We start from the raw sequence: 72089 nt of genomic DNA, 5'->3' as shown, positions 1-72089 counted from the left end.
GGCAGCTGAGCAAGCAGGCACCTTCTGGATTCTACCTTGAGCCATTCTCCTCCCTTTCAAACATTTCCTTTCTACAGTTTTGCCTCAAACTGGTGTTGCCATTAGTCCTGGAACAGACTTTTGTTGCTCCTAGATGAACCATTCTCCTCTTCTCTGTGGTAAGGACACAGATGTGGTTCAGAGGTGACCCTCCCAGCATCCGCAGTGTCCTAGGGAAAAGGTAGGCATGCCTTGAGGCATGTCAACTCATTTTCCATGTTTGCACAGAAATCTGCAATGTTAGTTTTCAGGAGGCTGGTTCACAGATAGAACTTAAAAATGCTATACAGGTATTTTTCCTTCCTAATCACGACAGCTGAGGAAGGGGTCCCTCAATTAATTACTTTGGAGGAAATTACCGTAGTACATAACGACTTTGCCTATTCTTGATGTGGCTGACTACAGGATGTCGGACTAAAGCCATGTTTTCTAACTAGTTCTGCATCTGCTCAAGTCCATTGCTACAATAAAATGAGGGGTTAGCGCAAGTGCTGCTTTGGGGTTCCTAAGGGCTTTGAACTTACATCTTTCTTCATGCATTGCCAACTTACCTGCATCAATATTTTTTTTATGTTTTTAAAACACTTTTGTTTAATCCACTTTTCCTTTTTAGACCCAATCTCAAGTCTATGTATATTGTTGTTTTTAACATTTTTCTCTTGTACAAAAATATAAATTAGAAAATGAAGTAATTACCATTAAATTAAGTAGTCACAAGTACAAGGAATACAAATGGTCTCTAGAAGATATAAAATGAAAATGTCTTCAGTTTTATGTTAAAGACAAGATATAACTTCTTCTTTTGCTAGTGCTACAAGCACACCATTGGAGGGATGTATTATTGGAACCAGGCATAAGCAGAGAAAGCATCTATAGTATCAGTAACACACACATCATTGTACCAAGCCATTGGAGAAGCCTCCTGCTGAAAACCTGAGTCAAGGCCTGCATTAATATTTATTTTTCTTACATAAGTCAATATGTTTGTTAGACTTTTCCAAATAGGTCTTTCCTTAGCAATTATCATTAGTAATGGTTTTGTGATGGGATATTAATAGGTCAGAGACAGGGAATGGGGCCATGCACAGCAGGACACTGATTATATAATAAACAAGCCAGGAAGGGCCTCCTGGGGGCTCCAGAGAACCCTGGAAGATAAGGAAGTTGTAGGAAAACAACATGACACAGCATTACACAGGAATGATGAAGGAACATCTCTCTCTCTCTCTCTCTCTCTCTCTCTCTCTCACACACACACACACACACACACTTGCATTCACAGAGAGAGCACTCCTGGTAGCAGCCTTTGAAACACCCCTTCCACAACAAAGCAAGCAGTGGAAATTTCCAGCAGGCAGAAGTCACTTTCTACTTGTTAACCCCCTGCTTCCTGAACTTGAGCAAGGCTGTGTGGTAACTGCAGTCTACCTATAAATTTTGCCTTAGGAACTGTAAATTTTCCACGTCTTTCTGTGTCTGAGTGCTCTCTGTGCTTGCTTCGTGTTGGAAAACTTCCTCTCCTAATAATTAAGCTTACCTGCTATTGAGAGTATAATGAGATAACTGGACGGATTTTTTAAACTCTATTTCAAGAACACCAATGTGCAATAGTACCAATAGCAAGCCACAGCATGTATCCCTTGATGCTTAGTATCTGTGACAACCAAGAAAAGAAAGTATTTTTGAACGGTGAAGAGAATAGACAGAACTTTCGTCATTATCCACTCTGCTTACCTGATGGGACTCTAAAGCTCACGATGGCTTCACTAGTGGCTTTTGAATTTCCTTCCTCCAGATAGACAGCAGCCTGGGAGTTAGGAGTGCTCTGAACTTTGATTCAAAGAGATCCTGATTTTGGCTGTTAGTATCAAGGTTCTGTAGCCATATAGGTGACAGCAACAGCCAACCCAATAAAAACTGCTAGAGTACTTTGTAAGGAACAAAATATTGTCTTTGGTCTTGCTTCACATTTGAGAAAATGGAGTTTAGAGAGGTCAATGGCTTCCTTGAAGTCAAGGAATTTTAAGTCCAGCTCTTGGATTTGAGCCCAGGTTTTATAAAGGCCCAAAATGGCTTGATTGATTGATTTCTTTTTCTTATTTTTTTCTAATGTGTGTGTGTCTGTGTAAATTTTGTGTATGTATATGATGTATATGTGTATGTATGTGTGTATGCAATGTCCATAGAGACCAAAAGAATGTGCTAGATATCTTAGAGCTGAAGTTACATGAGTGCTGGGAACCAAACAGCAAATGTTCTTAACCAATGAGTCATCTCTCCAGTCCCAATGATGGACTCCTTAACCACCATTACACTGTCACATGGACAGTTTAGTGGGGTTTGTGATGCTTACTAAAAGAAGTTTTTTTCTGTCACTTCTCTCCCCCAACAGGCAAATCACCCAGGTGCACTAAGGATGAAGATAATGCCAAATAATCGATCCTCTCTTTTAATTATTTCTTGAGGTCTCACTTTATATTTGATACTCTGCTGAGCTCTGGAAAGAGCCTCAGAGATAAATAACCAAGACCACTGATGGTTTGCAGTCTTACGAAAAGGAAACTGTCTACAGCAGAGCTAGAGGACAAGGACATGCGGAGTGTGATGGCGCCATAGGCGTGTTGAGTGGCTAGGTGAGGAAGAAATCCATCCACATAGAAGAGCTGAGCTGTTTCAGGAAGTTTTTGGACATTAAGGGGTGGCTAGGGCTTTAAAGTTAGATTGCAAACAAGAAGCAGCAGAAACAAATACAACTGGGACACAGCTGGAATCCTGAGTCTGCAAGGAACACTGGCTTCTCCAGGATGACCTTCCAACCTGCTATGGGTGCCCTTAAAACTGCAGGGCTCAATGGAGTTCCCTCTTCCCATCCAAAGTCAGGTTTTCTAAAAGTTCTACCTTGTGGCAAGCAAAATCTTAGAGTGAAAAGTTGTCTTGTTCTCAGCATTTCCCAGACTAACCTGCTAGAAGTACCCAAAGGTGTAGAAGATATTCCTGTAATGTTCCATTGCTGGCTATTGTGATTGCTTGGGCTTCTATCCAGGTTCATAGAAACCCAAGTGATTTTAATTTTTAGATACTTTGGAAGAGGGCAGTCCTTTAAATGGCTCTCAATATCCTGAAGTAGAGGGGCTCCCTGCAGATAAATTGCACTGTCTGTTGTATATAACAACTGGCTCCTTCTCATTTCAAGTTCACATTTCATTCATTTGTCCATAAATACACCCATTAGTTAATTCATCTAGCAAATACTTTCTGGGTGCTGTATGAGATGAAGGAGAAACACAATAAATAAATGCATGCCTCCAGTTCAAGTGTCTTTGAGTTCTAAATTCTTCAGGAAATCTTGGTTAAAAGATGAAGGTGTATTTGGGGTTAATGTGGGAAAAGGGAAAAGCTCTGTTGAATTTCCTGTCCTTTTGCATCCTCTGACCGACCCTGTAAAATGTATGTACATCATGTCTAGGAGATGAGGAAACTTCCTATGTAGGCCGAAGTGGAAGGTTACTGGTATGCTCAGAAGTGAGCTTACATAATTACGGGCTGAGCTCAAACTCCAGTCGTTAGTTTCTCGAATCTCCTCGGGCTGTGAGTGAAGTGCCGTTGGCCCAGGTAAAATGTGAAGCCTCCTCAGGTGGAAAACTACACAGACGGTGGAAATTTTCTGTTATTTCCCAACAGGAAGCCGAGACCTCTTACATGACTTTCTGACCAGAAGGCTGCCCAGTCCACCATTTTCTGAATAGTTCCTAGCAGAATGGCTTTAGGCATGGATTATGATTTGGAGTTTGGTCACTAGAATCAAAACAGAGGTCTGAATTCTAACTCTAGTCCACAGTAGCTTATGAGAAACGAAGAAGTGCTGGGCATCACTGAGTCTCAGTTCTGTCAACAAAGTAGATGTGATAATGCCTCCCATGCAGGACTGCAAGATCTGAAACAATATATTATGCAAAGGATGCTCAGTTTTGCACAGGGTTAGAGCTCAGAACATGTGAACTGCCAGGGGAATGAGGCGGGAATGGAGTGGAAAGTAAGAAATGTTTTCTTAGGAATTTCTGGGCTGGAGTGTTTTACCTTTCTCTGGTTGACATCCTTGCGTCACCTCTGACCAGACACAGTCAGTCCTCAGCAGACTGAGCTAGTTCAGCCTGTATTCTACTTCACTCTTTCTCAGCCACTTGCAAGCTGTTTGAGAAAGATCTTCAATGATTTAACCAGAGAGCTGCCTACTGGTAGTGTGTCCTAGCTGAGGAAGGGCTGGCGGGGGGGCAGCTCTAGAGGGTCTGTGGAATAAGCAGATCCAGAGCCTCACTGGATGAACCTGCTATGTGCAGCTAGTTGACCATTGTCCATGGATGGCAACTCTGGCTAAGGCCATCATCTCTTCGGCAAAAGGAACTACACTGACCTCATTTGATGCAGGCAAGATTCAATCAGTCCGAAGCACCCAGCAGGAGCTCAGTTGCTTTATTCGTTGTCCTGGCCCTGCTCTGGTGACAAGCTGCCTTAACCCAAAGGAATAATACTGTTGATGTGCTCAACTCAGGGCAGAGGGTGGGTAGTAGAGTCACCTTTCTTCGTAGGTGTGACCGCGGATGGGATGCCCTGTTGTATCCAGAAGACACAGTTCCCTTGTAGCCACCCACTGCCCCTGGCTCTTACACTTTCTATGTCCTCGTCTGCATAATCCCTGAAAGAGGGATGAGATTTGCATGTTCTATTTAGGACTGAAATGTTACAGCCTTAGCAAGTATTTTTCTAAGCCACAGCCCTTGAAAAGGTGTATACATTAGAGGAAAACTGGCAGCAAAACTCATATTTATACTCTGACCCTCCACTACCATTCTTTACACTGCTTTTTATTATTATCACTGTTGCCGTTTAATTCCTCCGATATGACTTTGTAATGGTTGCAACAGCATGAACAAGATCTGTGAAAGCTAAGCTAAGCCAAATCCCAGCAAGGAGAAAGGAGTTGGTCCCCCATGGTCATAAAGATACCAGCATGTGAGAGCTGGAGAGAGAGAGAGAGAGAGAGAGAGAGAGAGAGAGAGAGAGAGAGAGAGAGAGAGAGAGAGAGTAAATGGAGAAGATAGTTAGTGAGCTTCAGTTCTACAACATGGTCAGAGGCTCTGCATAAACAGCCAAACACCCTGGTGATGCTGGAAGGCAGATCTCCCCTCTTATTAAGTAATCACAGCTTCAAAGTTGTTCATGCAGGCCAGCCACTAAAATGCCAAGAAAAATATTTCCATGATCATTTGTTCTATTCCACAGAGCCAAGAGTCCTGGGCTATCACAACACCCTAGTGTTTCAAGCTTTTTTAGGACTAAGTCTTTTTCTGTGACCTAACACAACCACTGTCCGTGTGTGTGTGTGTGTGTGTGTGTGTGTGTGTGTGTGTGTGTGTGTCTGGACATACATAATATCTTTTAATAGCATCCCAACTCATTCTAGTTGCTTCCCAAGCAAAGATTCTATTTATGATTATTACTAAATAAGACCTCCCGTTTATAGTAAAATCCCCTTTGAACTAATAATCAGGAGAAACAGTGATGTTGTTTAGTTTAGCACTTTTAGGCATTTCTTTATCAAATAATAGCATCAGTTTTCCTTTCCCCTTGCATTTAGGTGGCCTTGAGTCCTTTGACCAATAAATGCAGTAAAAGTTGCAATGTGCAGGTCATAGGCCTAGGTTTTAAGGACGTGAGCATCTTTTGTCTTTGGTTCCTCATAGGATTCAGCCACTTTATAAAGTGGTCCAGATGCCTTGCTGTGGTGACCACAGGGAAAATGATACGTAGGGTTGTTCCAGCCATCCTAAGGAGCGATGCGCACGTGTGTGTGTGTGTGTGTGTAAGCTATGCCATTTTAAAATGCAGCCTTAAGACCGCTGTGGAAGGAAGCTCACATTGGCTGTGAGGGATAGAACTAAGGCATCATTGCCAACAGCCCTGGATCAGTTTCTAGAAGAATGCAAACTCATGACTGACTCAGGCAGACTGGTAGAAGACCCAGTCAACTGCAGAATCGTGAGAAACAACATAGTTTTCACTTAAGCCAATAAGCTTTAGAGATGTTTGTTACACAGCAAATATAACTGATATAGAAAATGAAAGCAGAGAACATGTACAGTTGGTTTTGGATAAGTTTGTCTGAGGACCTGAGAGCGGCAGAGACTGATCATCATGGAGACGGAGAAAGTAGTGAAGGACTTGCTATTAGAAGGCAAAGGAAACAAAATGCCTACTGTGCAATGCCGAATTATTTGACCACACTAATGGCTGTGGTAACTTATTAATGCATGTATAGATCTGGCTAAGGAAATGTTTGGTGAAAACACCGAACGTGAAACTTGGCTTCTTTGAGTGGCCCATGCTAAAGGATGGGGGACAGAAGCCAGCCATGGGACCAAAGGATGGGGGACAGAAGCCAGCCATGGGAGAAAATTATTCCTGTTAAGACAGAATTAAGAGGAAAGGTTTCAACGCATGGATTCACTGGATCCACTAGATAGAAAGGAGGCAAATGGACTGGTCTCAAGGCAAAGGTCAAATTCAGAGGCCCCAATAGAGATCAGCGTTGGTTTGTGGTACACAGACCTCACAGATCTTAAGAATGTTAGGTTCAAAAACTTCAAAACATTTCTCCACAGCACTCTGACATGCAGTTTTAAAAAGACAGGAGTCTTTTTTGAGGAAGTTTATGTCTGCGCCTTTCATTTGATGAAGTGAATTAAGAATTTAATGTTCAAAAACATGCAAAAAAGAAGTTTTAACAAGAGCACCACCACCCTGGACTAAAAGAGATAGCATGGGGGAATGAAAAGTGGTTAAGAATATTTGTCATTCTTGGAGTGAGCCAAAATTCAGTTTCCAATACTCACATGGTGGCTCACACCCATGTGTAACTCCAGTTCCAGGGGGTCTGTCATCCTCTTCTGACCTCCTCAGGTACCAGGCACACATGTGGTGCAATACAGAAAAGTAGGCAGACACACGCACAAAAATAAATCTTTTTAAGTATGTAAGCAAGACATAGTGTAGTAAAACAAAATAAAACAGAACCTGTGGGATCCAGGCTTTACATAAGCAACAACCAGGCAGAAAAATCTACTCCACTACAGAGGCAGAAAGGTGGGCCTTGTGAGAGGAGGGAGGAAGAGGGTCTTCTTTGTGAGGGATGTTTTGGTGATGGGTGGGTGAGCATAAGAACAAGAAAAAGAGGGTAGAAACAAGGGGAGATAGCACAGCAGGTAAGAACACATGCTGTCTTTCAGAGGACCCAGGTTCAATTTCCAGTACCCCATGACAGCTCACAACTGTCTGAAACTTTAGTTGTTATAACAATCTGCTAGCCTGGTCAGCCACCTGGGTACCCTGTCCCTTTAAGAGACAAACCCTGCCAAGGCAAGCAGATCTCCTGCCTCCTCTTCAGCCTGCTCTCTCTTTTTCCATCTCTCTTCTGAAGAGGTAACTACTACCTCCCCCCTCTCCCTCCCTCCCTCCTTCCTCCCCTCACAGCTTCTCTCTGTCTTCTCCCCCTTTCTCCCTTACCCCCTTCCCTCTTCCCTTTCCCCTTCATAACCCACTAAATAAACTCTATACTCAAACTCTTTCTGCATGATATATCTGTCTGTCTCTCACCCACCACCTTCTCCCACCTGCCAAAGGGACCTGCCAAGGCCTCGGGGACCCGCCACTGCCCCTCATGGGACCAGGCCCCTGAACCACCTATTTATAAATAATAACACTAGTTCTAGGAGATTCAAAATACACACACACACACACACACACACACACACACACACACACACGGAACCAATACACATGAAATAAAAATATTTTTTTAAAAAAGAAAGCAGAAACAAGAATAACCAAAAACAATATAAAAATGAGCCAAAGAGTAAAACAAGACATGGGGTTGCAGAATTGGGCTCTAATCTAGACAGACCAATCCTGTAGCATTAGATACTATATGTCCAAGTAGATTTAGAAATTGCTATGGACCAGGGACCGCTCTGTATTGCTCTTCCATCACTTTTTGAATGTAAATGTGTACTCCTGTTCATTTTCGCCTGTGCCATCTTCCTGTGCTGAGCTTTGGGAAGGCACATAGCTGGCCTTTTAAATCAGTAGTCAGCTGGTGTCACACATAGTGGCTGTATCCAGGGAATGGTAATTTCAGGATCTTCTTGTCCAGCCTCTCAATGCTGGGATTATAGGTGTGTACCAGGTGAACCCATGATTTCAATGTAGTACAGAAAGAGAACTTTTTTCTTCTTGTTCTGTAATTATTGTTATGATCTACAGCATGAGTGACCCTAGCAGGTCCCCCTGCTGGTGTGGGGGACCAAGGCAGGTGAAAGGAACAGACAGATATACCATGCAGAGAGAGCTTGGGTATAGAGAGTTTATTTAATGGGTATTGGGAGGGTATAAGGGTAGAAAGGTATGGGGAGAAAGAGAGAGGTAGAGCAAGAAAGAGAGTGAAATAGGGAGAGAGGGGGGCCCAGGTAGGCTTGCCTCACTGGGTAGAGAGAGACTGGGAGCGGGTGGAGCTTGTCTCTTAAAAAGACAGGTACCCAGCTGACAGGGTAAGTCAGCAAAAAAACCATAACAATTATGCCTGGATGGGAAAATTTACTCAACAGATATTTACAAGATTACCAGGCATAGATAAGCAGAAAAAAATTACCAGATTCTCAGGAAAGGTGGATTTTTATTATTTAAATAACCCAGATATTAGGCAATTTAGTAATATACCAAACTCTGGACATTAGATAAAGGGCCTTGTTCTGTTTTTTAGAAGAGGTTATGTAGGATACAATTGGTTGGAATTCTGGGAATGAGGATTTCTTCTTTATGAGTTTTGAAATTATGATTTCAATTTCTGTAACAGTGTGAAGACTTCTCAAAATAGATCTTCCATGTTGAGTGAGCTGTCTTTTGTTTTACAAGGAACTGATCATTTCATCTAAGCTGTCAGAATTTCTGTATAGATTTGTGGGTAGTATTTCCCAGTTATCCTTTCAATGTACATGGGGTTTGTAGTTATATTGTAGTATATATTGTAGTTATATATTTTGAGCACTGACTATTTCTATTTTCTGTTTTTGTCAGTCTTGTTAGAGTTTGTCAGCTTTATTGGTCTTTTCAGATCGCCAACTATTTTCCCTCAATTTTTGTTAGTTCTTTGAGAAGTTTGTACAATGTATTTTGACAATATATATCCCCTCTCCTAACTCCATCCAGATTCTTCCCTCTTTTTTTCTACCCACATTATAATGTGTTCTCTTTTTAAAGTCTAACAAGTACAGATTGTGCTGCTTATATACTCTAGAATGTGTAGCCCTCAACTAGAGATAGTTGACCTACCAGGGGACACACGCTTAAAAAAAGCTGACCCTCCCTCTTCCAGTAGCGGACAGTTATCAATAGTTCCTTAGCTTGGGGCCAGAATTTCATGTCCACATCCCCACTTGATGCTGGCAATTTTTCTACCTTAAGCCTGCATGTTTTGTGCCTGGTATCATAACTGCTTATGCATTCACATATGTATCTGCCCTGCTATATATAGAAAACACTGTTTCCTTAGATTATTATATATTTCCAGAGGTGGTAGATAGTCTTTAATCTTCCAGCTCTTTCCTTCACAACAATCTATGAGCCTTGGGATGAAGGGATGCGATGCAGATACTCCGTTTATAAATGAGTCTTCCAGAGTCCCCTATTTTCTACACCTACCCAGTTGCGAGTCTTAGTATCAATCTCCATCTACTGCAACAAGAAGTTTCTCTGATAAAGGCTGAGAGATGCATTAATTTATGGATATAACAAAAAGACGTCAGGAGTTAGTTTTATAATATGTCAATTTAATGGAATAGTAGTAGTATACTCTCCCCTGAAGCCTACGACATATCTATGTAAATCTATCAGATATTAGGCCCATCTTGTGGAGTGGGTCCTCAATACAATCAGAAAGTGGTTGGTTCCTCCCATTACATCTATGCTGTTATTGTACTAGTGGGCTTGCCTTCTCATGTCAGTCATGACTGTAGCTTACAGTATTCACAGCTCAGTAAGACTAATGGTTACTTCTTCTGCTGGTAGCATGAATAGCCCCTCCTAGCACTGTGAGAGCCAATCATTAGGGATGACACTTCAGGTAAGTATCAGCTTGTTTTCTACATGCTATATGACTCAAGCGTGTGGTGTCTTCTGAAACAGGGTCTTACTGTCAAGTTCATGTGGGTAATCAGGCAAAGGCCTATAATGTTTGGGGGTATATGGGACCTTACTGGCCAACAACTCCAAAAGATTGATGCTAAGGTTTTAATTGGCTAGTTTATATTATCTTTCATGGCATTGCTGCCCCCTTATAGTGTTCTTTATATGTGTGTGCACAAGCATATATTTTATGAAGCTTCTATGATAGTAGGCATCCACATGACTTTTGTCAAAAAGTTGATAAAAACTAGTCAGTGAAATCCTCGAGAGAAGAAATATGAACGTTTAAGAAATATTTTTAAGTGTTCAATATCTCAGCAATCAGACATATGCAAATTAAAATTGTTTGAAATTTTATCTTACCCCAATCAGGATGACTGGAATTAGGAAAACAAATGAGCACACATCCCGTGAGGATGTGGTGAAGGGGGATCTCTTATTACTCTGAGTAGAATGTAAATTGGTGTCACCACAATAAAAATCAGTGTGGGAGTTCTTTAAAAGGCTCGAAATAGATATATCCTGGGATCCAGATACTCCACTCCTAAGCATTTATCCCAGGGAATCTGTATTGTCCTACAGAGTCGTAGCTCATCTGTGTTCATTGTTGCTCTATCCACAATAGCTAGGAAATGGAAACAACCTAAATATCCATAATGAATTTATACAATAGGGTATTATTCAGCTAAAAAAATTAAATCATGAAATTCTACAGTAAATGAGTGAAAATTTGGCATGTTTCATCTCATTTGTGGGTGATAGCTTTGAATTTTAAGATATGTGTGTTTCATTTGGAATACTATAGAGGTCAGGAAAGGGGCCATGGGAGAGTTTCAAGAGGGGAGATAGACTACAGTGGTGTAAAGGGTCAAATGGGAATAATGACATCAACTCTTTGATTAATTGTTTTTGTTTTATTTTTAAATTTTCATTGTATTTATTTATTTTGTGCATGACTGTGTGCATTCCTTTCTGTGTATGTGTGGGGGTGGGATTCAAGAACCATGATTTCTACATATTGGATCCAGAGGACAGCAAGCAGGAGTCAGTCTTCCTCCTCCCCAGGTGGATCTCAGGGACTGAATGCTTGTCCTCAGGCTTGTGGCTGAGAACCTCAACCCACTGAGTCATCTTGCTGCTTTCTCTTTTTTCTTCTTTTTCTGCTTTCAGTTTTACTGATATGCTCTTATTTTCTTCCTTCTGTTTGTCTTGGGGTTATTTTAGTCTTATTTTTATAGTTTCTTGAGGCTTTTTATTCTTCAGAAATATTATTTTAGTTAAGTATATATATTTGTTTCACTAAATAAGTATATACTACATATTATCAAACAACTGATTATTTAGTGACTGTGTTTTCCCATAATACATATAAAATCCTTCCCACATACTCATGAGAAGCCATATAAGTATACTAAAAAATAATGAAACTTTCAAAATGTGTGTGGATGAAGAAAAATAAAACAATCATACTAGCTCTGTGTGTCTGCTGTGTTGGGAACGCCAATCAGCACGGCTTACAAACTATCAGGAGCAACCCATCAATCTTTCTCCTACTGCTCTGAAATTTTCCCCTAGGCAGTAACCACACAGTGGAAAATCCCCAGCATGAAGGTTCATGGATGGAGTGTGCAAACATATGCTGGCTGCTAGATTTGTCTGTTGATGGTGTTTCCAATAATGAAGAGCTCTTGGGACAGCAAAGGATCTGGTGGGACAAGCCCCACCCCCACGCATACACAGCTGCATAAAGAACGAAGTGTGCTGCCAAAGGAACGGATGGCATCTTTTCTTTTTACTTTCGTATCCATGTTTATTTAAAATTATTTGACTTTTCTTTTAAAGACATAGAGAACTTGAGAAGAAGCAGACAACCAAAACTATGGAATATTTCCTTCAAAGTCATTCACCTGGGTGCAGATTCCCAGCCTTGTTCTACTAACTCATTAATAAGTATTTATTGATCGATCCTACAATATTCCAGATACTAGGTTGCAGAAGAAAAACATTCTTGATCCTGTCAAATCAGAGTAGGGAGAGGTAATAAATAAGGTATTAATGATGTGTATATTGTAGAATGATGCTGAGTGTAGAATGCTGAGTGTGAAAGAGGACGTGAAGCAGAGGGAGGGAGCTGGGGGTTTAGCAGGGGCTGTAAAAGGGAGAATTCTTAATAGAGCAACGACCAGGTGTCCGCCTTGAGAAGCTGTACAGGTGGGGAGGCTTAACCAGGGAGAATGCATGGGGATTATGTGGGGAGAGAGTGTTCCTGAGATGCACCTGTCTTATTTGAGGAATAGGAGTCACCTGTGAGACCTTCCGCACCATGTCATCTAAAGTCACAGAAGAGTAGATTTGCAGTGCCTAAATCCCTGACAAGCCCAGCTTCTCAGCTAAATCATGAATGCTCAGCACAGAGCAGAGAGCACAGCCCCTCCTCTCAGTGCATGAGTGTTCTGCACAGAGCACAGACTCACACTAGGCCCAGATCACACCATCTTGTACACCAGCTAACCCCTCCACCTTTATTTGGCTACCTCTGGTGGCTCACAGTTCTTAATGTTGGATGTGAAGCTGCCTCCCGGGAACACAAACATAAAGCCAGAGTTTGCACTGGCGGCACAGCCCCAGGAAGCTGCGCTTTAAAATAATGCAGCTTTTTTTCTGCTGCTGTTGCTGAATCAGGAAATCTCTCTATGGCACGCCACGAACAAACAGCAAAAATCTGTGTTAAACTCTCTCTCCATTATTTTTAAGCCTTCTCAGGTTTTTTAAATGGGTTTAGTCCATCACGTTGGGCACCATTTGTAGTAATATGAGCGCGGCGGGGCTGCGTCCCCAACACCCAGCCATCGGCTTCGGCTAGCTTATGCCCCGAAATAATTACATGGAAACCGTATTCTTTTAAACACCGCTTGGCTCATTTCTATGTAGCCTCTTCTAGGCTAACTCTCGCACCTGGACTAGCCCATTTCTTATCATCTGTATAGCACCGGTCTTACCGGGAAGATTCTAGCCTAAGTCCATCCTGGGTCAGAGCTTCATAGCGTGCGTCTTCCCTGGAGCAGGTAGCATGGCGTCTCTCCTGCGTCTGCTCTGGAGAGGAGAGCTGTTGAGTCTGCCCTCACTTCCTCTTCCTCCCAGCGTTTTGTTCTGTTTACTCCTCCCACCTATCTCCTAACCAATGAAAGCCAAGCAGCTTCTTTTTATTTAACCAATAACCTTCCTCCATCACTTTGAGGCAGCACAAAACTCTGTTCAACCACTGTCTATTATTCCTTTGGGCAGGGGCATCACTGAGACAATTTGCACAAAGTTTTGAATAGGGCTGAAGCTTCATGGGACTGAGTTCAGATGCATTTAGATATTATGCAGGCTTGAGCAAGCTATTCAATCCCCTCAAATTTGGGGAAATTCTCATATCAGGAGGCTGTTGGGAGCATCTGAGAATGTACCTGAGTCCAATAACTGTCAGCTGTTAGTGTATTTTTTCATCTGCCAGGTGACATAACTTTCCACTATTGAAAGCCATTTTATCTATGGCTCATAAGCAGAGCTAATTTAGATTCAGGAGCCTGAACTTCTTCCCATCTGTGCTCTTGATAAAATGGTTTCAACAGCTTGGTCTCTTCATTTCAGTCAGGCACAAAATACCCAATAGCCTTGGCTAGCTACTGTCTAGTTTCATGGTTTTCTCAGCACAGACCGTCTGCCTCATTAACTTGTCTCTCTTTCCTAGAGAAAAGCAGTGAAGAGAGAAGAGGCTTCATGGAGTGAAAAATGCTTCAGATAAGTCATTTGTTCTAAGAACTGACTAGGAATTTCCAAGGGGGAAATGCAGGTAATACACCTGTCTTAATCACTGTTCTATTGCTACGAAGAGACACCATGATCAATCAACTCTTACAAAAGAAAGCATTTGATTGAGGTTGCTTACAGTTTCAGAGACTTTGTCCGTTATCATGGCAGAAAGCATGGCACAGGCAGGCAGGCTTAGTGCTGGAGAAATAGCCGAGAGCTACATCCTGATCTACACACACACACACACACACACACACACACACACACACAGAGAGAGAGAGAGAGAGAGAGAGAGAGAGAGAGAGAGAGAGAGAACTACACACACACACACACACACACACACACACACAGAGAGAGAGAGAGAGAGAGAGAGAGAGAGAGAGAGAACTACACACACACACACACACACACACACAGAGAGAGAGAGAGAGAGAGAGAACTACACACACACACACACAGAGAGAGAGAGAGAGAGAGAACTACACACACACACACACAGAGAGAGAGAGAGAGAACTACACACACACACACACACACACACACACAGAGAGAGAGAGAGAGAGAACTACACACACACACACACACACACACAGAGAGAGAGAGAGAGAGAGAGAGAGAGAGAGAGAGAGAGAGAGAGAGAGAGAGAGGGTTTGGCATGAGCTTTTGAAACCTCAAAGCCTGTCCACAGTTACACACTTTCTCCAACAAAGCCACACCTCCTAATCTTTTAATCTTTCAAATAGTGCCACTCCCTTGTGACTAAGAATTCAAACTTATGAGCCTAGTCAAACCACTACAACCATTAAAGAACAGAGCATGAGTTAGAATCACAGGGTGTCTACTCAGATGTCCAGGACAATGTTCCATACAATAAAGAATCTTGGAGCCATCCTGTTACCTAACCGAATTCCCAAGAATTCAAGTTGGACTCCATAGAGCCTCTTTTACAGATATTTTCAAACTAGTTATGATGTAAAAGATTACAACTATAACAGCAGAAGTAATTACCATTTATTAAACACTACCCATGTGCCAGGCCCTGCAGATATAAAGATTGTATGTCCCTGAAAATATAAAATGCCCAGTACGGTGCATCCTTTATCAAATTTCCCTTCAAAGAAGCAGCCAGCAGTGCCTAGATAGAACTAACACTGGCAACTCCACTTCCTGTCCTTCAAAACCTCTCCCATCTCCATGTTCCTTCTTTTCATTTGAAGGTAGTCAAAAATCAATAGATTAAATCTAGTCCAGGCAGAATTAATCAACACATTAAACCTCTCTTATCCATAGTCATTGCAAGCCCTTCCCATGACTGAAGAGGTTCTTTGAAAGATAATTCTGGGTTTAAAAAACTCATTATAGAACTTTTCCTTTAGCAAGTATGAATTAGAAAGCCACCAAGCAGTGCTGGTAAGTGTGGTTCATGCTGTATATTCATCTCTGTGTGTACATTAGACTAACTGGTGTATTTACCCAGCAGTGGGGCAACTGGATCAGGACAATTTAGTAAACTAAGACAGCACTGTGAATATTTCAGCATCTGTTAACGGAGACATTCTCTCCTGCAAGCATGGACTTGAAAATCCAGCATCAGTATTTTTACTCACTATCTGTTTACTTACAGTTCACAGCTCCCTCAGGCTTCATTCACCATACTTCTATCTGATGGCCAAGCTCTCAGGGCTCTTCGCTGTCTGTTCTTAACAGCCCAGCGTCAGGGCAGGGGCCTCAGGATCCCCAGTTGAATGCTGGTGATGGGATATTCTTTGTCTAGCTTGTGTTCACTCCTTAACGGGCTCTGCTTGTGTACTCACCTGTTGTGAGGGGTAGTCATGAGAGGCCACACCCTTGGATTCTCTCTCTCCTAGCAACCAACAACTGCCAATAACTCAGGTAGAAGGGTGGGCTCATGGTCCTCTCCCTGATCCATGCTGGGGTTGTTCGCTGGTTTGGTCTCAGGCAGGTACCCACTGCTGCTGTGAACCTGAGGACAACCATCATTTAATGTACAGAAGACAGTGTTTCCCAACATCTCCTCATTCTGCATTTCTTACATTCTTTTTGATGCCTCTTCTAGAACATTCCCTGAGCCTTGCAAAGGTTGATATAGATGTCCCAGGTGGGGCTGACCACTCCACAGTCACTTGCATTGTCTCTTTGACTAGTTGTTAAGTCTCTGTGTCAACTGTCACAGCGATAAAGTCTTTCTGAATAGGACTCCCTTGCAAATAAAAAGAATATCCGTAACCTAATCATTCATTTTAAAATATAATGAAAATCCAAGCAATTTAGTTTTCATTGCTTTGGCAGTCATACTTTGCTATAAAGAATGAGTTTACAAATAAATCTCAACAGTCTATTGAATTATTCCCCATACACACAAAATATGTGGTGTCTAATCCAACTGAAATATGATCTCCAGTTACTATAGTCAAGGACCTTTCCGGGAAAAGACAGGTATAATAAGACATAGTACCCTGCTATCAGTTATTCTTTCTTCTGTTTGCCTACTTCCTATTTTATGCTTGTTGTCTTCCTGTAATAGCTGCAGAATGGGAATCTATCTGAAGCCTTCACCTAAACAAATCAGACTTCTTCACTGAGCTCTGGGTTCTTTCTACAACTCCAGAGTCTTCCAGTGCCACTGCCCACATTATTACTGGCAACCATTGTAGCAACCAGCTCTACTGCAGATTGACTTGGGAAGAATGCAATTCCATTTTTGTTTTGCAATTAAGATTACTGGGTATTTGTGGAATAAGATTTTAAAGAGAAGAGAAATATCAGTGAAGCACAAAACAGAAGCCAAGTCTAAATTAGACATTGTTCTTATAAAACTAGCAACTTCCTTATCCCTGGGAATTTTTCAAGCCTGGATTGATACTACATTTTTTGAAACTGCCACCTTTCTACTTGTGTTTTTCACAGGCAAGGACTGGTATAGAGGGAAAAAAGGTGAAACACACTTTAAAAGAATGTCTGCCTAAGCTGGGCGGTGGTGGCGCATGCCTTTAATCCCAGCACTCGGGAGGCAGAGGCAGGAGGATCTCTGTGAGTTCGAGGCCAGCCTGGTCTACAAGAGCTAGTTCCAGGACAGGAACCAAAAAGCTACAGAGAAACCCTGTCTCGAAAAATCCAAAAAAGAAAAATCCAAAAATAAAAAAGAAAAGAATGTCTGCCTAAGATCTATTTGTAAGATCAGGAGCCCAGATTGCATGTATGAAGCATGATTAATAAAAACTCAGAGAAAGAAATTGAGGTTCAACTTGAAGATCCGAAAAGTAAAACAGCCAGCCACTGGCTCTTACCTCAACCTCAGTCTGAAAATGGCAATCCTGCCTCCAGGAATCTCAGGAGACTGTGTCTGAGAGCTGTCTCACCCCATTTTATATTCCTCTCTAGGGCTGGGATCAAAGGCATGCACCACTGGGATTAAAGGCATACACTACCTGATTTCCATGGCAACTAGAATTAAAGGTGTATGTTACTATAACCTGGTCTGTAAGGCTGACCAGTGGGACTGTTTTACTCTCAGATCTTCAGGCTGTCTTTATTTGTTAAAATACACATGTAGTGGTGCCTACCTCTTGCAGTTAAAAACACTGTTGAACATGAGATAACAACATCCAACATCCAAGTATGATGCTTCTACTTTCTAGGTCCTTCCACTTTACAACCCCTTCCCCGCTCCCAAATGAATGTGTGTGTCTCTTCAAGATTCTTACTTGGACGCCTAATCTCCAGTGTGCTGGTATGTGGGGATGGAGGCTTTGAGTGATATTTAGATCATGAAGCTAGGTCTCTGACCTACCCTGTTAAAATGAGCATTAAAGAGATGACATCTTCTCTCTGATGTGTGAAGACTAAGTGAGAACATAGCTATCTGCAAACCAGCCACTCTCACCGTAAACATTAGATCTGCTAGCACCTTGATGTTGAACTACCAGCCTCCGGAACTATAACAGATAGATGTTGGTCTACTCACCCAGTCTATGGTGTATCTATTATAGAGGCTCAGAGTGACTCACATGGCTCTCACAAATTGAATGAAAAAATACTACTTCCTTGCTTCCATGTTCCAAAGTGCATAATTGTGCCTCAAATTCATCATTTGTTATAACCTCCAAAGGGCAGAGACTCTTCTTTGTCTAACTGCTGAAGCCTCAGATTTCCCAATAGCCTCCAAGTATATATTTTGAATACAAGCTTACATAAGCAAACACCCAATGCAACAGCCCAGGATCCCTACCCAGCAAAGATGTTATTCCCAGCTACGGGCAGTAAGTTCTAAGAGAGACAGCTGCAAAAATATAAGAAGACCGCGGCAATGTAAGCTTTATCTTAGGAATAAACACAATTTGATAAACAAGTTTTGTATCAAAACCTATCCCAAGGCAAGTTAAAACTAGAAAACAGGTTGGCTTGAATGTCTTTACAACTGAATTTGGTCATTGTAAACATCAAAGTGATAATATTTATTTGAAAAGTGAACTTCATAAAACACAGCACTGATTTATCCAAACACTTTGACCTCAGAGACTATGTAATTATGTTGGCATTGCCTCTCTGGAATGGGTCTCTCAAGCTTCTTTGAGAAGGTATATAAGAAAACTTCACAGATGAAATGAGTTTGCTGAGTAGTATTCTTGAGCGACTTTCCTTTATCACTATAATTTAATATTCTTATTTATTTTCATTTATCTGTAGACTTCCTGCTTCTGGCCAGCAGCAGCCAAACTGACCAAGATGCTATTATTTTCTCCACTGAGCTCTGCCTTTGTATTTTTTCCAGATCAATTGTGTATATATGTGTTAGTTTATTTCAGGACGTGTTTTTGAATGCACAGATTTATTTACCCATGTTGGTGTTGATCTTTCCCTGTTTCAGTTCCTACAACTATAATGTATCTTCATCAAGTGATACTAACTCTCTAGTTTTGTTCTCTCTCAAAAATAAATTTGGCTATTCTATGCCCTTCTGATTTCCACATATTAGTCAATCTGTACAATTATATTTGTTGAAACCACTAATTTCCTTCTGAAAATTTAGTCATTTTCCCTAAAATTAAACTCAGATAGACTTGAGACTAGAACGATGTTGTGTCTTCTCTCTTGTGAACACAATGTATTTCTCTACCACCCAGGTCTTCACATTTTCTAATCAAAGTCTTTATAATTTTCAATGTCTGGATCATTCACATAGTTTGTCAGATTTTTTTTCCTCAAAGATTTCTTCTTTATTGATGCTATTGCCAATGGCATTATCTTGCTTCTGTTGGTAATGTTTGTGACTAGTATATAGAAGTACAATGTAATTTTCATACCAATTTAAAACTCCACCATCTTAAAACACACATATTAATGTAGAGATTACACATATTTTTACAAAGATGATTGCATCACTTGAAAAAAATAGTTCTACTTTTTCAGTCCGGGTAATTTTATTTTTTTCTTGCTTTATTGCACTGACCAAAACATCCCATGGATTTTAAAACAGCATTTTTATTATTCTTTGTGAATTTCATACAGTGCATTTTTAATTGGCCTGTTAAACAGATATCCCTTTGTGCGTTTCTTAGGGGGAAATAATTTGTTCTTCCATCATTAAGTATGAGGTAGATATAGGCTGCAGATTCATTTCCTCTGTAAAACTGAGGGATTTACTTCTATTTGTAATTTTGTTAAATATTTTAAAATCATCATGAATAAGACTGGTCTCATCAGGTTTTTTGCTCCCTTTTTTATTAATTTTATTGAGCTATTTTTCTCTGCTCTCCACCCTTCTTCTCCCCTCCCCTTCAACCCTCTCCCAAGGTCCCCATGCTCCCAATTTACTCAGGAGATCTTGTCTTTTTCTATTTCCCATGTAGATTAGATCCATGTATGTCTCTCTGAGGGTCCTCATTGTTGTCTAGTTTCTCTGGAATTGTGAGTTGTAGGCTAATTTTCTTTGTTTTATGTCTAAAAGCCACTTATGAGTGAGTACATATGATATTTGTCTTTCTGGGTCTGGGTTACTTCACTTAATATGATGTTTTATAGATTCACCTATTTGCCTGAAAATTTCAAGATATCATTATTTTTTTTCTGCTGTGTAATTTTCTCCATTGTGTAAATGTACAACATTTTCCTTTCTCATTCTTCAGTCGAGGGGCATTTAGGTTGTTTCCTGGTTCTGGCTATGGCAAACAAAGATGCTATAAACATAGTTGAGCACATGTCCTTGTGGCACCATTGAGCATCCTTTGGGTATAAACCCAAAAGTGGTATTACTGGATCTTGAGGAAGGTTGTTTCCTAATTTTCTGAGAAATCACCATATTGATATCCAAAGGGGCTGTACCAGTTTGCACTCCCACCAGCAATGCAGGAGTGTTCCCTTTATCCCACAACCTCTCCAGCATAAGTTGTCATCAGAGATTTTGATCTTGGCCATTCTTACAGGTGTAAGATGGAATCTCAGAGTTGTTTTGATTTGCATTTCTCTGATGGCTAAGGATGTTGAACATTTCCTTAAGTGTCTTTCAGCCATTTTAGATTCCTCTGTTGAGAGTTCTCTGTTTAGGTCTGTACTTAATTTTTTTATTGAATTATTTTTTCCTTTGATGATGAATTTCTTGACTTCTTTGTATATTTTGGAGATTAGCCCTCTGCCTGATGTGTGGTTGATGAAAATCTTTTCCCATTCTATAGGCTGCAGTTTTGTCTTGTTGACCATGTCCTTTGCTTTACAGAAGCTTTTGAGTTTCAGGAGGTCCCATTTATTAATTGTTTCTCCCAGTGTCTGTGCTACTGGGGTTATATTTAGGAAATGGTCTCTTGTGCCAATGTGTTCAAGTGTACTTCCCACTTTCTCTTCTGTGAGGTTTAGTGTGGTTGTTTGTGTTTAAAGACTTTCATTTGGTTGTCTAAATTGAAAATTAAAAGCTGATAGCTCACTTAACTAAAATAATTACTTGCCTATCAAATTTCAAAGCCTACAAAACAGTAGTTGAAATGTAAAATCTAAGAACTAGTAAACTCTAGATGGCTAAGAAATCATTACTTTCTGGGATGACCAAAAACAATCTCAAAAGTGTGAAGCTTGGCATTGTATTCATATTCATTATTTTTATTTCCAGATTTGAAAACATATTAGTGCCTAATATCTGTTTGTTTAACCATATAATAACCTAAGGATGCTGGTCCGGCAGGCTCAGGAATTTTCCAGTCTAGCCCTCCTCCAATAATTGATTTACCTCATTAAAATGGAAACAGCACAACTAATTGGCTTTTTCCCAGGTCATTGACGGGGCTGTCACACACTCCTCAGAAAAGAAAGTGCTGTGAAAAGCACCTGAGGCCAAAGACCTGCTCAGTAGAACCAAGTGGTAAATATTCCTAAAGATGAGAACACAGACCCAAAACTGTCAAATAACTGACCAACCAGATGCCTACCCCAGGGGTGAAAATCGTGGATGGCCATTAGAATCACCTGAGCAGCTTTTAAAACATTGATTAAGTCTGTACGGAGGTAAAGAAACCGGGATTTTAAAGCTGGGAGGTAATTTGATTGTAAAGAAATCAAACATCAGTACTTCAAGCTAATAAAATAATAACTTCCATCTTTCTCCCTTGGTCCATAACTGACTCAAAGTGCTCTATTTTCTAGTGAGGTGTTATCAGTAAGCGATGTGCATCAGAAGAATTCAAGGTGAACAAAAGGTCATATCTTTATTTTGCTATGGTTTCTCTTCTACAAGTCCTACTTTTGCTATCCAGCTGAGAAATTAAAGCACACTTTGATTAGCATTGGTCTAATTTTATACATCTGTTGTCAAATTTAATGTTTTCATTTCAATGACCAACCAGTTCAAAACTCCCTTCCAAAGTCTTGCTGGATTTCAAGGGATGGAATATCGTATTTGAAGGAAAAGAGCAAGCAAGCTGACTGAAGGTCACAGAAGGCCCGAGAGTGGGAGAAAGTGGAACACCCGGCTTTAGAAAGCTCTCTGCTAACTCCAGCTGCAGATGTCATCCAGTCTGTGGGTGTTTTCATTCCCGCTCAGAAGCCCTCTGATGCCTCGCTGGCTAGGCGGGTGTCCTCTTCCTCCCTCTCTGCTCCTTGTGTGTCCCTCCCGAAGCTGGGGAAGCTGGGTGCTCTGTCTAAGAAGAGGATGACCTTCCCCACATAGAGGAGGACCAGTCTTTGTGTACGAGAAGCTGAGCTCCCCTGTTACAACCTCCAAACAAGTTCTCAAGATAGACAAAGTGTGGCATCTACACAACAACCAACTTTTACCCATAGGAGGATGATTAGGGAGATTTTCCCCCAGTGCAGATACAGACTGTGAACATTTCCTGGATCTCAGGTACCCTGAGGTTGGGGTGTTTTGCTTTCCAACCTTGCGTTCTCCTGACCTCCAGAGGGAGCCCTGCAGCAACCAGAGCAAGCCACAGAACAGACATCACTTTGAACAGCCAGCTCAGTGGTCCTACTGAACATGGGGATTTCTGAACAGTGAGCACCTTTCATAAGTTGGCAGTTTGGAGCAGTACCAGTTGAAGCCTTATGAGCTCCTGGATAATGGGTATTAAAGTAAAACTTTGTCCAGTAAAGCCATGTTTTCACAGATAACATTGGGAAACCAGCCAACTGTATTACTTAGAAAACTCTGAGCTAAAAACTTAGAGTAACTTAGAGTAACATGACTCTAGCTAGACACAGGCCACTTTCATGGCTTTTTATTATATGGCATATGCCACTGGAAGGTCCTGAAACTCAGAACTATCACCCACAATGTCTGTAGTCAATGCATTAAGGAAGAATGATCTGAGGAAAAATGTCTATTGGCTTACATAAAGGAACAAGAGTTCTGTTACTCAGAACCAATAGGAAGCCTAAGTCTCAGCAGTACGTCATCATTCCTCAACTACAATCGCCTTTTAAATATTCCTGGAGCTAGGAGGTCATATTGAGGCCGGGCCAGGTTCTCTAGCTTTCATCTTTGTAATCTCTTAGGGGTCTTTTTTATCTCATCCTTTGAGGATGAAAATGATAAATTCCATACCCTTGCTTTTTGCCATGTAACACCTTTCACCAGAGGCTGTGAGAGCCGGAGGCGGTGAATGAATTCTAGCAAACAGTGTCCTCTGGTTAGCACAGGGCAGGCGAACATACAGACTCACAGCAGAGTAATCTCAGGCCAGAGCAAACCTCAGCACTGATAGGGCAAGGCTGACATGAAGTCCCACTCCTAGAAGAAGAACGCCAGTGGCTGCTGGGAGAGGGAGAATCAATTTTTATCAAGAGCATTGCCACCACCAAGATTCGGTGAGAGACCCTGTCTCAAGATATAAGGCGAATAGCAACAAGAGAAGAGACTTGAAGTCAGCTCTGGCCTCCGCATGTGCATGCATGGGCAGGTAAACCCCCATATACACCACCTCTCTCTCCTCTCTCTCTCTCTCTCTCTCTCTCTCTCTCTCTCTCTCTCTCTGTCTCTGTCTCTCTGTCTGTCTCTCTCTGTCTGTCTCTGTCTCTCTGTCTGTCTCTCTCTGTCTGTCTCTGTCTCTGTCTCTGTCTCTCTCTGTCTCTCTCTCTCTGTCCCTCTCTCTCTCTCTGTCTGTCTGTCTCTCTCTCTCTGTCTCTCTCTCTGTCTCTCTCTGTCTGTCTCTGTCTCTGTCTCTGTCTCTGTCTCTCTCTCTCTCTCTCTCTGTCTGTCTCTCTCTCTGTCCCTCTCTCTCACACACACACCAGTGTTATTCTTTGAAGTGAGGGCGGGTTACAGAAAAGGAAAATGACTTTTATGATATTACAACATATTTTAATCAAATTGTAAATAAAAAACACCAATGATTATTCTGTTTCTTGACCTAAGCAACTTTGCCATTCCAGTGTCTTGCTTTTCCTTATGAGCAAAAAGCACAGGAAAGCATGGCTGTCCTGAAGTAAGTTGGTGGGTATTTCTAAAGAGTAAGTAAGAGAGGTGGCGGTGACAGGAACGCCCGTTCTGCAAAAAGCACAGGAAAGCATGGCTGTCCTGAAGTAAGTTGGTGGGTATTTCTAAAGAGTAAGTAAGAGAGGTGGCGGTGACAGGAACGCCCGTTCTGCACCTCTGATGCTTCATTCACTCCAGGCACGAGGAGAGTTCAGCCATGCTGGGTTCACTCCAGTGGAGTAGAAAACCCAACCCCACAAGAGCAGAAGTGTAACAGCATTCAGGGCAAGATCTCAGGTATCACCTTGATGTAATGATTAGTCATAGGGCCACTACCCAGGACTGCACATTGGTCCCCAAAGCAGACCCTAAGGGTCCTCAGCATCAGCCCTATTCTCTAACATTGTCGATCTAGAAACAGGCCTGCAGGAAAGTTGTAAGCCAATCAAGGCAGGTGAAAACCAGCTCTGCTTACGAAAGTTTCAATTCTTTATCTGGAACAGAAGAATTAAGAAATACATACATTGTGTGTGTGTGTGTGTGTGTGTGTGTGTGTACATACACAGGTGTACATGTGTGTGTAGATTCCATATTTAACCTTATAGCTCAGATCAGTTGGGACCAGGATTCTTCATTTCCAAGTCTATATCTTTATGAAAGTTTTATCAAATAAAAACCAAAATATAGTACAAAGTTTCCATTTTAGTCATAGGGATTTTAAAAAGAGAAATCCTACATTTCACAAGTTTTTAGAAAGCAAAATATATTTGAGAAATTGAGAAAAAATACAACAACAGCAAGAGACACAATCCCCCAGCACCCAGCTATCATGAGGAGGTAACCTTATTAGGGTATTTAGTACTAGTTTCCAAAGATAAGTAGGAAGTCTCAGTGTCCAACCCTGGCTTCCTTACTTCTGCTTGTTACTTCCTTTCTGACTCTACAAGAATACTGCGGGCCAGGACCTACAGTGTTTGTTGTGGTTTCGTTGAACCAAAGGTGTTTGGGGCTTGGTTTCCAACAGTAATGAACGGGCACACACAAGGAAACTCACGAGCAGCCTTGTCTTAGAATGTAGAGGCAGCCATGGAGGCTGCACTGGGAAGTCAAGGTAAGGCGCTGGGTAGGGTTTTGTGTGTTTATTTTTCTTGCAGAACTCTAAATAGTTGCTTTGGCTCCGTGACTGTCGTCGCTTGGAGCCTCGGAGCTGTTTACAGAATCCAAGAGTTGCAGCGGTACATTTCCATGAGCTCATGAGCAGCCAGCACCAGCTGTACCTTTTCCATTTCACGAGTGCCCGAGACTATTCAAGCCACCAACGCCCTGCTTCGGGCTTGTGCCTTAATGTTGAGGCAGCCGAAGTCAGATGGTTAATTACCCGGCTCTCAGGGCTTCTTTACAATCCCTGCTTTGGTCACTATGTTAAAGCAATCAGAAGGTCATTTCTTGCCTGCCTCTTTATGTTAATTAGCTAGTTCTCTCGGCTCCTCCCCCTGCAGCCTCCTTTAAGAACTGTACACATCCAGCTGTCACGGGCTAAAGCTGACCAAGCAGAGAAACTTGGGTTTAACCCTGCGGTACTCTCCCCTTTGCCTGGGACTTTCTCTGGCAGTCCTCTCTATGCTTGAGGGTCTGGACTCCAGATCAGAGAAGAAATCGAAAATGGCTAAAACTGGCCGAGAGAGATAGTTTCTTCTTAGGATTTTACACTATAAAGGAGAAAGTTTCAGAACACTTTGAAACAAAGTAAGAATGAAGTCTTACTTCAAGCCAAACAAGTTGGCATCTTTGTAGGCAGGAGATGTAACACTGGTAAATATTTACTGCAGGATTCTTAACCAGGAGAAACTCCGGCTTGTTCGAGGAGTAAATGTTTTACAAGAGAGGTGAGATCTGCATGTGCCTCTGTGTTCTTTCCAAGTGACTTCTGGAGACAGTCTTAGATGACTGGCTAAGACAAAATGCCCTAGTGATCCCCGAGGCACAGACAGATTGTGGGTACCATGTCTACCACACAAAGGAAAGACGACAGCCACCTGTTTGCCAGTCTGTGCACGTGCCAGCTGAAGGTGCAGGAGGACCAGCAACAGCCAGGTGGGTCTAGTGAGCTAAGTCCTGTGTTCTCTGACTTTCTGGTCATTTGCATGTCTGGGGAAAGGGTGGGCTGGTGTCGCTCCTGGGATGTTCTGATTGTAAAATGCTTTTTGAACTCCGAGGAGAGGAAGAATAGTGAGGCTTGCCAGTGGGTCTCTCACTGTTGATTTGAAGGGCTATCAGTAGTTAGAAAAGCATCCAGAATACGCATTCCTTGGAAATGTGCACTGAAACTTGCAGCCATTGTCAGTTGTGTAGAGCAGGATGGAGTGCGTTTAGCTGGAAACCCCCACTGGGGCAAGGCTGACTTGGCTACTGAAGGAATTTGGCAGAGAACAGTTTTGCTGGCCTGGCACTATTCCCCATGTCCTACTGCTATAAGGGCTTTGTTTAAATCTAGCTTTGTATGGACTTTTGACTCATTCATTTGTGGAAAACACATATTTTTGACACTCAGTTTTTTATAGTCCAAAAGGAGCTGAAACAGACAGTGTGGGATTTTACTTGACGGGCATCTAAACTTCGCACCTCATAGTTTTTCCATGAATAATCTTTAAAAAGCATTTCAGATTGACTACGGAACCATGATGATTGACATGAATAGGCCAACTATCCCCAGTCTGTTGTTAAGGAAACTTGTGGGAAAGGCTGTGTGGTGATGACGTCAGCACCTCACCCCGGAGGTTAGCCTCTTGGCAGCCTGGGATGGATCTAGACATGGCACATGAGCTCCTCATTTGTTTCCCTCTAGACTCAGCTTTGGATTTCACTCTCAGAGAGAGCAGCGGCTAATGAACTGAAACCTCAAGTGAAAACCTTCAAGGTGGCATGTGTGTTTGGTGACTGTCCTAAGCCACCTCACTGCAAGAATCCTAAGCCGAGCCAAGTGATCTCATACCACACAGGGCTTAATATAGCATGAATAGGAGAGGATTCCTGCAAAATCCTACAGTGTAGTCATTTCAGAACATGCTACACCATCCGGGTTAAAATAAATTGCTTTGAACCGATAGCTTTAGGCACCACTATACATGGCTCCTGTGTTACTAGAGACCCTTAGTTTATTATGGGTTTGTTCATATGTTTATCTGTTGCTTCTTTTTACTTGAAATGTTTAAGACCTTACCTCTCTTCATCTAGATGTAATGTTTATAATAGAAATCAGTTGAAAGTGCCCTGTAACCTACCACCTAAAGATAGGCACTAGGGATATTTTAATAGGCAGTCTAACTTTAAAAAAAATGTTTATACTTGGATTATTATTTTGCTTGTTTTTTGAAATAAAAAGGAGACTTATTTGACACACAGTACTCTGTAAACTGCCTTTTAATTAACAGTGTATGATGACCAAATTCTCAAGTCATTACATGCTCTCTAGAGTATTATTTTCAGTGGTCAATGTCAGACATTTTTCACTAAAATTAGCACTGTTGAGTAGAAATTAACAGCTATATCTGTGCACAGATGATTATTTCATTGGATAAATTCTTAGAGAATGCTATGTTTAAAAGATTATTGCACTTTTTAAACTTTTCTTTCTGGCCATGTGGTTTTTCCACTCTGCAATAATGAATGAAAGGGTATGATCTCAGTAATACTGGGCATTAATTTTAAAATTTGTTTCCAATTTTATAAGTAGAAAATAATACCCCACTGTTGTTTTAATTTAAGGAAGGCTGCCTTGATGGTTTCTCTGGCCTCATCCAGAGAAGCCTGGAAATATCATTATGATGACACACTTCCCAAAATACCAAGACTAGCAGCCTACTCCTGTTTTCTCAGCCTGAAGCTCTTTGCTTGGAATGTTTTGAAAGCAATCATATTCTTCTGTGGCCAACTCTCAAAATATCTGCCCACAAAACCATAATCCATAAAGTCGTGAGGCTCGCTAATGAAGTCCAGACTCGTCCCTGCGTGCCACAGAAATGCCATCGAGAGGTCTGAACTGACAAGTGACACTGTTCCACGCTGGCCCAGTTTCTAGAATCTGCAAGCTTCCATTTATTGCAGTCTTGGGGTTTGAGGTACTCATTCAGTGTGGTTGCAATGGTTTTTCCCAAACACTATGTTTGTTCCTTCCTAGTATGTAAAGTTCAACAAGGAGGCAGACCCACCGCCTTAGAATGAGGCCTGGCTACAGATTGATACTCCAGCTACCTGAGTTCATGCCTTTGGCCTCACTTCAATCAGGTTGATTTCTACCATGTAGACTGATTTACTAACATGTAACTCTGCTGAAGCATGGCCAGCTTTAGTATACATTCATATATTGAGCCCTCTCTACAGTGTGCGAATGTATTTTATTTTTTTTTAACTCTAGTATAAGAGTCTTTCTATCTAGTCACTCATGGAAGTGTACTGTTTTGGTTGACTGCAGAGATAAACATTATTTATTCTTTGACTATTTGGGCCTCTAGACAGTCAGAGCTGCCTTATTTCCATATGCAAACATATTCATCAGCCAGAAGACTCCACTGATCAGTGTCTGAAGGCTTTATGTGAGTTTCATTATGTAGGTGTGGTTGATGATGTCAGTGATCATGTGATCAAACTCAGTTACCAGCCCTTCTCTACATCTCTTGGGTAGTTGAACCTCTGGTCATGGGCTTAGTCTTCTTGATGTGGCCAGCCCTCCTCTTAAAACTGTCTAATGGTCTACTATAACCACCCCAGTCACATAAAGAGACACACACTATCACTCAGGAAATTCACAGCTCATGAAGTTCTGTGAAAGGGACAGGGCCAAGAACACATATATTTATTTTTTTCATATTTGGTAATTTTCTGGTTGTGCTTTATTCTCAACATACCTTATTCGGTTTCCTAAAAGTCAAGAATTGAAAGACATCCTAAGATGCCTGTTTTCTAATGAGAAAGAGAAGGGTGGGGATTCTGATGGGAGGGGAGGTGTGGAGAAACTAGGAGGATTTGTGGGAGGGGAAAACAAGGAGAATATACTGTATAAAAAACAATCGATTTTCAGAAAAATAAAATTATACAAAAAAAAAGAAATACAGACTAACACCCTCAGCTTTTAATTTATAACCAATACATTTTAATTAATACCTACCACGGAGTAGATGAGTACCAGACACTGAGAATGCAAACATATTTTTATCCTAAGTTTGCATTCGAATGTAGGGTTTCTGAGGAATTAAATATTAAGAACTGAGCAAATATTTTTCAACTCTTTGGGTAGACTCTAAACCACAAAATACACATTATATTGGATTATTGTGAATGTGTTATTTTCTTCAAATGTTTCCTGTAGCTATTTTGAATGCCCTTAATTTATTACTTAGGGAACTTATTAACTAAATTAAAGAAACTTATGTGCACCAAGAGGGACTTCAATAGGTTCTGCATGGTTATAAATGTTAATTTCTTTTAGATAAGGTTATCACTAAATACAGTTATGGTTCTCCAAATGGATTTGTACTTTCCTTTGTGGTTCTGAAGCATTGATTTTACACACACAGTGTGACATCGTATGAGTAACAGATAGCCAGAATGAATTCAGGCCAAAGGTGGAATACCTACACTTGCTTCTGTTTTTCTGCAACCAAAAGGGAGCCTTGCAGAGGCTCAGATGACCTTTGTTCTAGCTTTGCAGTATCACTTGCATTTACCTAGGATTGGTAGAGATAGGTACAGATTACTTTAGAAGAGTTTGGAAAGGGAGAAGCTTTAGGCCTGAAAACTGTTTCTTGTGTTCAAACTTATACCTAGTGTAGGAATCCTTACCATAATAAACTTCCCTGGTGGATGGTGGTTCTACCGGATGGCTTAATGATACAATTTTTGTTTTGTAAGGTAAAAAGACTTTGGAGGTGGGCTGACAATCAATATCATTAATTCTTCTGAACTTACTGCTTGCCCTAAGGATAAACTTTGAAGCAAATATATTCTTACCACATGTTAAAAAAAAGGGCACAGTTTCCCAAGGCCATATTAATTACATATTTGAATGTATATTTAAGAAAAACAAATAAACACATGTCATTTGTTTTTTTAATATTAAGAATAAAGCTTAAGGCAGTAGTCTGAACATCCTTGGCTCTCAAAAGCTATTTATTTGAAAGCAATAAAATCAATAATATTCTAACTAATGAAAAACCACAAAACTTATTACTAATACCATGGGTGTTAGAGAGGGTGTCATTAGTAATTTTTTAAAAGCAAAAAAAAAATGTGAAAAAACAAAATTTAACACTAATTGGGAAAATCAAAATCTTTAGAACAGAACTGAGATTTTTGAACCTGATGATAGCAGGACATTCAAAAGATAAGTACTAGTTAATGTCATTGGATACTTGATTTCCCAAGAACTGAAGGCACTCAGTATTACCACCTGTAGCCAATACTATGTTGAAGGTGCTAGCCAGTGTACTAAGTTTCTTTCTTTTTTTGGGGGGAGGGGTGGTTTCGAGACAGGGTTTCTCTGTGGTTTTGGAGCCTGTCCTGGAACTAGCTCTTGTAGACCAGGCTGGTCTCGAACTCACAGAGATCCGCCTGCCTCTGCCTCCCGAATGCTGGGATTAAAGGCGTGTGCCACCACCGCCCGGCTGTACTAAGTTTCTTTAGGAGAAATAAAAGGCTAACATATTAGAAAGAATTTGAAGTGCCTTTATTTAGGGACGACCAATAGAAAAACCCCAAAGAGAATCAAGAATATTGAGTAAACACACAAAAACTAAATTTTAAAATACATAAAGTATATATATATATATATGTTTTAAATATTATAATATATACACTTGCACATTAAGTCAACAAAATATGTATAAAGTCTGTTCACTTAAACACTGGCAAGAGAAGCAATAGCTCACTGAATTCTAAGAAAATATTGATCCTTGGGACCTGGAGAGATGGCTGAATGGTAAGAGTGTTTGCTGTGAAGAAAATACGAGCACTGAGTTCAGACCCTAGCACCCACATACAACTTCAAGATGCATTAACTATTCTAGATTCCTTAGATTTCCTTATGAATTTTAAACTAGCTTGTCAAGTTAAAACTTGTCAAATTAAAAGTGTGTGTGTGTGTGTGTGTGTGTGTGTGTGTGTGTGTGTATCTTATAGGTAGGTATACCTGCAACATTAGTACTGAGATGGTCTTTCTGGCCATTAGCCCAGTTCAGTGACCCTGTTTCAAGGGAGTAAGTACACCCCCACCTCTCTCTCTCTCTCTCTCTCTCTCTCTCTCTCTCTCTCTCTCTCTCTCACACACACACACACACACACACACACACACACACACACACACGGAAAGAGAGAAAAAAGAGAGAGAAAGAGAGCTAGAGAGCCCGAACTCATGATTTGGAGGGTTCATATTATTAAGGAACCAGCCTCTCCCACACTGACCTGTAGAATCAAGGCTTCATCATTGTAATTCCATCTGAATTTCTTTTTAACTTGACAAGCTAGTTTAAAATTCATAAGGAAATCTAAGGAATCTAGAATAGCTAATACATCTTGAAGTTGACAATTTCTAATCCCGGATTTCTAGATGGTGTAATATTGGTTTAAGGATAAAAAATCAATTCTTGGGACAGATTTGGATACCCAGAAATCAGTATATTTTAAAGTTATATGTTGGTTTCATTTAGTGTGTGTGTCAGGTGTATGGGCATGCATGTGTGATGGCTCACATGTGTGACGGCTCACATGTGTGATGGCTCACATGTGTGATGGCTCACAGGTGTGATGGCTCACATGTGTGATGGCTCACAGGTGTAATGGCTCACAGGTGTGACGGCTCACAGGTGTGACGGCTCACAGGTGTGACGGCTCACAGGTGTGACGGCTCACAGGTGTGACGGCTCACAGGTGTGACGGCTCACAGGTGTGACGGCTCACAGGTGTGACGGCTCACATGTGTGACGGCTCACATGTGTGATGGCTCACAGGTGTGATGGCTCACAGGTGTGATGGCTCACAGGTGTGATGGCTCACATGTGTGATGGCTCACAGGTGTGACGGCTCACAGGTGTGACGGCTCACATGTGTGATGGCTCACAGGTGTGATGGCTCACATGTGGAGGTCAGAGGACGAATGAATGGTGGATGTCAGTACTCTCCTTCCACCAAGGGTTTCGAATGGAACTCAAGTCATCGAGCTTGGCAGCTAGTGCCGTTACCTGCTGTGCCATCTCGGAAATCCCATACAAAGACCACAAAATAACTCTAATAAGAGAAAAGGTAGTATTTTCTGTAATATTTCTATAACAAATATTAGAACATATTTCTAAAAACAAACTTGAAAACCCATTTTTCTATAAAAGTCAGATTGAGATGGGGTGCGACTGGAACACAGCAGCTAAGTGTACAAAATTTCTGGTGAAAGTGTAAGAGAATATCCCTGCCAATGGAATGCACAGTTTTTCATGCCAGGTATGAAAATCACTAAGCTATAAAAGTATATCAATTAGATTATCAGAATTGAAAATATCTACTGTTTAAACGGTGCTGTGGAGAAGGGAGACTGGGAGAAAATGGTGTGTCACACACACACACATGACCTGCAGCTCAAGAAAAAGAATTTGATTCAAAATGTGGGCCAACGGTCTGACCATACTTTTAAAACAAGATGGCCAACAAGTACATTAAAAATGCCCAACATTGTTCTTTCTTAGAGTAATGCAGAATTAACCACCACAAGGCATCACCACGTGTCTGTATGTGCTGTAGTTTGTGGGACGTCACCACGGGTCCCCATGTTAAATGCTATAAGCGGGTGTGGTACTCCTGGGAGGTGTTGGAGCCTTCAGTCAATGAGGTCCATTGGAAGGCCTCAAGGTTGTGAGACACATGCCTTTGGGGTTAATGGCTCTTCTGCCTTTTTCTCTTTTCTTTAACTTTCTAACCACAGACTCCCCAAAACTCTCCCACACTGCTGTGCCACCACAGGCCCGAATGATAAGACCATGAACTAAAACTTCTCCACCTGTGAGCCAGAATACATTTCTCCTCTTTCTGAACGGGTAACTGGAGAACTGGTGCTATTTTGCCACAGTATGAAAGATAACTAATGTAAACATGGTGGTTAATTTTTTTATTGGTTTTTCTAAACTGGGTTTCTCTGTAGCTTTGAGCCTGTCCTGGAACTAGCTCTTGTAAATGAGGCTGGCCTCGAACTCAAAGAGATCCACCTGCCTTTGCCTCCTGAGTACTGGGATTAAAGGCATGCACCACCACCGCCCCACCCTGGTGTTAAAATTTAAACCACTAATAACATGACGTTTGAAAGAAGATGTGGAGAACTTGTACGCTGTTGTGAAGTGGTTTAATCGGTTTGAAAACTGAGTTAGTAGTTTAATTTCATTATTTTGTTTTGTTTTTAAAGTTAGCTCTATGAACCATCACTTCCATTGGGAAGTATAAAATGAATGAATGCACAAAGCAGTTTTTATTTATAAATGGCTGTGCGTAGATAAACACACTGTGTGTATTCATAGATGGAATACCATTTAGTAGAGAAAACTGGATCACTGATATAATCAGTCATGAAGGTGAGTCCGGGGAATACTGTTTTGAGTCAAAATAAACCAAACACCAAAAAGTTTATGACGTATTATATCATACATTAATTACATACAGATATAATCATATATCTAATTACATGAAATTCTTAAACAAAACTAGGCCATGGTGATGGAAATCACAACAGTTGTTCCCAAGGTAGGGAAAATACTCAAACAGGAAATAAAGGAACTTGTTGGGTAGCGAACATGCCTTACATCAGGATGGAGGTTTGGTTACTTGAGGATATACAGTTGTCCAACTTACCCATGCATTCTATTGTATGTGATTTGTCCTTCCGTGCTTTTAAATGTGAGACTGCCTGGAAGGCTCTGCTCTCTAAAGTTGCCTCCAGGCCTCTCTTGGCAACTTCAGTGCATAACGAAGGAACTGGAGTGTCCTGGTGAATTTCAATTACTCGTGGAAGAAGAAAGAACATACCCTATTGGCAGTGTGGCCACAGCTCAGCTCAGGAACTATCAAGCCTCCAGTATGAAATGTGAGCCATTACTCTATATGAGCTTGCTAATTAGTACCACTTTGTTGTTTAAATTATCCCTGAGCTGAGAACTCCTATGTTAATAGCACAGTAACATAAAATTAGCAAAGTAATGAGATTAAGACAGATAAATTGAAATATGATTTAAAAAAAATACTGTCTCACAGCTTGGGCTAGTGGTAGAGATTAGTGGTGGGCTATGTGATAATCATGAACAAAGCATTAAATTTGATCCCCCGAACCCCCCACCCCAAATAGCTAGGGAGAGACCTTAGCGTTTTGCTTTTTACGGCCTCTGTCTGGCATAGAACATCATTTAGAGTCAATGGCTCCTCTGAAGTTTTTTCAAAATTCAGGTTTTTCATTAAATCCATGGTATCTCATTAATATTCTTGTAGCAAACAGCAAAAATGGACCATTTCATGAACTTTCTTCCCCCTATTAACTTCTTCCTCTTGCTTAAACTCATGAAGAACCTCACTCATTCTATTAAATAGATGTTTTCTGAACCTCTGGCATGAAGTACTCTCTTAAGGTACTAGAGGGCAAAGCAGGCAGAACGTCCTGCCCACCTGACACCACTTTCTTTCTTTTTATTTATTTTTTTATTGAGAAAAGGAAGAAAAAAAAAACAAGTTTCCACCTCCTCCCAGCCTCCCATTTCCCTCCCCCTACTCCCACCCTTCTCCCCCTCCTCCCACCCTTCTCCCCCTCCTCCCACTCCTCTCCCCCTCCCTCTCCAGTCCAAAGAGCAGTCAGGGTTCCCTGCCCTGTGGTAAGTCCTAGGTCCTTCCCCCTCTGTCCATATCTAGGAAGGTGAACATCTAAACTGGCTAGGCTCCCACAAAGCCAGCACATTACGTAGGATCAAAACCCCGTGCCATTGTCCTTGGCGTCTCATCAGCCCTCATTGTTCGCCATGTTCAGAGAGTCCAGTTTTATCCCATGCTTTTGCGGTAACAGTCCAGCTGGCCTTGGTGAGCTCCCAGTAGATCAGCTCCACTGTCTCAGTGGGTGGGTGCACCCCTCGTGGTCCCGACTTCTTTGCTCATGTTCTCCCTCCTTCTGCTCCTCATTGGGACCTTGGGAGCTCAGTCCAGTGCTCTAGTATGGGTCTCTGTCTCTATCGCCATCCATCACCAGATGAAGGTTCTATGATGATATGCAAGATATTCGTCAGTATTGCTATAGGCTAGGGTCATTTCAGGTTCCCTATCCTCAGCTGCCCAAGGAACTAACTGGGGACCTCGGCTTGGGCTCCTGGGAGCCCCTCTAGGGTCAAGTCTCTTGCCAACCCTAGATGAACATGGGATGTACTCACTCATAATTGGTTTCTAGCCATAAATAAGGGTCACGGAGTCTACAATTGGTGAACCTAAAGAAGCTAAGTAAGAAGGGGAACCCATGGAAAAACATATAGTTATCCTCTTGGCTATGGGAAGTAGACAAAATTGCTGGGGAGAAAATTGGGATCTTGGGGGTGGGGTGGAATGGGGGTAAGGGGAGACGGGGAGAGAAAAGTGAGAAGGGGAGGATGGGGGGAACTTGGGGAAACAGGAGAATTGGGATAAAGGAAGGCTGGATAGGGGAGCACTGACACCACTTTCTAACAGGCCAAAAAGCAGACAGTAAGGAAAGAATTAAGATATGTGGTTTAAGTGGTTCTTCTACAAACAGAGAAAGAGGATGGAAAGGACAGAGTGTGTCCTAGTGGCGGTGCTCGTTAAACAACCAGGCAGGACTCACTAAGAAAGAGGAATGTTCAGAGACCTGCAGGAAGTGAGGGAGAAAGCTGCGCAACACTGGGGTCGCAGCCCTCTGGGTTTAGTTTGGTGCAAAAGTACAGATAGGGAAGCTGATGAGTTAGACTCTGCATGAGACTTTTGTTCTTCGTTACCTGGCTTTAGCGCAAGCTCACTACTCCGCTGCCTGCATGTATGGGGATGACCATCTACACACTTATGATAAATTGAGCCTAGAGCAGGGTTAAGACCATAACAACAAAACAGAATACTCACAACAATATCTGAAGATAACTGGGGGGCTATTATATAACGGTGTGTCAGATGGGGTTCACAAACTTGGGGTTGCACCTAGTACTTGAGAGCCAGCAGTAGGATTGCAAATTCCAGGCTAGCCTGGGCTACAAAGCAAGGCTTTGACCCAAAAGCTAACCAACCAGCCATCAAATGGCACAGTTGCTGGAAGCTGCTAGGTTTCCCCATGGTAACTTTCCACCTAGAATGTCTGGGGGAGGGGGATGGTGGGGCTGAGAATTTTCCTTTCTAGCATGTTCTCATCTGCTGTTTGCAGCTGCTGCAGGTCACACTTTGATACCAGTGCTTTGAGGCCCGAGTTGGCTTACGTGGGTGTTAAGGACAGAGTAAGAGCTGAGAGAAGGGATGGAAGGCACTTATTATATAAGGTCTTTGGTTTTGATTCTGAATGAGATGACTACATACTAATTTGGACCTTTTAGTCATTTACAGCCTTGGCATTTTTGTGGAGAGGTAACCACCGAAAAGTTAGAGATGAGGTAAAAACTTATTCCCTGACAATTGCATTGCCATGTTAGAATAAAGTAAGTCTTTGGCCAAGCTCTTTTGGACTGGCAGGCACTTATCAAGCAAGCATTTATGTGCAAACAAGAATGAAATAGTTGATATGATGCTCCAAACTTCCTTGCTTTTAGTAATCTAATTACATTTTTTCTATTATGCTTGCTCAGACAAAACAGCATTCTACAGACAGTGTTCTGCGCAGTTAGTCAGTAGCTAGGAAGTCTTCTGTTCAGTAATGCACACTGGACTTTGCAGTAAAAACACTGGACACTGAACCCGGATACAGACTCTGTGCCTTGCCATATCCTTCCACCCATTTGTGCAAGACTAGGAGTTACTGCTAAAATAGCTTAGATAATCCAAGGTTCTTGAATGTCAATGATTTCAATACAAATTTATTTCTGACACTTGCTGCAGGAACTCTCACATTTTCTGACACTGAGATAGGTAAGTGTGGCGCTAGTAATGAGAATTGCTTGGTGTTGAAAACAGCCCCTTGGGGACAAATACCCCAGTGTGTCATCGGATACCAAAGGTAGTGAACTTTGGCTAGCCTTCAGTGCAAATCATAAACCTATGCTGATGTCTTCTGAAGCCAGTTGCAGCTGTCATAGGGAATAGTGCAGGCTCATGGGTTCTGCTATCAGACATACATACAACAGTGATAAAGTCTGCACAGCATTCAGAGGTGGAGTCTGGAGGCCCCATGGGATGAAGGGTAAGGCCTCGGCATACCTACAGCCCACGTACCCGTGTGCGGCCACAAGTGGGAAAGGGAACACAGTACTAATCTAACCGTAATCCTTATTTTCTGTTCTGTGTTATGTGAGGGACTTACAAGATCCTGTGGTTTGAGGAGACAAGCACTAATGCTGCAATGTTTTACAACCTTTTTGAGAGCAGAAAAGTAGCTTTGTATCTTAGACCATACCACAGCATTCACATATCACCTATAGACAAATTGTGTTTATGGAACATTAGTTATATTCCAGATACCACTAAGCACTTTATTTATTTCATTACGAAAGGTAGCTAAGATAACCTTGAGTCAGGCCTGAGTCTGGGTTGACTGAGCCATGCTCACTGCCTGTTCCACACTCAGGTAAATTTGCAAAAGAGTTGCCCTGGTGGCTCATGCCCTTGAACTCATTCTGTGGTTTAGTTGCTTCAAATAGGCCGCTACTAAGTCACCAATTAAATTCTATATGGATTTGAAGCGCATCCAGTTGAAATCAGAAGGGTAATTTTTAGTCTAAACAAAACTGGTAAGAAAATATAACTGTGTCATTGCAAACCTATGGGCCCTACGCCAGCAACTTGCGGACCAGGCTAGCAGTTTTGTTTAATGCTGAGAACCCGTGTCTTACATCTTATGAAGTATTAAGCAAAGTAATGCACCATTTTTTTTTAACTTGACCAAAATGGCTTGAGAGAAATGGTTTGGGTTTTGATTCTTCAAATGTACAAACTTAAAAGGGGCTGAATAACGGTCACTATTGTAATTAATTCACCTTTTGTTTTTGACAGTCTCGTGTATACTAGGCAAGTACTCAGCTACAGAGCTACAGTCCCAGGCCCAGCTTTCTTTTCTAACTTAAACAGGAGACGACATTTCAAATGTTGGGTCAGCTATTCTATTAAATCATTAACTCGGCTTGAAATTTTAATCAACATTTTGGCAAAGGAAATTTCACACCTGAGTTGCTTTTTAATGAAGTAGATGGGAAAATCTAGCAAAATACCCAAAAGTCAGGATTTAAAATGTACTAAACACTTTATTCTTTCTAAAATCGCATTCCTTCTACCTAGTGACCAGACACCTCACCTGCCAGGAATGGTGATAGCCAGCTAAATGCACATAGGAATATGATCTAGACTTTCAGCCAGGGACAATGATCTGGAGGGATTTGAGCAATGACATCCTGAAGCAATTGGCATCAAATCTTCTCTTGTTCCAATACAGTTTGCTAGACGCTAGGATATAGTAGGTATGGTGACACATGCTTATGATCCAAGCTGCTCCAGAGACTGAAGTAAAAGAGTCACCAAGCTCAAAGTCTGGCTGGCCTAAGAGCGAGTTCTGTCAAAGGCAGCCTGGGCCACTTGGCGAGATCTTGTCTCAAAGTAAAGTAAGAAAAGGAGGACTACAAACACATCTAAGTGGAAGAGCACTTACCTAGCCAGCATGAGGACCATGGTTAAATCCACAGAATGGATAACAGAACAGCACACAAGTTTTAAAGAGGGCAGGGCATTGCCATCTAAAGAGAAAGAGCAAAATAAGGAAAAAGTCTGAGAAGATTAAAAGTAGACCATTTTGATCTGGGGTTGTCTGGGTTATTCTTAGTCATCTGCAGAGAATGGGGCTGTATATAAAGATGTGTGCATGCTCATGTGCATTTCCGTAGGTGTGTTAATAAGCAAACCACAGGCAAGACATACTAGCATTACTGACTATGAATTTTTTTTACTTAATAAGATAACTTCATTTATAAGGTGTTTCAGTCTCAAATATGGGTAGAGTTAAGATATTTTTCCACTGCTTTTCATTTTGAGAATGAAATTAAGCTAAACTTAACTAAAGAGAGTGCCTATTTTGGTTGTGAAGCAATATCAGCAAAGTCTGGAGGGAGTTTTAGGAAACAAGTGTAGCCACAAATTTAAAGACACAGAAAAAGAACGAAAACAAGTCTAAAATGTATCATAGACGTGTGAACTTCCTTCTGCCTCTGGAGTCTCCCACTCTCAGCCTTAAGCTTAAAATACTGCTACTGTCCTTGATCATAGCACACCCTTAGTAAAAGAAAAGATCTACTCTCTAAATAGTTCATTCAAGTGGTTGGCATTCGTAAATTGCTGTGTGTCAAGGTTTCAAAGATCACTTAGTCCCACAAATATTATACACAAGTCTTAAACTAGAACTGAAAACTGTGCTCAAGGTCAGAGGTTATGACAAAGAACTGCATCTGTGTACAGCTATGTAAGAGATGACACCTCATATGGATAGGGAATTTAAGATGTGGTAACTGCAGATTAATTTCATTTGAACATAGCAGAGTATTTAGGAACCAGTGTGTAGCTCAGTAGTTACACAAGCCTCACATGATTAAGTCACCAATGCTGCATACATAGAAGAAAATAGACCTGACATATACTAATTCTAACATTAAACATGTAGACAACACAATGAGTGTGTAAGAGGAGGGGGATAAAGAAGAAATGACAGTAGAAGATGGGAGATTAGTAAGGGCATATAAATGTTAGATGTATGGAGCCAAATGCATCAAATAAATAAGGAAGGAGAAAACGGGGAATTGCTGACTTAAATATCATCAATGAACAAATAGGTTAAAAAAGCAGTATGTTATATAGTATAGTGCAGTTAATGTCACTTTATACCCCTAAAATAAAGCTGTAAATATTCTATGCATTTCATCACCCCCTGAGAGAGAAAGCTAGGTAGGTAGGTAGGCAGGTAGGTAGGTACGTACGTACGTAGATGGATGGATGGATGGATGGATGGATGGATGGATGGATGGATGGATAGACAGACAGACAGATAGATAGATAGACAGACATATAGATAGACAGACAGATAGGTAATTGAGCATTATTCAGCCTTTGTTACTATATGAATGAAGACATTATACTAGGTGAAATAAGTTAGATATAAAAGACAGATACAGGGAGATGGCTTATCAGGTATAGACACTTGCAACCAAGTCTGATGACCTGAATTCCCATTCTGGGACCCACATGGTGGAAAAAGAGTACCAACTCCTCCATGAGTACACTGTGCTACACACACAGACACACACACAATTTTAAATACAAATACTGACAAATTTAAAATACAAATATTGAATACCCCACTTCTCTGAAGTTTGTGGAAATGTCAAAGCCAGAAAGTAAACGGTAGTTTTCAGGGCCAGGGAAAAGCTATGGAATGAGGCATTTACTGTTAAATGAAGCCAGGTCTTGGGTGAAGGATGTGAAGGAAGCTCTGGGGAGAGGGTTATGGCGATCCTTAGCAGTGACGTGAGTGCGGTTAATGCCATTTTACACCCTTAGAATGTTAAGGTGACAAATGCTCTGCTCTATGTACTTCACCACTTAGAATAACTAAAATGTCATCACGTAATTAGAATAATGTTTTCTGATCCTCCAAGACTGATTTATTTCGAGAATCCAATGATCATGAGATATTACACCTAAAGGGCTATTTTCAACTTTCCTGAGAAAGTTTCAGGTCACATAAATGGTGGCAGGCTGGCTTCCTTTCTGCTGGCTAGACCTGCAAGGGCCTGACTTCAGTAGAGCACTGTGCTATGCTGCTTGCTCAAAGACTCAAGACAGAGTTGGATGAGCTTTAGGAACCTGAGAAACTCACATTCATTCTCTTCATCATGACTGTGTTTTGTGAATCATGAAGGAATTTAAAAACAGTGTTATCTGTCTGCTGAGAGGGAAGGATGTAGTTTATCTGAGTTCAATGCATGAATATATAGTAACCAATCAGTAGTCCTTTAGAATAGTGGTTTAATTCTTATGAAGAAGATATTTTTGCATCAAAATTATGTGCTTAATTTTAACATAAACACTGCTGGACAATTAGTTGAGATTAACATTAAGAATAAGGCACTTTGAACCCATGTGTCTGCTCAGAAAACATCTTCGATATCCCACGAAACGTAGATTGTATTTCTGCTCCTCTCTCCCTCAGCAAAGTGAGCTCCATTACAGCATATGGGAGCTTTTCACACTGGGAGCTATTCTCAGGGAAAACGTGATTACAGATGCTGTCAAATGAAATATGTATTTCCAAATGGTACTGGTTGAGCAAGCACATCCAGGGACACAGTCTGCATCTTTATTAGCCCTCAGGCCCAAACGAGGCAATGGTGTAGAGAAAGAGCAAGCGGATCACTCTAGAATTATCTATCACTCCAGAGGCCCACAGATGCTCTAATAAACACATTTAAGGTTACAGGAGCCCTTCTCACAGAGGCACATAACACAGCAGTCTTCTTAATAACAAAATAGCACCTTCAAATTATGGAGAAATGGGTATATTCTTGCAAAAGGTAATATTTTCTTTTGTTACTGTTTTGCCAAGGCTCAGCATATTGAGTGGCTAGAGTCACTATTATTTACCTGCACGCACTCTGGAACAAAGAACAAAGTCTGGAGAGTCAGAATATGAACATGTAACAATTGCTGTGCAGGAATACACATGCAACACTGGATCCCGGGCTCCCGGTGATCATTTACTCATTTGTCACATAGGACTATATTTAAATATGGTTTACAAGAGCTAAAATAGATGCAAACTTGTAAGTCTTTGTACTGTGCCAGTGCAAAAAGGAGAAGCTAGAGAACTCAGTCAGGTCTAATGTTCACAGTGTTTGCTGGGGCCATATCCAGTTAAACATTCCAAAAGGTGAACAGGGGGAGACAAGTCAGGACTTGCATAAGCATTTCATGTGTCTGCTACTGCCCTGATGAGGGAAGGAAGAAAGGACATTTATCCAAAGAATAGTCTCTTGATGTTGAAATATGCAATGCAGTTTGTTGTAAAATTCATGAAAAACCAAATTTACTCATTTAATAAAAATAAATATTTTTAGAAAGCACTAGGAAATAAACTTAAAAACATGAGGATACCCTTTCTTTTCATTAATTCACTGCTGGCTATTTTGCTTTTGTATTTTTTATTGAAAACATTTTTAGTACCAAATACAATATATTATGATTATGGTTTCCCTTCCCCCAGTTCCTCCCAGACCCTTCCCACCCACCAAAATCTTTCTTTTGTCTCTCATTAGGATACAAGTAGGCACTTAAAAAATAATAACTATAAAATAAAATGAGATAAAACAAAAGAAACAAACCAGAAGAGGACAAACAGAAGAAAAAGCCAAAGAAAAAGCTCAAGAAACACATATAAATGCAGAGACACATATTGACACACACAGAAATCCCATAAAACCTCAAAACTAGTTTCTCCATCCCCTCAACTACCAAGCTGCTATGAGAAGAATACTGTCTCTAGGCTGGGGAACCAAGTAGCAGAAACCTGACGGTCACTAGGCTTTCAGAGTCAGGCTAAAGCTGCTTCACTCTTAGCGTCCTCTACCTTCAAGACCCTCCTTGTGGTCCACTGGATGACTCATCAGTAAAATCACCAGCTACTTTTATAGTGGATGGAGGTATATTCAACAGATTGGGTGTCAACTAAACATATGGAAATAGAAAGTAGAGGCAAAAACTTCTAATTCACCCTAATTTTTGGGGATGGGGAAATTGTGGTATGTATTATAACACAGGAAAGTTGCATATTTGTTGTAAACACTGCCACAGCACTGGAAGGTCCTGAGGAGCAGAGCCATCGCATACGCTGACAACACTGAGCTGAGCTCTTGCCAGGGGATTAGATGGGTGTCCTGGATAAAGGTGAAGATCTCGGACTTCTGATAGGCTGGGAGTAGGACAATTAAGTTACTTTGCTGCCAATATATGCTAGATCTTCCTATCTTGAGCCCAATTTCATTTCTTCTTCTAGAAGTTCTTGGTTCTATCTATTTGAATTGGGGTGTTCCTGGGGCATGGTGTACTGGGTCCCGTTCTGCATCCCCACTGCTATCCTGAGCTTTCAGTTCAGCTTTCCTGGCCTACTAAATCGGGTACCACCTATCTTTATGTTTCCAGATCCAAAATCTTGCTGCTCTCATTTCTCTTTGGTTTTTGTGACTCTGTGGTCTCATGCCACCTCACCACTGCTTAAAACTCTTTATTGCTGCGTGTTCTGATTTTCAACTGGAGTAGAAGTGCATGTGTACATATGATGAATCAACAAAGTTTGAAAAAGATGTCATTTATACAGATTTTCCTTGGCATGGTGCTAGATGGTACATAGTATCCATTTAGAGCACAATTTGTGCTGGCAGACCTGTCTTGGCTTTATACCAATGCTATGGTTTGGATCCCAGTTATTTCCTATTGCCTATAGGTTAGAAACTTAGTCCCTAAGGAAGCATGAGTAGGAGGTGGTAAAAACCTTATAAGTAGGTTCTAGTGGATGGACTTAGATGATGGGGCTTGGCCCTGATGGGGTTGCTAGGCCTCCAGGTACATTATTTCTATTTCTTTTGCCCCCCAGAACAAGAGATGAAGGAATAGGCTTTGCCATTCCCATCTCAATGCACTGCTTCACCACAAACCCAGAGTCTTAAACATGCCTTTGACACTTCACAATACATCTCTGTAGAGTAAAGGTGCTCATTCATGACGTTATCAGAGGGAAAACACTATATTTTTAAAATATAATTTTAAGGGCTTTTTCTTATTTTTAAATTTTCCTTCTGGGTCATCCTACTACAGGCCCATTGAGCTAATAACTGCTTAAAGTCTTTTCTTGAAAAAAAAAGAAAGAAAATTGCATAGATTTGAGAAAAACCTAGTTAGAACAAAGTGTGAAGACTGTTTTAATCCATGTGCTAGGTAGGCAGTGTTAAGAAGAGAAAGGAGGCTGCGCCAACACCAACACAGCTTTATAAACCTATAAATCTCTAGCACCTACCATAGTCCTAACAAAAAAATGATTCTCAATGTTTGCTGAACTGATAAATAGCCAACGTATTTTACAATACGTCCTCCAAGCTACAAGCAGTCTTTGCGGTAAACTTCTTAATGCTACCATTGAAGGTTATTTTGCCTGTTTTCAATTGTATGTTTTGACAGAGGAGAAGTCAAGGTATTGTTTACCTAGGACTAGAGGAAGTTACATTGTTTTAATAGTGGCCATAAGGCTATTTCACAAGAGTGCCATTTATCATTCTAATTCATAATGGATGTCTATAGTACGTTCTCTGGAACTGTTTCTTTTCAGTGACTAAGGAATCATATAGCTCAAATCTAATGCAGTTTCTTTTATTTTATAAAAGAACAAAGAATTAATCAAAGTTCCATATTATAAGAATGCCAGAATTGCAAAGCAGTCTCCACATGGTGGGAGGTCATTTGGCTCTCAGGGAAGATAGCGGGAAGATCGTGTATAAGAACCGAATAATGTATCTCAGTGGCATGGAAGAGGAAGTTATTCTAGATCAACTGGTTCCTGGGGGAATAACTAGTTATTGTGGTAGAGTTTTAGACACTAACTTACAGGATGTGTTCTTGTGGATATGTACACAGTGATTTTGTGATCGTTTCTCAACATTCTTCAACCAGAGCTTTATTTATTAGGCTCGGGATGAAAATCAGTTCCTCAGAGAACTGACAGGGTGTTGATAATGGCTGCTAAAAGGAGACAGCTTGGACTGGTGTTTGACCCAGGCTCATTAACAACATATTGTCATCATTTAGCGCTATGTTCCTAATTCTGGAGCCAAGTTGTACTCAACATTCCTAACACCAGAGACCAAGCTTTAACTCCTACACAATACTTCTTAAGATTTATAGAGTGATGATAGTTAAAAATGTTATCAATCATTCATGTACATTTTAGAACAAATGGATTTCTCTCCATTGTCTTACCTAAGATGAAAAAAATCAAAAGAAGCCAGGCCAGTTCCTGCAGGACCATGTTTCCCACTTCTTGGGAAGCGGAGTAAGGAAAAGCCAACTCAAGGCCATCCTAGGCAACTTATTGAGGCCTGTCTCAAAATAAAATGTAAGCGCAGTGCTGGTAGAGTGCTTGCCCAGACCTTGGATTCAGTTGCCAGCACTGAAAAAAGAATTAAGGAAGGAAATGAGAGAGGGAGAAGAGAATAGAGGAAAGATGAATAAGGCTGGCAGAGTTTTATGTACTTTGTAATTTTGTGTAAGATTAGTCTTTAACCTAAATATTGAAAATATGGTTTAGTATATGACAACTCCAGTGAAGAAAATATAAATCTGAGGGATTATTTCATGGATGGAACATAGTGCATGTCTGTCTCTTCTGTACGCAGGTTGTGATTTGTTTTGAGACAGGGTCTCCAGTCTCCAAATTCCTCAGATTGAGTTTTATTAGGCTGAGGGATACAATTAGTGCACCCATGCATCTTAAATGCATGCCAAGACAATATACTGGTAATTATTTCATAATCCTCTTGTCTTCACCTCCTGAGAGCTGAGATATAGGCATAATTCACTGTGCCCAGCTGCTTGCACCTTAAGATACAATGCAAATAGAACTATTCTCAGATGAGTTTTCTTACCTATTGAAATTTTATTCTTAAAGATTTCTTAAACACTGTCCTGATGAAGTTCTAAAGACAAGTGATTCTGTTTAGTTTTCTTTGAACTCTTACAGCGTGGTTTTGTTGTTGTTGTTTTACTGTATGAGGAGTTGCACCTACAACCAGCACATGTTCCTTAAAGAGATTAGCTTTCTCCTTGCTTACATACTACCACTTTCCCTGAGTATTATTTCTGTTACTAACTATATTCATTGGATTTTATCTGCATTTTATCTAAGGTAAGTGTTGGATACTCTTCTGCTGCTGTGGTAAAACACCTCGACCAAGGCAACTTATTAAAAATAAAGCCTTTAATCTGGCTAATGGTTTCAGGTTAGAGTCCCTTAGAGCTCACATCTTGATCCATAACCACAAGGCAGTGAGAGACATGGAGGGACAAACGGAGGGAGAGACAAACGGAGGGAGGGACAAACGGAGGGAGAGAGGAAGAGTAAGAGGACTAGTGATGGCACCATTCTCTTGGAACCTCCAAGTCTGCTGTCTTAGTTGGGGTTACTATTGCTCTGAAGAGACACATGACTAAGGCGACTTATAAAGGGCAGCATTTAGTTAGGGACTGGCTTTCAATTCCAGAGGGTTCGTACATGGTCATCATGGTGGAGGGCATGGTCGCAGGGAGGCAAGCATCATGCTGCAGCAGTAGCAATATCCTGATTGGCAGGTAGCAGGCAGAGACCTCAAAGCCCACTTCCTGTGACACACCTCCTCTCACAAGGTTATACTTCCTAATCCTTCCTAAACATTTCCACCAACTGGAGACCAAATATTCAAATATATGAGTCTATTGGGGCTATAATCATTGAAATCACCACAGCAAGGAAAATGCAAAACAAAACAAAAACCCAAAATCAAAACAAACAACCCTCAAAAAAATACAAGTATTTTTTAGGTGGCACTAGAGATGTAACTGTGCTTTGAATTCTTGAACACTCCTTTCTTTTGCAGAAAAATATGTCATTGCTCAACCAACATTTGTTTTTGAGAAAAAAGAACACACTTTCAAGGTAAGATCAAACTATTCTGGTTTCGATAAGTCATACTTTAAGGAGGTAGTTGATATGGTAGCTGCATGATTTTATTTTGACCTTCTCCACTACCTGAATGCTCTTGGAGTTGAGACTCAGAGACATCAGTTTGGTTGAAATCTCTAAGTTGTGGTAAAGTCGTTTGCCTAAAATAATATGCTTATTTGGAATGGCTTTAAAAACGGTGATTTTTTTTTTTTTTTGGCTTGGCTTGGTTTCTGTATTCTTTTTTTTTCTTTTTCATTTTAAAACGGTGATTTTCAAAAAAAAAAAAAGAAACAGAAAAAGATTAGGAAAGTTAAATAGCTCCTTAGGTCCTTGCTACTGAAAGATCCTAAAGCTGGGTATAAAAACTCCAGCATGCAACATTAGTTTGAAAGGGCTTATAGAGTCTATCTGACGTGGAAACATCATCCTAGAACCGTAGGAGTTGGAGGATTAGTTGTCCCCACCCATTACCTTATTGTGGTTGTGAGAATTCATTCTTACATGCAGTTGTTAATGAACTGATCACAAAATTTACTCCTTTGTTCAAAAAGCAGATTCTTACTCCAGATCAACCACTTTAGAATCCTGAGAGCAGGTGCCTCAAAAACCTACATTTTAAATGAGTGTTCAGAAAAGATTCTACAACCACGGAAATCTATAACCACTGGGTAGACTTCTCTGTTGCCATGTTCTTGGTGAAACTGTAGCGTGTCACTTTGTCCCCGTGAGCTGAAGAGCCCTGGCTCCTGAAATTCTCCTATACAGAGGCAGGGTGGGGAATTAATGCAATAACAGCAAATTTGCAGCTTTTTTGTGTCTTTCCAGAGACCTGCAGAAGACAGCCTGGACGAAATGGCAGAACATGGTAACGAATTACGTCCTGTGTTGTGAAACCCCAGACCCCAATATTCATACAAAGAAAATAAGTAAAGCACGAGCATTTGCGGCTTGTGACACCGATTCTATAAAACGTAATGGTTTTCTTTGTTTTTAGGCGTGCAAATGGATTGTTTGAAAGACGACAGGCAGATACCCGAGAACAGTGACATGAGCATAGCCTCTGTGATTCTAGGCTGAACTTGAGGCTGTATATAGTTTTCTGCACAAAATTCGTTTCTAACCATGCTAATATGGTGTCTGTAGGTTTATAATCATCTAAGACCTCTCATATTTAATGTCGGTCTCCACGAGTCAGCACGTTGTGAAATGATGACCTACCCACACAAAGTGGTTGATTCTACTCTCGTGCTGTGTGTTACTTTAAATACAATTCTTGTTGAATTTCTTTCAGAATTCAGTGGTTTCTCAAGAAAACGCATAAGGTCTTCATCTGTCACACTTTATAGTACAGATTCCAAGTCTCTGGGAGGTAGGTATAGTTTGACTATTATTCTGCATGTGAAATTACTAAAAAAAAATTTCCAACTGGACATTTAAAAGCAAGCACCTACAAAATAAGAACATGCTAGCGCTTTGAGAAGAACTTCACCATACACTGTATTCTGAGCCAGTTGAGAACAGTTTGCCCATGCACACATTAACATACCTGAGGCTGCTGTGCCTAATGGGCTTTACTGTCTTTGGACCGTGTAAAGGAGCAATTTATATACATATATCTCCACTCAGTATGAGTTCAAAGAATGTCTAATACATTCAAGAAATAGTTACTGAGTTGAGTGAAAATAAAGTTGATTTATGATCATCAGAGGTAGTCTTTGTTTCAATTGATAAAAATATAAAAAATAATTTTCTTTGAATTGGAGATCTAAATCTTTCTCCAAAGAACAGAATCCCCATCAAACTAGACAGAAGATACACTTCTTAATGGCCTGCATTTGAATCTTCTTTCAGTGGCAGCTTCGTCTCAGACACGCCTGAGGTCCTCATCATTCACTGATGCCCCAACCTTCCCCCCCTCTGGACCAGGTAATGACAGGCTCCTAGAGCCTCACTCCTGACACTCTGATGTCTCAAAAATCATTCTTATCAATGATGAGTTTTCTTTTTCAGACATCATAAGATGCTAATAGTCGGACTGGAGAAATGGTTCAGTGGTTAAGCACACACTGGCTGTTCTTCCAGAGGTCCTGAGTTCAAGTCCCAGCAACACAACCATTTGTAATGAGATATGGTGCCCTCTTTTGGCCTGCAGGCATACATGCAGACAGAACACTGTATATAATAAATAAGTCTTTCAGAAAAAAAATTAGAACCTAGCCAGTTTCATAAAGAAAAAAAAAGATGCTAATAGTGTGACCAACAAATCAGAGAGAAGTCACAGGAACAGATGCAAGAGGGCTGTCTGAAGATTATTAACCTCACAGATCCAGACAGAGAAGTCACAGCCACAGACACAAGAGGGCTGTCTGAAAATTATTAACATCACAGATCCAGACAGTGAAACGTGTCATTCATTTTTTTGGCCAAAAGTTTGAGCTTGGACTGTTTTAGGACTTCATATATAAAATAAACAGATACCTATATTTAAAGACGAATTCTGTTATACACTGCATGCTGAGTCAGTTGGGAATTTTGTAGATGGAAGTTTCTGTCCCATCTGGTCCCAAAGAAACACACAGAGGCTTATATTAATTACAAATGGCTTAGTCTATTAACTCATGCTTATTATTAACTAGCTCTTACAACTTAAATTAACCCATAATTTTTATCTCTGTTTAACCACATGGCTTGGTATCTTTTCTCAGTAAGGCATTCTCATCTTGCTTCCTCTGCATTTGGCTGAAGACTGTGTCTCTGTCTTTTATCTTTCCAGAATTCTCTTAGTCTGGTCGCCCTGCCTATACTTCCTCCATGGCTACTGGAAAATCTGCATTTTATTAAACCAATATGAGTGACACATCTTTACAGTGTACAAGAGTATTATCCCAAGGCAAATTAATTTTTTTTAAAAAAAGAGTCTTACTTCAAGAATTCTCTTCATAGTAGGGCTTACACCCTTTGTGCCATAAGCAGTACTTTATGCAAGGAAAAAATACAAGGTGAAAACAGTTTGCTTTGTCTTTTTGATTGATTGTCCTCTATCCAAGAACTGCAGAGTCCTCAAACCAATCAATGGACATTAGTAACAGTAATTACAATCATGACTGAGCAACAGTGTATCAGACACTTTTCAGTCACAGGAGCAACAACAGACTCTCTGGATCCACATGGCAAATTGTGTAAAGAAATGCAGAGGAAGCTAATCCCAGTAATCCCAGCTAATCCCAGCTAATCTGCTTCACTTGTTTTTGCGTAAAGCCAAGGGATAGCTTTACTTTATCTATATAACTACTTCATTTTTAAAAATCAGACATATAAAGGATGACCCTTTTATCAGAGGACCCTAATCAGAGGACCCTAATCGGTAGTAAGCAGCATTTCTACTTTATGAATCATAAATGGTGCTGGAAATGATAAAAAATAGTACAATTTATGTGATCCACTTGTTCTGTTTCAAGAAATAAAGATGCTAAAGACTACCAAATTCAGCTTAGGTCAGAGCAGCAATTTGATTCCAGCCTTTATGAGATGATGCTCTGAAGAACACCTCAAAGAAATGCTTCTTATTCCCTTGTCATGTCAATTAGTCAGATGCCAGCCCCTGCAGAATCAAGGCAGTACCTCCCTCTGAGAAGCACAGACATCCCATGTTTGCAGCCGTGACCAATCCTACCCAGCAACACACCTTGAAGGAGACAATCTGGCATTATTGTTGTCATTTCTGTTTGGTTTCTGTTACTGTGGATAAACACTGAGAAAAGCCATCTTAGGAGAGGCAAAGGTTTATTTCACCTGACAGTTTATAATCTATCATAAAGGGAAGTCAGGACGGGAATGCAAGCAGAACCTGGAGGCAGGAACTCAAGCAGAGACCATGGAGGAAGGCTGCTTCCTGGCTTACTCTCTTTGGCATGCTCAGCTTGCTTCTTCAACTTGCCCAGAGGTGGCACTGCCCATAGTGTGCTGAACCCGCCCACATTAGTCATTTGTCAAGAAAATGTCCCCACAGACTTACTAAAGTCCTATCTTTCTCTACATATTTCAATTGATATTCACTCTTCCAAAGTGGCTCTAGCTTTTGTTGAGTTGACAAAAAACAAAAACAAAACAAACCTAATCGACATAGCTGCCATCCTCATCTCTCCTAAGTACCCCTAAAAGTGAATGTAAAGATTGTGCTGATAGTGTTAGAGCATCCTATGAGAGCTATACCCAGGCACACAGGATTCATTATCACTTCAGCGTTTGCAATTTGCAACATTTCTCACGGCACTAATCTATTTAATGATTATAAAAAAAGATTACCTCTTCTTTAAAAGTCTAATTTTAGGGTTTTGAGAAAGAAGCAGAAGTAGGTAGCAAAATTTACCTGGCAATCACAATTTTTAACAGGACCAGCCCTCTTTAGTAGTATTACTGCCAACAGCGACATCTACTGGTGATCTCAGAACAGAACTTTTCTACAAAACTGTAAAATAGTTCACAGACTTTAAAGGTTTTTAAATTGTTTTTTCTTATAGTGAAGAAAAACAATGTTTTTATGACATCAAGTCTGGTGCAAGGGAATATTGACATGAGCAGCATAGAGCAAGGTATGGCTCTTCAGTTTCAAAACCCCCAAAATTCTCTCTCTCACCTTTTATCTGTCTGTTTATTTGTTCATTTAATAAATTAATATTTATTATTAAATTAATTTTATTAATATTAAATTTTAATGTATTTGAGAAACAAGGTAAATTGTGTTAGAGTTTAGAGAAAAGATTGGGCAGGCAAGCTATAGAACCCCACTAGATGCCTGATGAATAGAGGGGATAAAAGCCATGCCATTGAGGTTGACACAGAGGTCAGACACGTTGTGGACAAGCAACCACATGGCAAGGAGGGAAGCTTTAACAAAGGAGTGAAGAAGCTCAGAATATCGGCATAAGCCCCAAGTGTCAAGGGAGGAATGCTTAGAAAAAGATGGAAAGAGATAATAAAACAGTAAGCTTTTCTAAATTATTTAGAACAGTAGGTAGACTCAGGACCCTATCGGCTGCAGTCCACAAGCTTCGTTTATTTTGCATATTTTAATCTCTGTCTGTCTGTCTGTCTGTGTGTATGTGTGTGTGAGTGTGTGTGAGTGTGTGTGTGAGTGTGTGTGTGAGTGTGTGTGAGTGTGTGTGTGCGAGTGTGTGTGTGTGCGAGTGTGTGTGTGTCTGTGTGTGAGTGTATGTGAGTGTGTGTGTGACTGTGTGTGTGAGTGTGTGTGAGTGTGTGTGTGCGAGTGTGTGTGTGTGCGAGTGTGTGTGTGTCTGTGTGTGAGTGTATGTGAGTGTGTGTGTGACTGTGTGTGTGAGTGTGAGTGTGTGTGAGTGTGTGTGTGCGAGTGTGTGTGTGACTGTGTGTGTGCGAGTGTGTGTGTGTGTGTGTGTGGTATGTTGGGTGTATGTAGGTAGGACAGAGTGACAAAACATGGAGGTAAAAATACTTGAATAGATAAGCCATGTAATCAAAAGAAACTTATTTGGCAAAAGCTAGTTAAGAACTGAGTGCGGGCAATTCATGGGCTGCACTGACTTTGACTAGTCTCTAAAAACTTAATTGTGATATTTTTAAAAAAGCATCATGTTAAAAATAGGGACAAAGGAGCATTTTATCAAAATGTATTGATCTTTTCTTTCTGCTCTTTCAAGGTTCTGTGAGGCCTTCGGAGCATGTTCTAAGACCTGCTATTTTGCAGCCACCTCAAACTCAAAGCTGCAAAAACATAAGCAAAACATTTGGGCACGGTGAATTGAAATCCTGCAAAATTAAGGAAAATATCAAGCACAAGGTAAGGAGTTCCCTTTGGAAAGAGAGACACTGAAACACTCTTGGTGATCTTATTAAATTGGAGAGTGTTCCCTGAACCAGATTTTGTGGGTGCTGTCACTCCCAAGTAGAAACTCCAGAATGCTGACAGTATAAAATTCAGGGAAGCAATGATACAGGCAGGGGCCAGAACCTGTGCTCAAATAAGTAGGGAATTTTGCAACCTTAGCTGTCCAAGGTCATAGTGAGGCTTTGCCAGTTTAGGTCACGGCAGACGTCTTCACAGATAACAGCAGCCAAGACTGCACACACAGAATAACAGTGCATGGAACAGGGGAGCTTGGCAGCCTCCAGGGACAGATAAGAATTCTTTCTTCTAAACACTGAAGGGTCTGAATCCCCCACTGTAAAGCTCTGCTAAAGGCATACTCTTTTGTTTGGGCATGCAGACGTGGGGTTCTGGAATGTCCTATGCCTGCAGTTGTAGCTGTGACACTCTGGAGGAGTGAGACACAACTTAGGCAGCTGGAATTTGAGTTATTCCATCAGCCCTTTGATTTCAGACTCTTGAAGTTGTTCGACTGGTTTGGTTTGGTTTTTGATGAACACAATGACAGTAACACATGGACGTGAAATCTAACAGCCATTTTGATTAAGGGAAAACAACCAGAATGGAAGTAGTCTTGTATTGTAACTACTGTGCTTATCCAAACCAGGCACCCAATATTCTCCCTATTGGGGAAGAGAGGAAAGTGAACTTGGTTAGCATTTTCCAAAATTGTTATGCTTCCAAATCCTCTTCTTTATAAGATATGATTTTGAGGGACCCACTAAATTTTAATAATAAGTTAATCAATTATTAACGCATGGAAAATGATAAGTGATTTATATGATAAAACAGTCTTAATTTTAAATTGATATATTACTAAAATTTTTAATTAAATACAATCTAGTAATTACTTTTATCTATTTAAGAATGTTGGGAAGAATGGTGTTAAATCAGTCTTAAATTTTGTAAGGAAAAGTTCACTAAATTTTGGGAATGGTGTGTATAGTAAGTATAGACCAAATTTTTGTTATATATTATGACATCTAAAATGTTGTGATATTTCTTCATTGCCAGGACTTTTATAAATATCATCGTGTGTGTGTGTGTGTGTGTGTGTGTGTGTGTGTGTGTGTGTGTGTGCATGTATGTGCATTTGGAGGCCAGAGAGCAACCTTGGGTGGCATCCCCCAGGAACCCTCCACTTTGCTTTTGACACAGGATCTCTTATTGGCCCAGAGTTTGACAATCAGACTTCCTGGCCAGCAATCCTGAGAGCTGCCTCTATGCCTGCCCAGCCCTGGGATTATAATGTTTGCTACTGCACCTGAATTTCTGGGGACTGAACTCAGATCCTGGTGACTGCATCTCATTACTTATCACTTTTTTTTCATTTTCTGCCTCAATTATAAAATAGTTTGCAAATATTTCTTCGTAATTTAAAGGTCTAATAAATACAGATTTCTCCCAGTTATAGAGTAACCCAACTGGTTATGCCTGTTACTGAGTTTTCTCTTCCATAATGAACTCTGAAGTTCCATAGACAAATGATCTATGAAATTCTGGGGCTTAAGTTTGACTAAATTAATACAATTTGTAAATAATGGGAAAATTATCCTTAAGTGAATTTTATAGAATTATTATTTTATATTCTTTATTGACACATATCAAAACTAGATAAAATGGCATCCACACTGCTACTTTTTAGTAAGAATATTCACTGTCACAAATAATTAAAGAACTATAAACCACATTGGGTACTATTTTAATGTAGAAGTTTAATGGAAATATAAGCTTTGGCAACACTGCTTCTTACAGTCTGTAAAAGGGTTCCTTTTGTATTAATGAACCCTGAGGAGACTACTTCTTCAGCTCTCAGCATTCCTTAGTTGCCTGTTTTCTTTGTCTAGGGTTGAAGCCTCATGGGCTTGCCCCTCAGTTTCCCTGGCCCACTTTAGCATGTCTGTTGTTCTTGGTAGGCTCATGTTTAGGCAGTCAGTCCTGAAAACATACACAAGCAAGCAACATTAGACTGACTAAGCAGGTCGTATTTGTGTATTTAGGAATACACATACACACACACATACACATATACACTACACACACACATACACATACACACACACACACACACATATACACACATACATACACAAAAATACGAGAATGTATATAACAACAATTAGTGAAAAAAGAGGCGGTGAATTTGGAAAAGAGCCGAGAGGAGTATATGAGAGGATTTGGAAGGAAGAAAGGAAAGGTAATTATAATCTTAAAAAGTGAAAGAAATATTTAAAAATTTTCCTTTACAAGGTTGAGGCTTCTGCTCAGTGGTATAGCACTTGTCTAGCAAGCGCACAGACCTGGGTTTGGTCATTGGCTCCTAGAAAGTAAATTCATCTGACTTAGCATACAACACAATGGGACTCATTGTGGCATCTCCATGCAGACATAGCATCTCACTTTGCCCTTCATCCCTCCTCCTCTCCAGCTGGTCCCCTTTCTTCTCCCGCTCCCTCTGCTTTCACACATTTTAAAAAGTCTACATTCTGCAGACAATGTCTGCTTACTGTGCATAAATCAAACCAGAAGACCTAAAGCTATTTCAGGTGACAAAGAGTGGGCTCTCATTTACACTGAAGGATAAACTATCTGAGTAACAAGATCACTGGGATATACTTTGGCCTTGGTTAATGGCACATAATCTCTTGTAGATATTTGTCAGCTTTTAAATTCCTGGTATAATAGGAAATATTAATGTTTTTATTGACAAGTATAAAAAATCAAGTGGAAACAGAATCCACATGACTTTGAAAACATGAACTACCCCTAGAACACATCTGCAAATCCCCATGGGGAAAAAGAGGTGTCCAGAAAACACGGTAAACATTGGCCCTGATGAGTTCTTTACCGCTGGACCTACTGCAGCCCTGAAATCCCTCACTCTCGCATGTATGGAATCACTATAGGCCATGCACATTACATACATGCTCAAACCAGTTTCAAATTGACACAGTTACCCACGGGAAATGTCAGATGAAGGGGTGAGCGGATTTCCTCTTATAGCGGGCAGGTGGCTGTGACAGCCAAGCTCTTAGAGTATTTCCAGAGACTGAACAGCCTTGGAAAGTCCCCCATTAATCCAGAAGTAATCAATAAGCCCAAATGGATAAAGTAGGGAGAAGTAACAAAAGGCAACAAGTTGGTGAGTATTATAATGAAATACGCAGTCTCTGGAATCAGAGAACTGTGCCTAACATCACTTCCATGTGCTTGTGTGACTTGGGTGAGGACCTCAAGTTCTTTCCGTCAGCTGGCTCAGCTGGCAGCTGTGGGCAGTAGAAGGACAAAGTGCATTGAGCTGTGAAGGAGCATGTGAGATGAGGCACAGGAAGGGCTGGGGGCTGTGTCTGAACACTGGAACCTTTTAACATGTGTGGCTATAACCGGTGTCTGTCTGATGGTTCTAGACACAGCAGTTCTAATGGACTTTCAGGTGGCTTTATTTTCTCTCCTTTTCAGATATCTGATGCAAACTCTGGTTTGCAAAGTGAAAATTTACCAAATGCCAGTTCAGTCCAGCTGTCTACTGATCTACACGTCTCAGAGGAAACCTCGGGGTAAAATCATACAGCTCGTTCCTTCTCCAAAGTGTTTGGGACTAGAAGTGTTTCAGCTTAGTTGTTTGTTTGCTTAGATTTTTTTTAATATTTGAATGCAGATAATGTAATTAATATCTTCAGGATGAGATCAAAATCTAAACATGAAAGACATGTACACAGCGTTACATACACCTTGAGTATATAATCTGAATGTAATTGTATACAATATTTTTAATGATTTTGACTTTGACTCATTATAGTGAGGCCAGGAATACACAATATTATATCAGTGCTCAAAATGTTTCAGATCTGAGAAAATTTAGTACCTCAGATTTCCTAATTAAGGGTATTCAACCTAATGGGAAAACCAAAATGTTTTCTTTTCAGTTTTGTTTGCTTTGACCATTTTAACTATTCATACACTGTAATTAGCTGACATTGTATGAATAAATTGACAAGATTCTCATTTGAAAGTGCACATTTTATAAGAAATGTCAGCTTAGAAAGCTCTTCAAAATACCTCCGCTACACATTATTATCACAATAATGTTGGATCGCCTTCATTATCTCATGGATTTTGGTCGGAATATTTTAAAAAGATATGACTAAACTTCAAGTACAAGTTGTCTTGCTATTAATCTTCCTTCCTTCTTTTTTAAAATATATTTTTCCCCTTTTTGAATCAATTTTGGTGCTCTATACGATTACTTAGCATTAATTGTTTAGGTAAAAGGAAAGCAATATGCACCTGCTAAATGAAACGTTAATGTTACTTAGCAGTAGTGGTGATGAAGGAGTGGTTTTATCTGGGAGAACACTGGGAATGGCTGTGGACAAACACTGGCTCCGTCCAGGTGGAGTACTATGAGGTCATGGGGATGTGCTCAGGACCCTTAGTACATTTGTCTACAGACAGAGGGCTGCATGCTTGATTTTCTCATCTTGCAAAACAAGTTTAATATAAAAGTCAAATTTCTTGGAGTAGAAGAATTCAAACAATGCACACCCGAGTATAATTGATAAGACCCCTGAAAATCTTGATTGCTAAAGCATCGTTGGCCACTCCAGATAAAGAATAATGGCTCGGGATTGCTGGGATGCAGCACGGTTAGGACTGGGCAGCCCTCCAGCTGGTCATGCAGCCCACATTGTGAGTGGCATGAGGTCATCCACACAGGTCAATGCCAATGTCGTAACAGCATGCAACAATATTTTGAATATCACCCCTAAAAGTCTCCAGCTCAAGTTTTCCCTTTCCTTCTCATTCATTTCATATGAACAATGCTTATGTTTGAATGTTTGAACCACCTGTTTATTTTGCCTGCTAAGGCTTAAAGTGGATTACTCCACAAATTTAAAATACTAAGTGCTTATTTCTGTTTAATAGATGCCAACCAACAGAAGATAAGCGTTCTTTTCAAAGCTGCACTTCTGACTTTGTTTTTGGAGAAAACATGGTAGAAAGAGTTTTGGTAAGATTTTGATAAATTATCTTAGGGACCTGTTGTTCACATTTCCCAAGGCAAATTAACTAGTGTTCAGTTCGAGAATATTTCTCAGTTCTGAGTTAAAAGTCACAATTTCTTTCTTTAAGTATAAAAGGCTTCTGGGAAGCACATCCCAGCTGTTTGAATGATAGATGTAAAGCCCATAGAGCAATGGATCTCAACCTTCCAGTGCTGCGGCCCTTTACCACAGTTCCTCCTGTGCTGATCCCAACAATACAACTATTTTGTTGGTGCTTCATAACTGTAACTTTGTTGCCGCTATGAACTGTAAAGTAAGCCATAAGTGTGCCATTTTAGCTAAGCTGGTTTTACATGGGCGCTGCAGATTCAAACCGATTCTTGAACTTGCGCAGCAAGTGCTCGTACCCACTGAGCCATCTCCTCAACCCCTCGGTTCCAGAGAATAAGGTGGAGAGCCATAGAGGAAAATGCCAGTGACGTCCTCCCCTTGCCTCTGCGTGCCTGCTCCCCATGGAAGAACATACCTGCTCACTCACATGTACCTCTCTCTCTCTCTCTCTCTCTCTCTCTCTCTCTCTCTCTCTCTCTCTCTCTCACACACACACACACACACACACACAAATACCACAACGAAATGCATTGTTTTGATTATTTTGTACAATTGATATATGCTAATAAAAATAAAAAATTCTCAAAACTAGTTAATTTCAATATTTTTAGGGCTCTCCAGACTTCAAAGTCAGTTTTTTTTATCTTGTTTGTTGTAGACATAACTCAGGACTGTCCTTCATTCTAAGGGTAGTTCTGTTGCTTTTTAGCTTTAAGTACTCCCTTCTGTCACTGCCAGAAAGGGCAGGTCCACCTGAAGGTGCTGGTCCATGCCTCTCATCCTAGCACTAAAGGGGCTGAAGTAGAAGGGCAGACAGTTTCAGGCCAACTTGCACTAAATAGTGAGACCCTCTCAAACAGACAGTCAAAAGACAAAACCAAACAAAATGATGGGCAACTCCCCCGGTAGTAGTGGAGATATTATTCCACATCTTTGGATCAGAAGCTGAATGAAGCAAGGAAGTTCCAGGCGAAAGCCTGTGCAATACATTGAGGCAAGTTCTTTTTCTTTTCCTAAGTTTGACACTTGAGTACCCATAGGCTTTGTAGGATGCTAGCACAATTAAGATGCTTTCCATATTGACAAGAGGGTCTTCAGCATTCACTTTACCAAGCACGTACCAGGTTCCTATGGTACATGAGGTCCTCAGTTCATATACTGATGACCTTGTTACTTAGATACTTTATCCTTTAGTTTAAATGATTGTTTTCACGCTTTGTTACTTAGAATAGTTTTAGGTAATTTGGTTCGATTTATACACAGTTAGTGGACATTGTCTGCAGAATGTAGGCTTTTTAAAAATATGACATTAAAGTAGAGGGAACACTATTTGGGAGGAGGAAGGGGACCAGCAGGAGAAGAGGGGGAGGGGTAAAGGAGAATAAAGGATCAAAAGACAACACAATATACGTATGGAGATGCCATAGCGAGTCCTATTATCTTCTATGCTTATGCTAAGAGGAAAGTCTTTTTTCTGTGACTGCATGCGTGTGCGTGTTCTATGTATCAGGTGTGTATGCATGTATATGTAAATGCCATGCATGTTTATTTGGAGACCACAGGACATTTCTTACTACTCTCCATTTTATTTCCATGAGACTGGGTCTCGCTGATCCTGCACCTTTCTGGACTAGGCTGGCTTAGTCTCTTGTCTCCACCTGCCTCTGCCTCCTCATGCTGGGGTGCTTTGTCCATGTGGCCATACTTAGCTTTCTTTGTGTCCTGAGCATGTGCCCTCAAGCTGTACAATAACCACCATTACCCACCGAGCCATCTCCTGGCTCCCCATCTGGGGAGCCTTTGACTGAGATCTTAAGAGCTGGGCCTCACCCAGACTCATTAGATCAGAAATGCTGTGGGTGAGGTCAAGGATCAAGTCATTCTAATGTACAGCTAAGTTTGAGATCCACCTAAGTAGTTATGCAAAGCTAAAGCAGACAGTACTCTAGAGAGGCTTACAGTGTGGTAAGGGAACAGAGAGAAACCTATGAGAACAAACAAGAGCTGGGACCACAGGGTTCTGGGATGAGAGAGCACTTGTTACATCTCACGGGCAGTTTTGGATGAGGCTTATGAAAGGACTGGAGCTTCCCATTCCTCTCAGGGAGGATGTCCCAAGGATGCTGGAACAATCCAGATGGTTTGTGTTTTTCCTCTAATTAATCTTGTGAATCCATGGCCTTGTGATACAGGTGTCAAAGTGCATTCCCAACTTTAGCTTTTAGAATGAGTCACAAATCTTTCTGAGCTGGTATTTCTGTTTTCTTAAACTGAAAATGATCGTAATTTGTCGTTACTTAGTTTTAGGGATGATACTGATTTCCCATTAAGTATCATAGAAGAATCTTGAGTTCAGAAAGGCAAGATTTGAATGTGTTCATAAGTGGCAGTGTTCTACCTTCACTGTTCTGCAAGGGGGTACACACACAGCTGTGAGTAGCACAGTCATTGATATTTGTCATGCAGTCTTTTATGACATCAGATATGCTGAGCCTGGAAAGTGCTTGTTGGTGGGCTAGAGAGATGACTCAGTGCTACAGGTACTTGCCAACGAGCCTGGTGACCTGACTTTGAACTGAGGGACCCACTTGGTGGAAGAAGAAAACTGATTCCAGCAAGCCGTTCTGTAACCTTCACACTTGTGTGTTGGTATGCACATGTGTACACACACACCACACCCAATGACTGTTGGCAAAGACACTGATGTTGAAGGAAACGTTAGGATTCTTTTTGTTCTCTGAGATGTCTAGTGGAGTTTTCTCTCCTGGGAAGTAGACAGCAATAGAGAATATCTGAGACCACTGGAAAAAAGTGAAGAGAATGGCCCTAGGTCAGCCTGGTGGCCATAGAGCAACAGCCACCTGCTTCCTCCTACTCAAGCTTTTCTTGTTTCCTTAAAACCAGACTCACCTGGCTGGGCTGGGATAAGTGGGTTCTGGCTTTTGAGGTTAGAACCAACATTTCCTGACTATACCCCAGTTCTTTGTCAAGTACAGAGGGAGCCCGAAACAAAATCACAGGAGTTATTTCTTGTGTGCTGTGTTGAAAAACAAATATCTTTTATTTTGGGTTTTTTTTTGGCTTTTACAAATACCTAGGCGTAAGATTAAATGATGCACATTTCCCCCCACTTAGGGCACTCAAAAGCTCACCCAGTCTTCACTTCAAAACCATTCATACGCCAAGGAAAAAACATTCAAATCTGTTCTGAAATTTCCTAACGCCACTTCAGATCCAAGTAAGAATCATTTCATTTGTCAAGCATTTAACTTCACTGTCTCCTGATGTTTTTATGTGTATAGGTGTTTTGCATGCATGTATGTCAGGGCACCACATGTGTGCCTGTTGCCCAAAAAGGCCAGAAGAGGACATCAGATCCTCTGGGAATAGAGTTACAGCAACCATCTTGTAGGTGCTGAGAACCAAAGTTGGGTCCTCTGAAACACTCTTAACCACTGAGCTAGCTCTCCAGACTTTTGTCTCCTTTTACTTTAATGACATTTACTTAATATCCAGACAATTTTAAAAGCTTTTAAATACTTTTAAAATCGTTTTGGCAAGGGTTAAAACATATAATTAGGCTATAATATAAACTTTAAAATTATCGACTTAATACTATGGGAGAGTAAATTAGGTGATTTTAACCCATTCAAACAGTTTGGCCTTTAAACCATAAGGTAAGAATGTGTACTAACAAGGTTAGAACACAACCTTCATGACAGAGGAAACAGGGTCTCACACATTTTTCCTCCTGCTTTCTCTTTGGAACAGACTCTATTAAAAATCTATCCCTAATTGAATCAGCTGCTGCCTTTTCTTCTAAACCATCACAAAAATGCTTGCTTGAGAAAATAGATGTCATAACAGGAGAAGAAACGGAACATAATGTATTAAAGGTTTGTATTGCTTTTTCTAGTATTATATAGACTAAATCCAACATCAGCATAGACATCTTCAAAAATAGCTAAAAATAGAGTTTCATAAAGACTAAGTTGTTTGAATAAAAACTATTTGTGGCTTGTAAAAATTTCATTGTTAAACTAAGGCACTGTTAATCTTAAATTCTGTGTGTGTGTGTGTGTGTGTGTGTGTGTGTGTGTGACAGAGAGAGAGAGAGAGAGAGAGAGAGAGAGAGAGAGAGAGAGAGAGAGAGAGAGAGAGAAGGTTTACAATCACTCATTCTGTTCTGGAAGAAGAAAGAGGCAATGAACCTAAGTTTAGGATCCTCTTGCTCTAGCTTCCTGAGTTCTGGGTCTTGTATACATGGTGTTCTAGGATTCTGTCTTAAAATAACTTCAGACTTCACTTTCTACTTCTCATGTCTCCTCTCACAACCAGTGCCATTACTATGATCAACTCTACTAATCCTGAAAGGTGACTTGACTCGAGTTTAAGATAAAAGCTTTTCTTGTTATTGTTGTTTATTAAGTGTAGACTTCTGCATACATCAAGAACTCCATAGATGGATGCTGTATCTGATTGGGGCTGTGGAGTCACTGTTGTTACAAGGCACTAGTCCTCCACTGTCGCGCTTCATCCCCACACTCTCTCCACTCCCCCGCATTTCCACTATGACCTAAGGGTACTTTTACTCCAATAAGTGCATCTCAGGGTTTAATTCCGGCCTAACTGAAGTAACTGTTAGAAGTCAGTTTCTGGCACACTGCATTTTCATTTGGATATGCAAGATGACGTCTTATGAATGGGAGTATTTGATAACTGGCAACAGTTAAATTGCCACAGGGGTCCCTGTCTTATCATGTCATAGCTCTCCATGTCCGTGAGCTGTGTTTGAAATATTTTAGCATGCAAATCCATTATTTATTCCTTTCAAATAACATTATGTGGCCAAAAATAATATCAAATTTAATGCAGAAATTGGCATATAGACATATAATAAAGCAGCAAGTATACATGGTAACCTATAGTTTTAGAAAAAGATGAAAACATATTTGTGTTGGTATGTATACCTGCAAACATCTCTGAAAGATATGTGAAATACAAGAGTTACAGGAGTGTAAGATGGAGAGCAAGGACTGGGAACCCTTTTCATTTCACATCATGATATTATTTTTACATTTTTCCAGTTTGAACTATTCAGAGGTTGCACATCCTTGAAAGTTAAATAAATCTCAAGTTCTAGTTCATTTATCATCAACAAAGATTAAATAAGTACAAGACAAGTCAGATACAAAAGCATTAGGGCACAAGAAATAATTTAATCTAAAAAATTTTAATATATCTGACATTTTAAACAATTGTCATTTAGATCAACTGCAAGATCTTTGTATTCACCAAAATAACACAATCCTGGACTGAAAGAGGCCGAGGAATCTTGCGGCTGAATGACATAGCCAGCGGTGACTGTGGGACACTGCAGTCAAGACTAAGTAAGAAACAATGCTGTAGGGAAAATGGGTAAAATCGCTCAGGAAGATTCACACTGCTTTCTGCAGATGCATTACCAAACACACCAATAAATTTGATGATGGAAAACGATTTCTAATTTACTTTAGGATCTTCCCATTTCACGGAAGCTCACCTACCAGACAGCATGGGTTCAAATTTTTCCTCCACCACCGACTAGCAACTCCAAAGAAATGGCTTGACCATATGAATTCAAATTGTGAACAACTGTAGTCCGTGGGCTTTTCAGTGTTTGTGAGAATTTACTGAGATACTATAACGCAAGTCTTTTGAGCAGCTGTGAAAATCTGATGAGATGCTGTGTCAAGGCTAAGCCCACACCTGAACAGTGGTATCATCAGCATCAAAAGGGAACTAGCTTTGTAATGTTCAAAGTTTGGGGGAAAGAAATACCTGACACATCATGTATCCTTGGCATCCAAACACAGTGTGGAGCTGGGATGAGGGGTCAGCTTCTGAGGAAACAAGTGTGTAACTGTTGCATCCTATAGCAAATGGGTGATCAGAAGCTGGGGGAAGGTTTCAGATGTTTGGCATCCAAAAGGGCACACTGGCCTTTGTTCAGAGGCCCAAACTGCATATGAGCAAGGGTAGAGGGCTGGTGTGGTGAATTATCTTGCCAGACAGTTCTGAGAAGTCAACGTTTTGGAAAAAAGTACACAAAGAATCTGGACCAGGGCATAGGAGGATTTGTTGAATTTCAAATGTCAAGCTCAAAAACTGGAAAGGAATAGAATTCAGAACAAAAGACCAAGAACAGGGTTTTCAACTTTGTAGGTAAACAGGTTGCTAAATCATGCAACCGAGGAAGTACTGATCGTTCACTACTCTGCTTTACTTCTGCTGCTCACCAGGAAAACAATTAAGACCAAAATTTCCAAACACCTTTATTGTTGTTGTTATTATGTGGGTAATGTGGGCTCACCACAGAAAGCAGCAAATAAATCAACCAAAGAATAGATAAAATAGTGTCAAGGTCTATCCTCTAGATACAGTGTGTTAACAGACCGCATTCTGTGGATGTCGTTCTCTGTACACTTCTATGCAGACTGCACAGTTTGTGGTTCATGGTGCTATACTGATCTGGCATTTTCTACACAGTATTCCATGATTGTCTTTCCACATGAGAAACTTTCTTCAGTACTGTTAGCAGATTTTCAGTATTCTCTTTAATGGCTGAGCTGTAATGGATCTGATTCAACATTTTGAACACTTAAACTTTGCTTCTGATTTTTTTCATTGTAAATATTTCTTAGATCATCTTCATGTTACCAGGTCTTCAAATAAGCCTTTTAAATTTAATAATTTAAAAATTCTACAAAAATAGAACTCTAACACTGAAATTAAAGTAAATACACAAACTTTCTCTAATGTAAGGTCCAATTTTAAAACCAAGTTATAATCTAGCTAAATTACCACTCACTAGTGAAAACACAGCTCGAAAGACAACTACAGGATTAGCTTTTCATTAAAAGATTTTTCTTCCAGGTTAAGGCATTATGAACTCTAATGTGATTTGTTCATTTTCTCGTCATAGTCATGCGCAACCAAGGCAACCTGAGGCTGGTCCTCAACAGCAGACTCTGGACCCAGATGAAGATTCAGAGAGCAAATCACAGAAATCTGCGAATGACTGCGACCGATTTAGAAGACGATGGTATAAAAATATTCTTAATTCAGGTAAGTTACTGATTTCAGTTATGAGGGCATCATCCTATTAATACAATAATTAGCCTCTTGCAATTCCTAATTCATTTTTGCATCATGGTATAATAATCTGCATGGTTCATCTAAGCCCTTCAGTGAAAAAATAATCTGCATGGTTGGCAAAGAAATCTGTCACCCATTACGATTATTGACAGTTTAATATGGCCTAACAACTATTCAAATTGACACCAAAGCCAATATCAATCAGTTGGTCCTCATTCTAAAACATTTGGATGTTACTACCTAGCATTTCCTTTCCTACTGAAATTATGTCAATAAGCGTATCAGTTCCCAATGTTTACATGGTCACAGTGGCTCCTAGGAGGTCAGCAGAGTCTTAACCTGCCACTGGCGTGGTTACCCAGATAGAGGAGGCTTTGTGGTCACAGCAAAATGTCCAGTGAGGAATGGAAAAGCACAAGGCCAGCATGTCACAACCAGTCCAGCAGCAAATTCCAATGCCAGACGTGAGACAATCTCCAGGGTAACACAGGGAAACAGTGCTGTTCCCTGCAGCAGGAATGCCTGCCCTCAAATACAAGACGCAGATCCAAGAGAGCTGCCAAGAACAAAGCTTTCTTCCCGCCACCCCCAACCTTCTATCCCCAACTGGGTTTTCCCCGTAGCCTGAGACTTGGAAGATTTGAAAGATATGAGCAGCCAAATGATATGGAAGTAGATAATAGTATAAGTGGATAGACTTCCACTAAGGAAAGAAGAAAAAATGGTATGTGACAAAACCCCAAATTTTATTAATTAAAGTGCTTCATCAGGTATAAGTGACCTAGGTAGTAAAGTGTTAGGAAAAGTTCAATCAGCAGCAATACAAAAAACAAACAAAAAAAGAGTAAGATGCTAAGATGATAAGTCCTCTTTATCATTTAAGGATGTAATATCCCATCCCACTGGTTTTCATTGGGTAGAGCATGGCGGAGAGACTGAGGCTGCCTCTCTTCACCATTACCAGACCTTGAGCCATGCTGGTTTTTAAACTATGGCACATTCACAAGAGACAAACAAAGGAAATACAGTAAAGACCATCTGTTGTGAACGCTATCAACATTTAAGTCTTACACTAATAGGTTAAGCATCTCTGATTTAAAAACTTGAAACCCAAAATGCTCCCAACTCCAGTTTTTGAGCTTCAACATGGAAATTTTCACAGCAGATCTTGTGTGATAGGTCCCAGTCAACACACGGGCACACTAATATATTGAAGAAAATTTCCATAGGCTGTGTGTGCAAGGTGTAGATGAACCCTAAATAAATTCTATGATTAGATTTGGGCTCCATCCACAAAATATCTTAGTATGTATCTGAAGATATTACAAAATCAGGAGAAACTAAATGTGTACATATCCATTTATATGTGCACACTGTACAATTATATGATCTCCAAATTTCTTAGCTTTCATTAAACTGACTTACATGCAAAATGAAGGCAAAATAATATACTTTATAAAACTGCTGAGATTAAAGTGAAATGATGACACATTTCTTTTTCTTAGTGTGAATGAGTGTTTTAACGTTGTAACTAGACACGTCCTTTTTTTTTCTCAGCAACAGTTTTCTCCTTTGTAACAGGAAGAGGGACGGTATGTCTGTGCTAGTTGTTTTGTTTCATAGCTAATGCTATACCAGTTTTAAGTACTCCTGCCGTCATCTTTATATTAATGACAACCAAAATTTAGCTCTGAGATGTTCTGAGAAGTACTATGTCTGAAAATGTCACCATTCCTCCGAACCTCCTTCTCCACAAAGCTGTGTGGGTTGGAGGGTGGGGAAGTGGAGTGATGAGAAGATGCAGAAGGCCTTTTCCTCTGAGCATGAGCAGAGAGGAACCATCTTAAAGGTCTCAATTCAAAGAGGATTCTTAAATTACGAAACTGCATTTGCTCCACTTAACATGTATGGATTGAGATCTCACAACACTGCTCACTAGTGTAAAAATGGATCAGCTTTACTTTTTAACATGTTGGGCTGTGGGCATTTCTTTACCTTCCAGATTTATGTAATACAGTTCTGTCCTTTAGAAACAACGAGAGATAAAAAGAGATGTAAACATAGACATTATCCATTTCTCACAAAGGCTAGCGCCAAAGACATAGGCTATCTGTATGCAGCGATACATCACCGTCTTGTTGCCCTCCGAAGCCTCAGGAAGCGCGCTGACGGCGATCCGGTTGACAGCCAATCGGACACAGTCCTCCAGCAGTTCAGCTGTGACGAGGACGAGGAGGACTTCATACAAGTCACTAAAAATGGATCAGGTAAATAACTCTTGTTAGGTCAGAAGCCTGAAAGCATCATGGTGAGCATAGTCCAGTCTCGGGTTGCTTTAAGTGAGTGGTGGTTGAGGCCTGGCTGTTTGTATCCAGGAGAAGGTTGGAAAAATCTGTCTTCTCCTAGGGGCCTTCAAGTTGGCTTCCCTGTGACACCTGCAGGTCATTTGCCTATAAATTCCAAAAAAGACTTGGCTCACAATTTAAAGTATGACATTGCTACCTTGAAAGTAGCCATGACTCACGCTCATTTTCCCACAGTTCAGCCTATTATTGGCTACAGCTAGAGGCAACAGAAATGTATGCTATGGGATGCAGGTAAATCTAATTATAAGTCCTGAAAATCGTATCTATTCCTCTTTTAGAATTTGATTACTTAGAGAAACACCTAAATGGCCTAAGTATTATCTGCAAGGTCCTCCTTTGACTAGGGCAAAAATGACTATTCCTTAAAACTGGATCAGGAGTCACAAACGAACTGAGGCTGAACAGAATCAGCAGTAAGATGTTTTTTAGATTTTGTTTGTCCTGAAGTGTGGATTTGAATGTAGCACCCTGATACCACTATTGGTGGGGAGCACTGCCAAAGACCTAGTAAGCACTGCTGTGTCTGTGGACGTAGCTGTTCTAACAACCACCTAGTCATTTTCAGTGCCAGCTTCATTCAGCACAATTCCATCTACAGGGACTTGGCAATGTAAAATGGTCATGTGATGAGCATTTTTAACTTTCAATCATTCGAAAATCTTAAAGCTTTCCTAATTTTACATAATTTAAAAAATGATCAAAGAACATATAAAACAGAATGAAAGACTTTTCTTAATTATTAAAATTATAATTAAAAGGAAAATTCTACCGTGTGTTCAGATTAGGTTGTTAAATTCAGTATATGAGTATGATTTTCTACTTTAAACAAATCTATTGAACAAAAGGTTTATGATTCTCCACATTAAATGAAATTAATAAGTACATTATCTTTCATATTACAATGTTTATATTGTCCACAACAAAACAAATTCTACTAGAAAATGTCAACATGAAATAGAGATGAAATGGCAAAATTTAACTAATGAGACACAGTATGAAACTTTTACTTTAGGAAGGGGCTGATATGCAACCATGTGACTGTTAAATAAATGGAAATGATATAAGAAACTGTCAATCACAGGACCCTCCTCCTGCCTATTGTTCCCCCTCACACAGCACCTTCTTCAGGAGCTATTGCAAACTATGCTAAAATGTCACGCTAGCTATAAAATGCCTGTTTGGATTTCGTTGCCCATGAATTAAATAACATTTGTTAGAAAATGTCATCTTTAAAATTATTAGTGACATTGTTGGTAAGATAGCTCAGCAGGGAAAGCATGTATCACTCAAACCTGACAGCCTGAGTTTGAGCCACAGAGCCCACATAGAGGTGGAAGGAGAGAACCAACGTCACAGGGTTATCCTCTGCCTGCATGCACACGCCTTAGCACACGTGTGCGCCCCATCTCTCTCCCTCCCTCCCTCTCTCCCTCCCTCCTTCCCTCTCTCCTGCTCTCGCTCTCTCTCTCTCTCTCTCTCTCTCTCTCTCTCACACACACACACACACACACACATACTGATGATGATGATAAACTCAAAAGCTGCAAAAGAAGAGTATACATGAGCTAAAATCAACCACACTTGATATAGGTGGGAATGAAAATTATTAGCAATATTTTCTGACATCATTTAAACATATATTTTTACCTTTCATTTTCTTATCATTAAGCCACTCCTGTTTATCTGCATTTGATATTAAGTCTAAATATGACATCATGTAATGAAACATTTTACGTTTGCCACAGGCCCTTCAAGGTGGAACTACAGACAGTCAGTTGTCTGCTCATAGCACATGTCACCAATACATCTACAGAAACTGATCACTCTGCTGAAATGCGACCATCCTAACCGAGGAGATGCTGCACATACCTTGAAGAGGTTTTTTTTTTTTAATTAAAGAAACACAATTTATTGTAATTAAAAGTTTCATGTTTTACATTTTGAATATTGTGGACAGAATTTAAGAAATGAACTTCAGAAGATAAAAATTCATCTTAATCTAGAACAGGATTTAATAACTAATTTGGATAACTCATCATGTTGATGAATATAATAATTAAAAGTATAAATTGTTGGCTTTGATAAATATCTAACTAAAGTATTTATTTTAGTCATACATTGTCTGACTATAGAAATAATACTAAATTTACAGTCATATCTTTAAAAATATTATAGCTGCAAGGCATTTTATTAAATCATGTTTATCTTCTGAGAAATGTATATTTTCGTTTGCATTTTCAGTTTTCTAATACATAATTCAGGGAGAAATTCTTCTACAAAAGTGTCCACTCGTGGACTTGTATCCATTGCATCTTACGTATGTGACTCACAATCAGTTCACAACTGTTGGTGAATAATGGAACAAAATGTAATATATTACCATGTGTCAAAAAATACAAAAGCCAAATATCAATGTTCTTTATTTATGTGATTGTCATTAATATAGTCTTGTAGTGTGTGGATATGTAGAAACCCTTTTACATTTGTTAATGTATTATATATAGTCAAATAACTATCTCAAATTCTACCATTATGGTATACTAATTTCAATATTTTTCAGAAGATGTTTTTATGCCCTTTTGATATTTCAGAGATATTTTATGAAGCAAATATGAAAATCAGTCTCAGTACTTAGGGCCATGTTTTATTTTATTAGTGGCCCTAACCAGTTCCATCCCAGGATAAAGATTCAGGATCCTGAACATTTCTGAATGTGATCTGAACCCTCACGTACATACTTGTAATGAGGTATAACTGTACAGACTGCTACAATGAAGAAACAGTTCTTTGCAAGTATATATCTGAATAGATATTTTAAAAGTTAACATTGCTTAATTGCCTTCCTAACAACAAAATCATCTGCATGTACGTATTTATCAACCAAACCTCAGCTCAAATCTTACAGTTTAGCATACTGCAGCCGAATAAGCTTTTAAGAGTAGGATTTTATTAATATGTTCAGAAGAAAAGAGAAAAGGGACACCGAAGAGATAGGGACAGCTCCAGGGAAAGGAGTAAATTTAGATAATTAAGATTATAAAAGTAACTCTGGTGCAGAAGCCCCTCAGTGGATAATTCTTACTAGGAACATAACAGAGTCAGGGAGGCACTTGAAGACCATATGAATGCACTGATTCACCTATAAGACCTTAGCTTTTTGGGAACATTGTAATTATAGGATAATTGTTGAAGCAAGCAGAAAACAGAGGCCCCTTTATCTCTTGGCATGTTTCTCCTTGTTCCTATACTGGAATGGAAATGAAGCAACACTTTGTCTGTGTGCCAACTATTTTTCTATAAGTTGAATCGACTCTGACTTTCTTTGGTCTTCTGTACAGATAGCAAAGGAGAAACAGCAAGCAGGGACAGTAAAAACTTCTGGATCATGAAACAGTGACAAAGAGCAGAAACATGAGATACCATGCAAGATTTCTTCATCTTGATTAAAAGAAAAATCTAGCCTTCCTCCCCCCCCCCTTTTTTTTGGTTTTTTGAGACAGTGTTTCTCTGTGGCTTTGGAGCCTGTCCTGGAACTAGCTCTGTAGACCAGGCTGGCCTCGAACTCAGAGAGATCCTCCTGCCTCTGCCTCCCGAGTGCTGGGATTAAAGGCGTGCGCCACCACCGCCCGGCCCCCCCTTTCTTTCTTTTTTCTACAAACTTTATCTCCTTTCAATAAGAGGTAACCAATTATATAATAATATCAATTTTCTTAAGTTATTCAGAAGGTGATTGCTAATCCTACATTCTGGATTTTCAGACAAGTTATTTTTATCAAAAACTTCTAATTTTATGTTGAATTAAGATATTTTAGGATAATCTAAACATTCTTTATCAATAGTATTTACTCCAATTGTTTAGCTTAATTATGAATCATTAAAATGTTTTCTGTTACCAAATCTTATTTTACATCCTTTATGACTTACTTTTTGTTGGTGTGACAAAGCATCCAAAACAAGGGGACTTACAGAAGGAAGAGCTTATTTGGGCCTACAGTTCCAGAAGGAGAGTCCACAATGGTGCGGAAGCATTGCCACAGGGAGCCAGAGCAGGAAGCTGAGAGATCACTTCTCTAACCACCGGCAAAAAGCAGAGTGAATCAGAAATGGGACCAGGCTATCTATCCACTCTCAAAGCCCAACACCAGTGACATACTTCCTGAAGGTTCTCTAATCTATCCAAATTTTACCAACCAGAGACTAAGTGTTCAAATACTCAAACCTATTGGGGACATTAATCAATTAAACCACCACATAATCCATTAATACCAAAGCAAGGTACCCTTCATTCCCAGTGAAAACTATCTCCTCAAGTACTGGACTATATATATCGATATTATAAAGAGGGTTACACGTGTGTAAGTGCTGTAGAGACTGGAAAGAGTACATTTTAATATACCTGGAAATCTTCAAACTGAAGACATCAATGACACACGACACTTTCATAAAATGTTAGGAACAGTAATATTTGCTTAAGATGTGGCTATCATGTACTTACTTGGATCGTTCATTAAAAAACCACAGCTGGGCCTGAGAGCACACACCTTTAATCCCAGTACTTGGGAGGCGGAGGCAGGCAGATCTCTGTGAGTTTACGGCCAGCCTGGTCTACAGAGCAAGTTCCAGGACAGCCAGGATTGTATACAGAGAACCC

General features: G+C 40.3%; 1 protein-coding gene across 3 annotated transcripts; it reads left to right on the top strand.

The window, feature by feature from the left end:
- The first annotated feature begins 25522 nt into the window (after positions 1–25522).
- On the top strand, positions 25523–71333 carry Ranbp3l (RAN binding protein 3 like). Of its 3 annotated transcripts, XM_075975916.1 has the most exons (15): positions 25523–26083; positions 46849–46907; positions 47742–47781; positions 48208–48285; positions 48768–48842; positions 51437–51508; positions 52592–52731; positions 56278–56375; positions 57745–57829; positions 61071–61173; positions 61707–61831; positions 63205–63325; positions 64900–65042; positions 67159–67339; positions 69184–71333. In XM_075975916.1, the coding sequence occupies exons 1-15, from the start codon at positions 25993–25995 to the stop codon at positions 69225–69227; spliced, it is 1455 nt and encodes a 484-aa protein (XP_075832031.1). In that variant the 5' UTR covers positions 25523–25992; the 3' UTR covers positions 69228–71333. The 3 variants fall into 3 exon arrangements, with proteins under 3 accessions (XP_075832031.1, XP_075832032.1, XP_075832033.1); XM_075975917.1 differs by lacking the exon at positions 51437–51508 and having other exon boundaries at positions 25888–26083; positions 69184–69343; XM_075975918.1 differs by lacking the exons at positions 61071–61173; positions 61707–61831 and having other exon boundaries at positions 25888–26083; positions 69184–69343.
- The last annotated feature ends 756 nt before the right edge of the window (positions 71334–72089 follow it).

This window comes from Microtus pennsylvanicus, chromosome 6 (assembly GCF_037038515.1).
Source record: "Microtus pennsylvanicus isolate mMicPen1 chromosome 6, mMicPen1.hap1, whole genome shotgun sequence".
NCBI lineage: Eukaryota > Metazoa > Chordata > Mammalia > Rodentia > Cricetidae > Microtus > Microtus pennsylvanicus.
The sequence above is the reverse complement of the archived record's forward strand: the minus strand, read 5'-3'. Positions and strand labels throughout refer to the sequence as shown.

Bases quoted from the DNA above. Each gene is read 5' to 3' on its own strand.
- Ranbp3l (XM_075975916.1), top strand. From the start codon at position 25,993: ATGTCTACCACACAAAGGAAAGACGACAGCCACCTGTTTGCCAGTCTG. The intron at 56,376-57,744 runs GTAAAATCATAC...TCTGTTTAATAG, and splicing joins GTCTCAGAGGAAACCTCGGG to ATGCCAACCAACAGAAGATA. The intron at 57,830-61,070 runs GTAAGATTTTGA...CCCCCCACTTAG, and splicing joins ACATGGTAGAAAGAGTTTTG to GGCACTCAAAAGCTCACCCA.